Raw genomic sequence first — 72,089 nt, 5'->3', positions numbered from 1 at the left:
GATATGTGTATATATGCACAGGTATACACATATATGATGGTATGATGATAGGATATTTGTTTTTTGTTCTTGAAGAAGACTGTGATATTAGGAAGAAGATAAGACAAGCAAGCGAAATGCATGTGATTGAGGAATTGTGCATGCATGTATTCTAAAATTTCTCCTGAACTAAAAGTTCATACTCCTGTACATAATAGATTCTATTCTCTTCCACTGTTTTAGGAAATTCTCCCAATATATGCCTTTCTCCGATCCTCTGGTACTTATTCAATTCATCATAATACACCAAAGTCACTGTCATTCACTCAACAAACACATCTGCCAATTCTTTCGGTAGCCCAGCATATAAGTCATTAGATAGGCTAAAAAGAAGAGTGGAAATACAAGTCTCAAATACTGGCTCTGTGATTTTCTAGATACATGACATTGATAAAAATCACTTTAGACTCTCTGAACTTATGTTCTACACTATAAATTGGGAAAACTTGTACCTTACAGTGTTGTGATGAGTCACCAAATTAGTTTATGGAAAGTACTTTGTAATCCTCAATTCTTTAAGGATTTATGTTTAGCTGTGGTGGTTGTTTTTCATTGAATTATTCAGTCAAATTAGCCTCTTAGTGACTCTATGCACCATAACAAACCAGACACTTCTATTTTCTATTATGTCAAAGTTCAACAAGCTCATGTTGATTTTTTCCATGACATTTTCTATCCATCTGACTCTCTCTCCATTACCCCCTTTTCCTTTTGTCTTTCTCAACATTGGGGATTTTTTCATTGAGTCCCATGTTCTCAATTTAATATAGCCAACGTAGTTAAACTTCAGCTTCATTATTGGACATTCTAATGAGTAACTCAAATTTAATTTCTTTAAGTATCAATGGATTGAATCTGCTTGCTATTCTAAAGTATCTTAAAAGTCTCTAACTCTACAATACCAAAGTGTCGGCTAGGCAACATTCAGTTTTGTGTGTAGAGCAACTCTCCTAGCCATTCAGTGCAAGTGTAACAACTTTCGCTTTGATCATATAGAACTTTTTTCTGCTCTTGAAGGAAACAGCAAATCATTATTACCTTTACCAATAACAAAGGATATTAAAATGTTATCAATCTCAACTTATGATTATTTAAGTCAGCTTAACTGAATTCATTAACAGTTGCCTCTTACTATAGCATCTCCTCTATAACTTGAACAATAAAACTCTAGGATGCATTTTTTTAAATTCTTTCCAGCAGTAAAGTCATTATCCTTGGCAGGAACAAAAAAATTCAAATATAAACTGATCATATCTCATTTCTCTCCATTATTAGTGATGATAAGTTTGACCATATCTTTGCCTTTTGTTTCCTCTTGCTCTTTCACCCAATAGAAGATAAAGAAAACTATTAATTGCTTTTCTCACATATATCATCTTATTGTTGCATTTAAAAGCACAATAAATTCAATATTCTATCATAAAAATTCCAAAAAATTGCTTGCAAATGTCTTTCTATAAATACCACTGAGATTAAAAAAATAAGAAAATTGATTATAGATGCTTCTACTTCTTTGTTAATGTTGAGCAAAACTGAAAAGTCAACCAAATTTGCTTTCAGGGTAATTAACCTCCTATTCCAATGGTGGTTTTTTTCCCACACATGATGCTCCTGTGATACCATCTTCTCACACAAATGGATACTTAAGATACATTCCTCTGTTATACATTATAAAAAAGAGGGAAGCACCTCTAAGTCATTCATGAAAAAGAATTGAATTGGACAAAATTATGACTTGGTAATGTGATGTACTGGAGGAACCAACTTGCATGTTAGATTTTCTAGAACATACTGTTCTGAGAGATACAGAAAGGAAATTAATTTTTCCAAAATTGACAAACTCCTAGGAGAAGAATATGGAAAAATATGCAAGACAAGAAAGTTGATTTTTGAGGCAGGAAGAAGTGGATTTAAATCCTTTCTCAGTTCTATATTAGCTATGTGACTCTGGAGAATAAAAAAGCAAATAATGAGAAAAAAATCTTACACTGCTACAAATCAGTTGTAAATTTAACTTGGAAATTCAAATAAAATTAGTAAAATTGAGGCACTTGATTGACCAATATCTAATAATTTTATTGTGATTGAATATGAATTCCCTTTAGAGAATGCTAGGCTGATATGGGTGACCTTGCTCCCTAGTTAAAAATTAAGATTTTCCCCTTATATGCTAATGACAAACATAGGAGGACAATGAGAAGGACTTAGGAGACAGTCTTTCCGGGAAGATAGTCACTATTCAGATAATCATTGTTCATAGGTGATAATCTTTGTAGATCAGTTTTGGATGAGATGGTCTGCAATTTCTATGGTTAGTAAGGAGGTTAATTATTTTCTAGATTCTTTGCTTTTTTTTTTTTGCAAGGCAATAGGGTTAAGTGGCTTGCCCAAGGCCACACAGCTAGGTAATTATTGTCTGAGGCCAGATTTTTGAACCCAGGTACTCCTGACTCCAGGGTAGGTGCTCTATCTACTGCATCACGTGGCCGCCCTGATTCTTTGTTTTTCTTAAAAAACAAATTTCTTTCACATTTCTGTGTGACCATCTTGGATGATCTCTGCTTATAGGGTTATTGGTTAATCCCAGGGAATAAAACTTCATATTTATTCTATATTTTTGTTATGTTATTTTAAAACTATATTGATAAGATTCTTATATTTTTGGGTTCAGAGACATTAGAATCACTTGTATGTAAGTTTCTTCCAGATCTAATGCTATTATACTCTTTTGATAAAATTAATCACATAATACATCCCAATAAATACAAGTGTACATTTGAACTTAGCAAACAGTGCAGAAGAAGTGTTATCTTTGTACCTTTAACAGAAATTAGTCAGGCATCATCAATTGTCTCAGTAATGGCACATGGGCTAAAAGGAAGAATTTCCAGTGATGTTAAATCTTACTTATTTCCCAGATGAAATAAAATATATCATCTCCCCAATTGAGTCAATTATTTGAAAAGGAAAAAGAAAAAAACCCATCAAATTGCTACAGGGCATAAACTAATTTTTGACTAAAGGATTATGCATTTTGCTGTTTTGTGACCCAGACACTACTAGAAGGTATTATCTAAATGAAACCCCATTTCCCCATTCTTCTCTTATCTCTGACTCATCTGCCCTTCTGTGTACTTCTAATTTGATTAGAAGTGAGGATCTAACTGATGCAAACATATAAACCATGTAAAAACACTAATTTCCCAGGCTCTATGAAGTTCCTCCCAACTACTAAATTTCTGGGCATTAGAGAAATTCAAGGTAGAATTTGCTAGTATTTCATAACTATTTTAGGGAAAATATTTTAGTATAAAAAAAGGAAAAAATGTCAAAAAAGGAGTACTTCAGAATAATGGAAAGAGCTGACTTGAATTAATGAGTTTCCTCACAGGAGAGTCATTAAAAAAGAGACTAGATAACTACTTATCCTCCTCCCATATTAGATATAGTTGAACAAACTGAGCTTAAATGTCTCTCTCAGCTCTGGAATTGAGGATTCCAGAATAACTAAAGAGAACCATTCAAACATCAAGGAAACTGATTTGGTTGCTAGATTGACTTTCCAACTATGTTTTGTTTTTCATTCCAAACAGCTTTGCACACTAGCTTCATGTAGATGCTGCTCATGTAAACTGTCTTTTCATTAAAAGGTAACAGCACAATTAGAAGAATACTGGATTTAGAGTTTGAGATTATCACTTCTAATTCTCCTGCTCATTACTACTTCCATGACCATCAACAACTCTATTCACTTTGCAGTCTCTCGATTTTCTTATTCATAAATATAAAGAGTAAAAGGAGGGAGGAAATAGGTGATTTCTAAAATACACTCCAATTCTAAAGTTTTGATCCTAGGATTCTGTAGGAAGAAATATTGTCCATTTGAGCATCATGAATGAGCTTTTTGATTGACCTTGTACCTAGAATAATCTTATGATTTCAGACTATTCTCTTAACCTCTTTGAGTTCAGATGGATTCATTGACAAAATCAGTATAATAACAAGTACTATCCGTTTGTGGTGAAGATCATGAGAATTAAGGCTATAAAGAGTCAGGAAACAAACTAATGTTTAGAAGTCATTGCAATGTACAAGCTATGGCAAGTATTAAAAATTACAGAGGACTATTAAAACGTATTTTACTGTTGCTGCTATGGTTATTCTGGCCCTGCAGTCAGATTACTTTGAAGAAGCTGAACAGAGCCTGAAATCAACTGAACCAGTATCCTATCCACAGGTTTACCAGCAATCCTTACCTGTAATTCCATATTCAATCTAGAAATCTCAGTCACTTGATATTAGCTAAACTGAGAAAACACTGACACAATTTTACACATTCATGTTCCCAAACTTTTTTTAGTAACTTGCCTGATCATTTGGGCAAAATAGTTTGGCAGAAAAATAGTATGAGAAGGATGAACATGAATGCTGGTTCAGTCTTTTTCCGACTCTACAATAAAACTATAATGTCCAAGGACACATGAGAAGTCACTGCTGTTGGAATTGAAGCATATTTGTTGCTCTGAAGCAGAGCTAATGTCTCCTTTGAGATTTATTATAGTCTTCAGAGAATCCATTTACACAGTAAAACCTTCTGTCTTTACAGAGTAATTGATTGTTTTATGTAAACCTGCAAATATTTTAACAATTGGTTTCAGAAGTAAAGGAACTGGGGATGAAAGAAGACAGGACAGTTCATTCCCTTTAGTAATAACAATTACAAAAGACTCTACAATTTACAACTATGATCTCATTTCATTATTCCAATTACTGTGAATTGTTTTTTGTTGTTTAGTTGTTTAAGTTGAATTTGAGTTCTTTGTGACCCAATTTGGGGTTTTCTTGGCATGATCACTGGAAGGATTTGCCATTTCTTTCTCCAGCTCATTTTATTGCTGTGGAACTTAAGGCAAAAAGTTATAGATCATTAGCCAAAGGTCACATAGCTAGTCTCTGTCTTGAGGGCAGATTTTATTTCATGAAGATTTGTCTTCCTAATTTCTAGACAGTTCTCTCCACTATATCATTTAGATAAAAAATACGTATAGTGATCAATTTTCTGCAAATTACTGTTTCCAGTATAGATTTTGAGCTCCACACCAATCCTACCAGTAAACATTGCAAAAATCTCTTTATTATTGAGATAAATGAGGAATTCCAAATGCATTGCCAATCATGTGATTGACAGCTGGTGTTACTAAATGATTATATAAAGGAAGGATTATTATTTTGTTGTAAGTAAATTTATTTCCAATAAGGTCAAAGTTATAATTAAAGCAGACAATAAAGATCAAGGACAGGGATGAACCTCAAGGTTTATCATCATTCTGTTCAATTGTGACTTTTTTTATTTTTTTACAAAAATGTTTTTATTGACAAGAATCCTTAAGGACAGAAGTTGAAGGTTTTTCCCCATCCAGTTGGAGACACACTATGTCTAAAATTTTCCTGTTCCTTGCACTAAAATTTTGGGCAGTTTCTCCTTAGCATTCGGTTAATAATGACCTTTACAAGACAGAAGCATTTCTCAAGACCAATTGAAATTATAAACTTCAAATTCATATACATGTCGGAAATGCTTTTTATCTGCCAAGTAATGAGCTAGGCACTGAATGCACAAATAGAACAAGAAACAGTACCTTCCCTGAAGGAATTTTCATAATAGGGGAGGCAGGTAGAAGCCTGTGCATAGTAATAAAATTCAACGAATATGATGAATGATGCAAAGGGGGTTTCTGGAGGGGGAGCATGTGAGCAATTGATGGGCTCAGAGAATGCCTCATTTATGATGCAATCCCAGAGCTATGGTTTAAAGAAAGAGAGATTATCTCATGGCAGAATTGAAGAAAACATGAATCCCAAGTCAAACTTAAGATATAAAATTAACTTTCCACAATTATTATAATACCTCATACTAATATTTGCTTTGGTGTACAATGTACTATTTTGTCATTTTTCTCTTGTTTCTGATTTATTAAATTCCTTTTTGAGATTTTCCAGGAAAAGAAGATTGAATGCTTTGCCATTTTTATTCTACAAATTATTTTACTGATAAGGAAAAATCAAGCTTGCTTTGATGAAAATGATGGGGAGATATGGAAGCTCCTAAATGGAAAATGAGAACTCCACAGGCTTTTCAAGCAGGATAGTTTAACCATTTCTAAGAAGACCTTACATTTTTTAATTCCATCAAAGGAAAGTGCAAGTGAAGCTTAGAGAGAGGTAGAATTCTTGACTAAGTAAGATGAAATTAGTTTTTGGCTAATGGTAAAAATCCAAAATACTTTTATGAAGTCATGAAGACTGTTTATGAGCCAAAAAAGAAATAGTGCATCTCTATTATTCAGTTCTGATGGCATCACATTGATTAGAGATAGGGGTATGATCCTAGAGAGATATTTCCATAGGTGTTCTTAGCAGACCATCATCAATGCAGAAGTTACTGCCTCACTACCTGAAATTGAAGTCAATCCATCCCTAGCTGAAGTTCCAACTGAAGAAGAGGTTTTGAATGTCATTAGACCCTTTTGATATGTCAAAGGACCTGGTGCTGGTTCTAGCCCAGCTGGTATTTAGAAGATGAAAGGTACAATGCTGATCTAAAAGTTAACTGAAGTTTTTCAGGTAAAGTGCATGATGAGTTTATCTCCCAGGAAGTTACAGATGCTACCATTGTCCATCTCTATGTTTGTAGTAGGAATAGATATTCCTGTGATAAGCACAAGGGTGATTCCCTCCCAATCACTGTAGGCCAAATTCTTGCCAGAGGCTTCCTTAATAGGCTGATCCTTCACCTGGAAGATGGTCATCTACCTGAGGTCCAGTGTGGTTTCAGAAAGGATTGAGGAATTGTAAATATGTTGTTTTCTATCAGGCAACACTAGGAAAAATGTGAGGAGCAGAAAAGAAGGAATCTGCCTGAGACTTTAGATCCTGAAATTCATGGTATATTAATGGAAAATTACGTCAAAATTTGGTTGCTCAGAGAAATTCATTAAGTATTGTATGTCAGTTTTTTGACAGCAGACTTTCCCATGTTCTGGATAATGAATGATATTCTTGTGATTTACCAGTTACCCATGGAGTGAAATAAGATTCTTTCCTTACTTCCATATTTTTACTATGAAGCTTTCAGTGATGTTGTCAAGCAACTTCAATGAGAATCAATGTGACCACAAGGATTGTTTCTGTACTGATGTTCAATGCTTCACCTTGAAAAGACTACAACCCAAGGCCAGATTGGCGGAAGTATTAATATATTACTTTCTATTCTCAGATGAATTTGTATTCAATACAGCCTCTTAAGCAGATATACATTAAAGCATGAATCAATTCTGCTGTTTGTACTAAGTTTGACTTAGCAGTTAACCCCAAGAAAATACAAGTGCTATTTCTGCTAGTACCCTACCATCATTAGATGAAACCATAGGTTACAATAAATGTAGAGATTTTGAATACTGTAGATAAATTAAATTATCTTGGCAGTATACTTTCCAATGATTTACACATTAATAATGATGGTGACACACATATTTCTAGAGCTAGATTAGTATTTGGGAGACTGAGTGAATGTGTGTGAGAGAGAAGATGCATTACTTCCAAACTAAATGTCAACAGAGTCATTGTGCTGATCTTATTGTTGCATACCTGTGAAACCTGGAAAGTCTACCAATACCATGTCAGAAAACTGAATAAGTTTCATTTTTAATTGTCTTAGGAATTTTCTGAAGACCACTTGAAAGGAAAAGACACCAGATGCTGAGGTCCTTTCTCAAAATTAACTGCCAAACATTCAAACTTTGCTATAGAAACCACAACCATAATGGACTAGACGTAGTGTTTAAATGCCCAATGAACACTTGCCAAAAAGACTATTATGTGGGGAACTCAAATTTGGGGGGATAGTTAGAAAACAGTGATAAAAGGACAGTCTCTAGGTCTCTCCTAAAAACTTTTGAATTGGTTGTACAGCATGGGGATAGTGTCACATGACTGCCCAGCTTGCCCTCATCAGAGACAGTACTGTCTTATGTGAGCTAAGAAGAATTGAAGTAGTTCAAACGAAACAAAACCAAGAAGCACAAGTTTGGAGAATCTACCCAAGATATCCACATACTCTGATTATGTCAATCTGTGGTTGATCATTCCAAGTTCATATTGGTCCGATCTGTCACAGTCGCACCTGCTGTTAGATTCAAATATTATGATGAGGGCAACTAGGTTGTCAGTGCATGGAGCACTAGCCTTGGAGTCAGGAGGAGGGGAGTTCATATTCAACCTCAGGCACTTGATTGTTACTAGCACTGTGACTTTGGCAAGTCATTTAACCCTGATTGTCTTGTATTCAGGTCCATTTCATATCCAGCCACTGGACTCAGATGGCTTTGGAAGAGAATGGGAGTCCAGTGACTTTGCACAAGCCTCTCTCACTCAAATCCAATTCTCATCCTATTCATGGTATCACATCCCTAATGGCACAATCTTATTTGAAAATGAAGGACAAGTATTATTAATATTGTGATGTCATTTTGGTCTTCCTTGTTGATGGATAAGAACCAACCATGTCAGTAAAATATATCTATCAGTTTCCTTACTGAGAATCTCTAATAAGTCAGTATATTGTAACTAAATCTCAATCAAATGTATTCTATTGGTAAAAGAAACTATGATCGTGAATTGTGAATTCATTTAAAAAAGTATAACATTTTCCCTCTTTTCCTCATGAAGTGTCTAATAAAAAGGAATAAATTGGAATAATTAATTATTTTATATTATCTAGTTTTCATTTATGATTTTTTAAAATATTGTTCTAGAGAGCCAGATTTTGATAAAATTCACTGGGAATCGAATGGAGTTACTGACTATGCCTTTATAGAAAATCACTCTCCCATTCACTGATTGACAAATAATAGATTCTAGGCCAAGTTACAGATGAACTTTAGGTTTTTGACAGTTCAGAGGAAATGTAAATAGCAGTTTTTTTCTCTTATGTTTAGAAACTCTTAGGGTGTTCTGCTCCAAGTCTGATTCACCTGGAAAAGCAACCTAGAGCATCTTTTGTCTCTATCCTTGACTAGCTTTCAATCCCTATAGAGGAATTGTCAGACTAATTGGGACTTATAAAAGAACTTAGCTTAAAAAGGCCAAGATCTCCCATTGCATTAGGGCTATTATTAGTCATCCTGTTCTATAATATTGCATGATAAAACTCTGATGAATCTTTTTTTTTAATTTTTTAAAAAATTTTCATACATATGCACATCCATAATTTTATGTTACAAAATTTCCTTCTACCCTCCCTTTACAGTTCCCTCCCCTCAGGGACTACAGTCAGGTTAGCATTCTACATACATATTTTTGATAAACATATTTAAAAATTACTCATTTTCCATATGACGAATTAGAATTAAGGGAAAGAGATACATAAGAGATCACTTTTAGGAAGTGTTCATCAGATTCTGAAGGGTTGTTTTGTTTGGTTTTTCTTTCTCTGGATGGGGATAATATTTTCCATAGCTGGTATAATATGGCTGTTCTAGATTTCTGACCTGCTGAGAGGAGTTACTTCTATTAAAGTTGCTCTGTTATTGGTAATGTGTACATTGCATTCATGGTTCTGCTCTCTTCACTCAGCATCAGTCCCTCTAACTCATTCCATGCTTCTCTAGAGTTCAACCATTTATAGTTTCTTATCGAACAATAATATTGTATAGTACTCATGTGCCATAACTTATTTAGCCATTCCTCAATTGATATACATACCCTCAATTTCCATTTCTTTTCCACTACAAAAATACCTGTTCTGGATATTTTTTAACATGTGGCAATTTTCTCCTTTTTATGCTTTTTTCTGGGTTATGATATAGAATTGAAATTGTTGGATCAAAGGGTCTGAACAGGTTTATTTGCTCTTTGGGCATCGTTCTATATTGCTCTCCAGAAAGGTTGGATCAGCTCACACTTCCACCAAGATGCATCAATATCCCAGTCATCCCACAAACTCTCCAGTATTGAACACTTTCCTTCTGTCTTATCTTGACCAATTAGATAGTTGTGAGATGATACCTCAAAGTACTTTTAATTTGCATTTTTGATCAATAATGATTTGGAGCATTTTATTATGAGTATATGTATGTATATGTATATGTATATATATATATATATATATCTTCAATTTCTTCATTTGAACACTGTCTATTCATATCCTTTTACCATTTATCACTTTGGGAATGATTTGAAACATTATAAATTTGATGCAATTCTCTTTGTATTTCAGAAATGAGACCTTTACCAGAATTCCCAGTTGTGAAAATTGTTTCCCAGATTTCTGCTTTCCTTCAAAATTTTGTAGCATTGATTTTATTGGTTCAAAATCTTTTCAATTCAATATAGTCAAAATCATTCATTCTGCAGTTTGTAACATGTTTTAATTTTTTGGTCATAAATTTGTCAGCTTTCCAGAGATCTGATAGATAATCTTTCTTCTATGGTATTTGCATTTATGTCTCATTCTTGTACCAATTTTGACCTCATTTGATAGAGTGTTTGATGTGTGTCTATGCTTAGTTTTTGCCATATTATTTTCTAATTTTTCCAAATATTTTTGACAAATAGTGAGTTCTCCTTCCAGAATATTATGTCTTTGAGTTTATGAAACAGTAGATTGATGTAATCATTTAATGTGACTTCTTTTGAAGCTATCCTGATCTAATCACTTTTTTTTATTCTTTAAGGATTTTTTATCTTTTTAATTTTTAAAAATTTATTTATTTACTTTTGAATTTTACAATTGCTCTCCCTAATTTTGCTTCCCTCACTCCATCCTCCACAGAATGCAGTCTGTTAGTCTTTTTCCCCCCCGCTAGATTTCTCAAGGCAAGGGCATTAAGTGGCTTGCCCAAGGCCACATGGCTAGGTGATTATTAAGTGTCTGAGGCCGGATTTGAACTCAGGTACTCCTGACTCCAAGGCCAGTGCTCTATCTACTGCACCACCTAGCTGCCCCCAGTCTGTTAGTCTTCATCATTACTCTATTTCTTAACCAATACCAGGAACTTTCGACAACTGTTGTTTTATAGTATAGTTTTAGATCTGGTAGAACTAAACCACCTTCCTTTACATTTGTTTTCATCAGTTCTTTTGCTCTTCTTCACTATGAAGATTCTTAAGGATAGGATGAAGTTGGTAATTGGGTACAGCCTACCTCCCGAAATTCCATTCACTTGCAAGTCAAAATACCACTCTTTCGATATTTTTAGTCCTCTTTAGAAGAAAAGACAAAAAACCAACAAAACAAAAATTCCCTTCTGGTCTACCAATCAAAACTCAAAGTAACACTCTAGCATCCATGTCTATTTTCACAAAATAAACACATAAGCATTTTGATAATATTTTGTTTATTTCTGATTATATATTCACAGCAGACAACCTGAAACATCTCATCAGAAAAACGATTGTTCTGGAGAATCAATCAAGAAATAAGAATTATCAATTTATCTGAAAATTATGTTGAAAAAAGAATCTTGATATAATATGCAAGAAATTATTAAAGAAAAGTTGCTGTGAAGTTTTAAAACAAGGTAAAGAAGCAATAGAAAGTATCTACCAGAGACCAGCTGAATAGATCCTAGGATGAAAGCTTACAGGAATATGAAAGTGAAGTTTCAAAATTCTGAGGATAATGAAAAATAATTACAAACAAGAAGAAAAAATAATTTTAATACTGTTGAAGAACAATCAGGATTTCTCAAGACCTAAAAACTTCTGCACTAAAAGACTCTAGATATTGAAAGTATTTTGAAGAGCAAGGGAATTGGTGAAGCATCCAAGAAAAGCCCATCCAGCGAAGTTGATTATAATTCCAAATAAAAAATTAATGTGTCAGATTAACTGAAAGACATTGAAGTATTTGTAAAATAAATAATTAGTTTCATTGGAAAATTCAATATTTATGACACAGAAAAAATAGAAAAAATATAAAGAAATCAATAAAGACACATGAGACACTGATTAAAGTGAAACTACTTATGGCATGTGAAAATTTCATTAACATTCATAATTATTTAATATTATTATCATATAGAATTTTTATAAGAGTTTAAAGGAAATGGAAAAATAAACTGTTTAGGCCAAATACTTTCATTTTTAATGTTATTGAATTTAAGTTTTTTCTAACAATATGCAAAGATAATTTATAAAATTTTTCTTTTTGTAAGCTTTTGAGCTCAACATTTTTTAACTAAGCTCCTTTTCCTCCTCCTTCTTTATTGTAGTGAATAATCTGATATAGGCTTTACATGTGCAAATGTGTTTAGTATATTTCCAAAGTAGTCATCTTGTGAAAGAAAAATCAGAACTAAGGGAAAAAAATCAGAAAAATAAAAATTTAAAAAAAAATTTTAAAAAGTCATTATAGTATGCTTTAACCTACCTTAAGCCTTCATAATTTTTCCTCTGGATATAGAATATATTGTCCATCACAAGAGATTTGCCCAAGGTCACACTAGTAACTTATTAAGTGTCAATTATCTGAGAACAGATTTGGACTCAAGTCCTGACCCCAGCACTGATGCTCTATCCACTGCAGTACCTATCTGTTAGTCAGAAAGAATTGAGACAGAGGGTGTTGGTCAAAGTTGATTTTGATGTTATGATTAAAAAAAGTTAAAGCCCCAAAATATACATTAAATCTAAGATCAAATAACAAATAATGATGAAAATTAAGCGACCAGAGAAGAAAATGATCTATGTGGAAAGCATCATTTTTCTGTTAGTAGAAATTTGGAGAATTGTGATTTTTAAAAGCTTTCTAATCTGTCATGTCATTACTTTACTGGTAGGTTTCCTTAACTACTTTGTCTGTTGTAAAGCAAAACAAAAATGTGGTAAAGTATTCTTTGAAACGGAATGTTATTTAAAAAGAAAAATCTAATTTAAAACATTTTACACAAAATTTTTGGATCTATATGTCATTCAAATCCAAAATCACTGCTGCAATATATCTGTATGAAATGCACTAAGAAACCAAATCACTTCTCAGGATATTTGGATTTTTCCTCTTCTGTTCTTTGAGGATGGCATTAAAGAGGACTTATCTGAGTCTTTTGAGGCAACCTGAGAGATAATGAATTCTATAGCTATAATACATATTATGCACACACATATACACACAAACACACACACATTAATTAATATTTCTTAAGCTCCGATGCAGTACTCCTGAGAGGATTAATTGCATGTTGTTTTTTCCTACTCAGAAAATTACAATGGTACAAAGATCTCTGCCTCTCTGTATTTGGCTGAAGAATAGGGATGCTGTCCCCAAGGAAATGCAAGGAATATCTACCAAGGGTGAAATTAGTCTATAGAGCCATCCTATCAAATTTGCTGTCCAACTTCAGCTACAAATATAATTGGGAAAATGGAAGGGAAATATGCTTCTCAAACAAGTACAATAGAATTATGATGGTTAGAAATCAATGGGAATTTTATAATGTTCTGCCAATTTGGCATGAGTTCTGGAGGTCTTTTTCAATGAAAAAAATCAGTAATATCTTTGTATACTTCAGACTGGAGAAAGTAATAGCAAGACTTGCTGCCTTCTTCAGGTAAGATACAGTGAATTTGAAATGGAATGCTTATTTCCCCCCATTGTTTTCTTTTCTCTCCCTCCCTTCCCCCCTGCTCCATTATTCCCTTCCTCCTCTCTCTCTCCCCACCCTTTCTCCTTTCCTTCCTTAATTCATTCCTTCCTTCCTTTTTCCATTCTCTCTTTCTTTCTCTAGCTTAATCTTTCCTTTTTCTATTTATTCCTTCCTTCCTTCATTTCTTTCTTTCTTTCTTTCTTTCTTTCTTTCTTTCTTTCTTTCTTTCTTTCTTTCTTTATTTCTTTCTTTTTTCCTTCCTTCCTTCCTTCCTTCCTTCCTTCCTACCAACCTTTCTTTCTTCCTTCCTTCCTTCCTTCTTCCCTTCCTTCTTTCCTTTCGTCCTTCCTTCCTCCCTCTCTCCTTCCCTCCCTCTCTTCCTTCCTTCCTTCTTTTTCCCCCTTTCATCAATAATGTGGTCATTTGTTTAAGTGCCTACATAGATATATTTTTCTACTTTCTGAATGGCAAGGGTGGAGAAAAATGGAACACATTTCAAAAATGATAATAAAAATGACATATATGCATACATGAGTGTATGAGTTTCTCCCTCTCTCTCTAGATTGATAGATAGATACATCTATGTACATATTTAAATTTTCAACAAACTAAAATGTGACTCTTTGTCAATATCAGACATTTTCCTTTAAAAATGTTTTCATGTGCTGAATAAGCTGAGCAGAACCAGAAGAGCATTGCACACCCCAAAAACAACATGAGGTGATGATTAACCTTAAGGAACTTGCTCATTTTATCAGTGAGACAATCAGGGACAATTTTAGGGTATCTGTGACAGAGAATACTATCTGTTTCCAGACAAAGAACCATTGAGTTTAAACAATGTCCACAGATTATTACCTTCAATTACAAAAAAATATTAATCCTATGTACTATATAATTTTGCTATCTCTAATATTTTACTTCTTCCTTAAGGAAACTTTTTTTTCTCTCAATACATTCAAGTTTGTTCAATGTATAGCATGGAAACAATTCAAACCTTATCAGATTTCCTTCTGTGGGCGGTAAGTGTGGAGGAAAGGGAGAGTGGGTAAAAATTGGAAAATTCAAAAATTATAAAATTATAGGCAGAAAATACCATTTATATAATTGGAAACAATTAAAATATGTGCATAAAAATGCTTTCATGGAGAATTAATGACCTAGAGGTATTTGAATAACAATTGTGCCAGTCTTGGATCTTTAATCTTGACAAAATACTTTAGGGATGTAGTGGGTATATGAGAAGGGAATGGCTCAGGACAATTTGCTCCCTTGAATGCCATTCTATATGAGACAGTGTTAGAGAATGGCCTCTCATTTGCTTGCATCCTGTGTCTGAATGGAAGAAAAATGAGACAGTAAATGTTAGATAAATACTATTCAGAGGAGCAGAGAGAATAGCCAATGTAGCAGACTTCACCATCCTTCTTTCCCCATATTGGGAAAATATATTTTTGTATACATGTCCAACATTCAATTGCTTCTTTGAATCAGTAGAAAAGTGTGTTGAAGGCAGTGATAGGAGGGAAAAAAAACATATAGTACCTCTCTTCACTGCCAGCAAAAGCAAACAACCTGTTTTAAACTGTTTTTTTTTGCTTTATTCTTTCTATGCTGTTTATGGATATCCATAAAGATAAGATGTCCATGGGGGAAGGAACACAATGCTAAGTTAAGACCCCATCTCAGTGAACATTAAAACTTAAAAACCTCAGTTTCATTCTTGACTTCTGGCCTAGGTTAGATTGTCCATACATATATATGTGTATATATATATATATATATATATATATATATATATATATATATATATATATATATTCATTCACAGATAATCAATATGTTATAGAAAAAAAAGGAAGTCAATTTGGTATCATTGGTACCATTACTTTGTATACATTCTTTAAGTATCCATATTTTAATTGATGGAATTCCCAAGTACAGATATGTTCTGTATTAGTGCAGGACTATACCTCTCATATAAATCTTAGAGAGTTTTTCCTTGATAGGGAACGGCACTTGACCAGAGAGACACACAGTTAGAAAAAGGTAGGTCCCATACTTTATGCAACAATAATAAAAATGAAATAGACTTTTCATCTTTTTATATCCTTAATAATATCTGACTGATGGACTGTTTAATTTCTCTTTGACTACCTAGGTCACTCCCTGAATCTGAAAATGTCTAACTTTACCGTCACAGTCACTGAATTTCTCCTTCTGGGGTTTTCTGACACCAAAGAACTGCAGATCTTATATTCTTTGCTATTCTTTCTCCTTTACTCAGCAGGCTTAATGGGGAATCTCCTCATTGTCATCATCACCATCATTGACAGGAGACTCCACACACCCATGTACTTTTTCCTTAGGAATCTGTCCATTGTGGATGCTTGCTACATATCAGTCACAGTTCCCCCAGCATCCATTTACTCCCTAGTGAACAACAGGGTTATTTCAGTTTCTGGATGTGCAGCTCAGATATTTCTGCTCATTTTCATGGCATATTTTGAATTTACTTTGCTCACTGTTATGGCCCGTGATCGCTATGTTGCCATCTGCCACCCACTTAATTACACAATGATCATGAGTCCCAGTGTCTGCATGAAGATGACTTTAACATGCTTGGTCACTGGTCTTTTTTATTCAGGTTTCCATACTGGTTTCACATTTCGATTGTCTTTCTGCCAATCCAATGCCATCCATCAGCTCTTCTGTGATATCCCCTCTCTCCTCAAGATCTCTTGCTCTGAGACATTCACCAACATATTGTCCTTATTTGCCTCTGCTCTGGTGATTGGGGTTGGCTGCTTTGCCTTCATCACTGCTTCTTACATTAGAATATTTTCCACTGTGTTGAGATTGCCAGTGAAAGAAGACCAAAGAAAAGCGTTCTCTACTTGTGTTCCCCACATCATTGTGGTTTCTTTGTGCTTTTTTTCAGGTTGTTTTGTGTACCTGCAATCATCTTCAGAGTCTGGGTCAACTAGTGATATAATTCTTTCAATATTTTATTCCATAATACCTCCCTTTTTGAATCCCATTATATACAGTCTACGGAATAAGCAGATAAAAGAGGCTATAAGATTAGTAATGAGGAGAAAGCTTTTGTTAAGTTCTAAAGCATAAACTGTTATACTATTCCAATTGTGCTGAACCAAATTTAACCATAAATGAAAAATATCATCAAGCTATATTTATATTTGTAATGTTGTGGGATTATGAGTTGTTTTTTACATCTTGATGGTTATAGAAGAATCACTGATCTAAATGAAGAGAAAGTCCATAAGAGTTGTCTATGATATTATCAAGATCAGTTGCATTGTTATCATTTTCAGATATGTTCAAGAATTCAAAATGATGTCAACCCTTTATTTTAATGTCTTAGGGAGCATTGCTTGTGTGTTATAAATAAGGGTTATATGCCACATATGATTCATAGGGTCTTCTTTTAAATTCAAATTCTCACAAACCAGTCTGGTTCTTGGGAATAAGACTGAATTCATCTCCACTTTAGATTTATTGGAGTTATTCCTGAAGGTCAATGTTGTGCCTTTCTTGTTTTTTTAATATTAACTATCTGGGGTCAATTAGGTAGTGCAGTGGGAAGATCACCTGCCCTGGATTCAGGAGAACAGTTCAAGTCTATCCTCTGACAATAACTACCTTGGGCAAATCACTTAACCCCTCATTGCCTTGCAAAAAACAAAAAAATAACAATCTGAAATTTGCTTTTATATGGACTAGTGATCAATATTGTTTTAAATTTTAAATGCTAAACCACTCTTATATCTTTGCCAAGACAACCCCAAAATGAAAATGAGTCAGACATTATTAAAATGACTAAGCAAGAGAAGCTTCTACATTTTATTATGGAAATATTCTTTTTAATATTAAAATTAAAAATATTTTTGAATCAAAGAATGAATAAGAGACCGCAGGGAGTCATGGAAAGACTTATATATTATCCAATCTTTTTTCCCTCTATGCCAGATTATATCCCTAAAGATTGGAAAAGAAAAAAATGCAGGAAATATTTATGAGTTATCAAAGAACAATTAAGATAAGGAAAAGTAATATAGTGAAAGCACAGAAGATAAAATGAATGCATGATTTTACAATTGAATATAAGGAGAAAAAGTAGTGATCTTTCCACACAGGCATTGTGGGACAGAACTAGAGCAATGTTTTATACTTTTAAAAGTATGAAATATATAGAGTTATAGGGAACAAAAATTTAATACTTGGGATGCTACGGGCACAGTAGATAGAACATTGCCCCTGTATTCACAAGGACCCAAGTTCAAATCTGTATTTAGTCACTCCCTAGCTGTGTGTCCCTTGGTAATGCCTAAAAAAATATTCAATACAATCCTTATTAGAAAATAAGATCACATAACCACTTTACACTGAGAAAGGTGTCAGCATTATATCACAAAGAGAAGATTGTAGTATGTGCTGGTATCTTACCTTGCTAAAGAAAGTCATGAATTCAGGACCAAAATTTTAGAATAAAACTGATTGGAAAAATTAAAATTATATTATTATTGGTAACCTATATTTCAGAGAAAATGATGGCACCATCAAAAAACATGAAATAAAGAAAGAAATGTAGGATACATTTCAGTCTGTAAACTAATAGGAATGGCTATCTTGAGATTGAAAGTCCAATGCCTTTCTATCACACAGTGAGTTTCCCAAGGAATAGATATGATAATAATGAGCTGAAAGAATGAATTTCTTCAAGGTCGCTGTTTTTCACTAATTAGAAGAAGCTGTTAATAAAAATGTACTGCCTTTTCAAATTATCATAAAAATTTTTCATGTCATACAACTGGGTACTCTGCTAGTGTAGAATGAAATGAAGAAAACTTTTTTTTCAGTCATTCACTAAAATGTCCTTACCTTTAGATCTGTTGGATTTATTCTACAAGAATGATAGTTACATATGGCATAAAACTGAATAACGCATTTTCAGTTGAATCTTGGCCTTCATGTCAACAAATCAAGAATAATCTACAGCATCATCTTGATTTTTTTGGCTATGGGATTTGCACTGTTGACAATGAAATGATTAGTTGAATCGTTTCTATTTTGACTCTTTAGATAGTGAGAATTTGTTTTTTTAAATGTATTACTAATGTAAGTGAGTTGAGAGCTTTTTGAGAAATTCTTTTGGAGAGGCAAAGTCCCTGTCTTATTTATTTATTTAAGTTAGTATAAATGAAATCATTATCTTCACATTAAAAATGATCTATTGAGTCCAATGCAATTTGACTGTCATTTATTAATTACACAGGTGGTGTTTTGAATTTCAAAAAAATCAGTCTTCCATACTGAAATCTAACATTATTGTAGGAAAAAAAGGAACTTATATGAATATGGTCAATTTTTCCTCTAAAATGAACAAATAATATAGATATATTTAAAAAAATTAATATCTTGACTTTCATCTTTAACTTTCATATTCTATTCAAAGGTTTTCTCTTCCTATCATACTCCTACAATTAACTTCCAAAATGAAATCCGTGATATATGAAAAAATTATTATTATCCTAACATTTTCACATGGACATTAAATTGATTATACTTCTCCCCAATATTTTCTCTGATGTGAAGGAAAAGCATGAGCTGAATTTGAAGGTTTCCTCACATTCCTTAGATTTAATGATTCTCTTATACAAATTTAGGTGTAGCATGGTAGAATTTTTAAAAGATTCTAGGTTTGTCTGGAAAATTAAATTTCCAATTTTCTGATTTACCCTCTTGTTATTAAATGCAAGTCATTCATTTTGGTTCCCTGCACCTCTATTCCTGCCAAATAAAGTCAATGAACTAAATGATTTCTGTTTTTTTCTAACTTTTCATCTAGAGTACAATGCCTAAAAGTTCAGCAAGCAATCTGAAAATTTTTGTACCCCCTGTGTTTGATTGTTCCTCTGATCATATGTGTTTTTTCCCTAATAAGTTGTTTTCTATATTCTTCTACTTTTACACTTTTATTATTCTTGGTGTTGTATTTTGTTAATCAAGTCCTTATGCCCAGTTTTAGCTTTTGAAACTATTTTCTTTCTTCTGATTTTGAATCTCCTTTTCCACTTACCATTCTTTTCCTTTTTTCTGGATTTTTAAAAAAATTTTCCTTCCTCAATCTCTCTTATTTGATTTTTGAATTCCTTTTTAAGTTCTAACGTTACTTTTGGGACCTGTAATCATTCAATTCTCTTTAGGTTAAGTAGGTTTTTTTTGTTTTGCCTAATTTTGTTTTGTTTTTTATCTCACTGTCTTTATCTGAATATGAACCCAAATATATGCATGGCCAGATTAATTTTCCTTTGATTATTCATTTTTATTTATTTTTAGCATTTCATAACTATAAAAAAGTTTTTAATCCCAGGAAATGGATATTGTTATCCTAGGCCTTATATTCTTCTTACTGCTATTTTATGAATTCCATCCAGAGGTCAACATCAGAAGCTTTTGCACTGTCCTACAACACAATTAAAGACTCCAGGCACACTATTCCCAGAATGTTTTTGCTTCCTAAGGTAATGCACTTACCAGGCATATGCTCCCTCCTCCTCATCCATATCCACATTCTGGGATCACTTCTGGTCAATTGAAATAAAATTTCTTCAGTCCTGGTCTGCTTTCCATTTAAGATGCCATTAGGACCTATTGTTTGTCAATCTAGTGGAGCTGGTCTGGAGATACCTGCCCTTTCCATGGGCCAAATCTCAGCCTCTGGAAATCCTGACTTTTGTGAGGTACTTTCAGGTTGTTAGGAGAGCAATTGTTTTAACTCTTTATTTTATTTTTGCTGATCCAATCCATTTCTTAGTGATTTTCTGTGTATGTGGAGGAAATATGGTGAGCCTCTCAGCATCTTTCCAAACTGCTTCTTCCCTACTACCACCATCAGCATCATCATTACCAACACTATCATAATGGTGTAGGGGATAGAAAAACATCCCTGAGGTCAGGAGAAACTCAATTCAAATCTGGTTTCAAATGCCAGTTGTTTGACCTAGGGCAAATCATTTAACCCTGAATTCCTCACATCCAGGGTTATCTCCAGTGGTCCTGATCCCTATGTGACCACTGGACTCAGATGGTTCAAGTGAGGCAGGTAAATCAGCATAGCACTCACGTCAATCAAATCCAACTCATATGCATGTCATGGCTTCAGCTCTCTGATGTCATGGTCTTCTTTGCAAACTAAGAACAAACATGTTTCATCATCATTATTATATTATCAACACTGTCATTCATATCACAACTTACAGTCTTCAAAATATTTGATGAATCTGAAGCAGAACCTTGAAGACATACTGTGAGATAAGTAATTTGAATATAATTATTAACATCTTCATTTGAGAAACTGGGGAGAATTATGGTTATATATCTTCTTCCTGGTCATATGAATAATAAATGTCAAAGGAAGAATCTCAATGATGATTTTCCTGAAGGAAATTCTACATTTCATCATTTATATCAGTGATGTCAAATTCAAAAAGGAGTGAAAACTACAAAGTCATATGGAAGGATTCCTATGAATTTATTTTAAAATGCATTCTTGTCTTTTCTATTGCATTTTCTCTATTTCGCCAAAATGTTCCAATTACATTTTAATGGAGTTTGGACAGAAATTTTTATTGTTGAGTATGCTGTCACTCCAGGCCATGGCTTAACTCTTCTCTCCTATTAAAGGTTACATCTCACTTAATGATTAAAATAACAAGTAAGATGGACTTGGTATCTTGTGCTGGCCTTTTTCAAAGAAAAAATTAGATACATTATTGGAAGATGGAAGTTAGAATTCTATAGAATGTGCAGATTTACTCCATAAACAGATAGAAAATGACCATGAAATAAATGCAGAGCAGTAAAAATAAAGGGGTCAAAGCAGCTGTTCTCCTTAATTGTCTGGAAAAGACCTCAAGGATAATCCAAGGATTGATGTTTGGTCTGAATGAGGGTTTCATTGGTCTGATTCAGGCTTCACTGAATGAACAAACATGAACTAGGAGGGAAGCAGTTGAGACTTCAAGAAATTCTATTTCAACTTTCACATCATTCACAACTTCAAGAGGTTTCACCTCCCAAATTTTTACTTCACAAATTTTCATCAAAAGATCAACAGACTATTGAGTGAAGAAACATAGAAGGACCCTCAATGTTTCCAGAAACCAGAACTAGTGGTTCTGACCAGATGTGATCCCTGGTGGTCATGTCCTTGAACAAGAAACCAGGATGAGTTGGGTGAGAGTGATATCACAGGAAAGAAGAAACCTTGAACGCAAACAAGATTATTGCTTTTAATCGAGTCCAACAGACAACTGGGCCACAAAGTGGGGCAGGGGTCAAAACCTGGTGACACAGTAGATAGACCATCACACCTGGAGTCAAAAAGACCTGAGACTTAATCAGCTGTGTGACTCTGGCAATGTTTGCCTCAATTTCTTCATCTGCAAAATGAGCTGAGGAAGGAAATGGCAAACTGCTCCAGTATTTTTGCCAAGACAACCCCAAATTAGAGACAGACACAATTTTGAAATGACTGAACAATAGCAAACAAAAAATAGAATATAATCATAATTTCTCAATAAATATAATTATTTTCTTGTAAAATATTTTTTCACTTAAGCTAATTTTCAAAAACTTCAAAATTGAAAAACGGAAAGTTCAAAGACAACTTGGTTTTGTTAACACCTACTTTACTTCTGATTGACTTACTTGGGAAAGTTAGGTTGTTGGTAGTCACTGGGGAACACTACCACTCTGCATACACATTTATATGGAGGGATTTATGTGCCCTACATTTAGGCTGCTTCTTGTTATCTGAAATATTTATTTATAGTACTCTCTGTCTAGACTTACACAAAAACTATGTAGAGTGAGAAAAACATAATAGAGATACATACCTGCCCTTCTTTTCATAAAAATGCATGAAATTTTCTTCAAGATAGATTTAAAAATATAATAAAATTTGTTTTTTTAATATAAATTGACTGAACTTATTCATTTATTTATTTATTTTTAAATTCCCCCCACAGTTACATACAAAAGCAAGTTTCAACATTTCCTATAAAGATTTTGAGTTCCAAATTCTACCCCTTCTTCCCACCCCACTCCCTCTCACTGAGACAGCAAGTTACTAAATGAAGGTTAAAACTAAGTAGTCATTAAAAATGTTACTAAAATAGTGATCTTATAAAACATAAACATCAAGTCCTCTCCCAAATAAATATCAAACCTCAAGAAAAATAAAATGAAAAAAATATGCTTCATTCATTCTGTATTCAGACACCATCACCTCTGTCTTTGGGATGGGTATTACTTTTTACCATAAAACCATCCGAGAAATTGCTTCAATATATTTTCCTTCAGTTGCTATTGTTAGTATATTTTCCCTCTATCCTATTTCCCCCAATCCCATTTACTCTATTTTCTTTCTTCCTTCATCCTGTCCTTCCTCACAAGTGAATTGTATCTGACTGCCTCTCCCACAATCTGCCCTCTCTTCTATCACCTACATCCTCCCTCCCCTCCCCTGTCCCTTTTCTCCTATCCCTTTCTCTCCTCTTTCCCTCTAGAGTAAGCTTTCTATACCCATTTGGGTGTCTATGTTGTTTCCTCACTGAGTGTATGGCTCTCTCACTCCCCCCTCACTGCCCCCTCTTCCTCTTCACTGTAAAAGCTTTTTCTTGAATCTTTATGTGAAATACCTTCTATCTCTCCTTTCCCTTTCTGCCAGTATGTACATTTCTCTCCCCGCCCCTTAACTCCATTTTTGAATAGATTATAACTTCACATTCAGCTGCCTCCTGTGCATGTCCTTCTATTCCCCTGAAAGAGGATGTACAGCTTTTTAGGTAGTTGATCCAAGCTCTTTTGACTTCCAGAATATCCTATTCCAAGTCCTAATAGCTCTTAAAACAGAAGCAGGTAAATTTTGTGGCATCCTGACTGAAACTCCATGATATTTGAATTATTTCTTTCTGACTGCTTGTAATATTTTCTCCTTAACTTGGGCATTCTGAAATTTGACTATAATATTCCTGGCACTTTACATTTTGGGATAGCTTATGGATGGTGGTCAATGGATTCTTTCAATTCCTATTTTACTCTCTGCTTCTAGGCTATCAGATCATTTCTTCTTGAAAAAGTGATATGTAGGCTATTTTTTAGTCATGGCTTTCATGTACTCTAATAATCTTTTTTTGGGGGGGGGATTTGCAAGGCTTAAGGGTTAAGGGTAATTTGCAAGGGTTAAATGACTTGCCCAGGTCACATAGGTACATACTTTTTTAAGTGTCCAGGGTCAGATTTGAACTCAGATCCACCTGACTCCAGGTTCATTGCTCTATCCACTGCTCAACCTAGTTACTTGTGAAATAATATTTAAATTATCTCTACTGGGTTTGTTTTCCAGGTTAGTTGTTTTTCCAATGAAGAATTTCACATTTTCATATAGCTTGTTCATTCTTTTGATTCATTTTTTTTACCTTTTGGGAAGTCAGTAGAGTTAAGTGACTTGCCCAAGGTCACACAGCTAGGTAATTATTAAGTGTCTGAGGTCAGATTTGAGCCCAGGTACTCCTGACTCCAAGGCTAGTGCTTTATCCACTACACCACCTAGCTGCCCCAGGAATTATTTTCTTTAGAGAGTTTTTGTATCTTCTTCTGCTTCTTTTTTTTTTTTTCCTTTTAGATTTTTCAAGGCAATGGGGTTAAGTGGCTTGCCCAAGGCCACAAGGCTAGGTAATTATTAAGTGTCCGAGGTCAGATTTGAACCCAGGTGCTCCTGACTCCAAGGCCAGTGCTCTGTCCACTGTGCCACCTAGCTGCCCCCATGTCACCTAGCTGCCCCCCTTCTACTTCTTAATACATACTTCTCCACATTGACCTTGTGGGTTGCTTATTCAATTTGAACCCAAATTGATTTTTAAATTATTTTCATCAGTGATGTTTGGAACTCGTTAATCAGGTTTTCATGATTTTCCCACATTTCTATCATTCTCTTCTCCATTTTTCCTCTATTTTCCTTACTTGATTTTCAAAATCTTTTTTTGAGCTCTACCTTAAGCTAAGACCAATTCACATTTTTCTTGGAGGCTTTGGATAACAGAAACTTTGACATTTTTGTCTTCTGATTTTTTGTTTTGATACTCAATAGGACCAAAATAATTGTCTATGTTTTATTTTTTTTCTCCTGCTGTTTGCTCATTTCTCCAGCCTATGACTTCATTTTAAGTTCTTGTTAATGTGGTCTCTGCTTCCAGAGTGGAGGATACTCTCTACCAGGCTTTTGAGGAATTTTGCAATAGTTTCAAGGATACTGGTCAGGGACCTGCAGGTTTTCAATTCCTCCAACGTCTTATGAGAGATTCTGACTGCACTTCTGGGTTGTGCTCTGGACTGTAGATGACCACAAGCCCACCCCTCTGCCCAGGAACATTAGGAAGAGTCCCCACTCTGCTGAGACAGTAAGCTCTGATGTGTTTCTGCTCCTTTTCATGAGATTGGGGCCCCAGACTGTGACCTGGATCTGAGTATGGGAGAAGAAACAAAGTCCTGCCTAAGGCATAGCAGAGACCTCAGGGAATCTCACTTGACCCCCTACTGTGTGGAGGGGAGCACTCTGGAAGAAGCTGCCAGGTAGGTCCCCAGGCCTACTCCTGGTCCTCTTGGGCTGTGTCTTCAGTGAGACCTGTGCTGAACTGGGCTCCTATCTCATGCTGATGTGGCAGAGTTTTCCTACTGACCTTCCAAGTTGTCCTAAACAAGCCCTGGGCTGAGAGGTCTGGAAACTTCCCCACATGGATTCAGGCACCCTCAGGGACCTACATGCCTTGAGGTCCATTCCTGGATGATTGGAGCTGGTTTGCTCTAGTACAACCCAGGATCATCTATAGGTCCTTTCTCACCTTTCTGGAGGATCACCCAATCTTGTGGGTTCTGGCACAAATAGAATTTGATTAGAGCCATTATTTAAAGGTGATTGGAGCTGTTTGTGGGAGATTTCATGGCAATCCCTGTCTTTACTCAGCTATCTTGGTGCCACCCCAAAAATGATTGAATTCAGCATATAACATTTAACTTTGTCTATGTGGCTATAGTATCTTGATGGTGCCTTCCTAGTTTATTTTTTTCGAAATTTAGTATTTATACAGGTATTTAAAAATAACTTTTAGATTCTTGAGACTGCTAGGACTTTTTTGATAAAGTTTATGTTGTCAACCTATTTGGTAATAGTGGTTGGTTTTGGTCCTTTCATAATTGATGAGGATCAAAATGTTATCTCTACATTAGAGACAAGTTAGAGGCAGTATGTCTGACTGTGATTGTTTAGAGATGTATGAGTTAGGGATGTACAACTGTGGATGTGCCCCACCACAGAGCACCTGGGGTAGGTTCTCTAAATTTGTGGACCTCATGCTTGTTTTGAACTTTTTCACTTCTGCCTTACTCGTAGAATACAACATCCTCTTTGATAAAGTCACATCATGGTGGACAGTCCTAGCGAGTGTTTATCCATGCTGTACAATCAGTTCCAAAGTTCTTCATAGAGACACTGAGAATGTCCTTGTATCACTTTTTCTGTCCCACTATGTGAGTACTTGCCCTTTGTGAGTTCTCCATAATAATAATCTTTTTGACAAACAAATATTTGGAATTTTAATAACATGCCCAAACCATCAGAACTGTATTTTTCTGTAGTAGTATTTGAATGCCTAAAAGTTTTCCTCAAGGAAGGATCTTTGAGTCTTGTATCTTCTCCTGACACATCTTCAGAATATTCCTAAGGAAATTTAAATGGTAGTGATTCTGTTTCTGGCCTTGTGCCAGTAGACTGTTCAAACTTCATAGACATACAACATTGAGGTCAGCACAAGAGCTCTATAGACCTTCAGTGTAGTGGTCAGTCTAATACTTCTTCTCTCTCAAACTTCCTTTCAGAGCCTCCCAAATACTGAGCTAGCTCTGGCAATGCAGGTGTCAACCTCATTATGACTATATACCTCTGGAAAGAATAATGCCAAGGTAAGTGAATTTATTCTCAGGATTCAAAACTTCTCCACTTGCTGTAATTCTACAAATGGATGATGTGGTATTGACTGATGAAACCCCTGTGTTTTCCTGATGTTAATTATTAGGTCACAAGCAGAAGAGAATTGATGCATACTCTGTTGCATCTCAGGTTAAGAAACTGTATTGGGTACACAATCTGCAAATAGAAGACCATGCACCAATACTCCCTCCACTTTGGCATTGCCTGTAGCCTTTCCAAGCTGAAAAATTTGCTCTCAGTGTGATAGCTGACCTTGAGGTCATGTTCCTCCTCAGTGAAGATGTTTGATAATATGAGTGAAAATATACTAAATATACTACAAATCATGGGAGCAAGGACACACTTTTTTTCACTACACTGGTGACCAGGAAAACATTGATCCACTATCCATAACATGGCATCATGAAACTGAGCTGCAATATTGATGAAAGAACAAACAAATTTGGACACAATTTTTCATAAAAACTCTTGAAACTGTCAAGATCAAAGATCCTGAATTTTGTGTAGACCTATGTTCTATTCCTAATAGTAACATTTATACAGTACTTACAATGTTCCACGTCCTATGCTAACTGATTTACAGTTTTGATCACTTTTGAGCCTCACAATCAATAGGGGGAAATGTTATTATTATGTTCATTTTACATATGAGGAAACTTAGGAAAAAATACTTTAAATGATTAGTCCAGAAATACATGCCTGAAGAAAGCTTTTAACTCAAATTTTCCCGACTCTAAGTTTTAAGGTATCTTCTGTATCACTAAACTGTCCTAGGCAAGGAACCATCATTGTATCTAAAAGGAAAATATGATGGAGATTCCTTTAACAGCTTTAATTTAGTATTTTCAAAGTTCTTTTGAGTTTCATTTATAATGAATATTTCTTCACATTTGAATTCATTCTGCTGACAAATCATAGGATAGACTGTTGGTAGACCACCCACTTGGAAATAAATTGTGCATTTATAAGCCAGTCAGTTTACAACAATTAAATTGTAGTTACTTTCTTTTCATTCTGGTGATTTTATGTGAAATTCACTATAACTCACATCTATCAATTCTCTTCTTAATTTAAGAAGACCTTTTTAATTCTTTATTCATTAACCTCATTTTCCCAACACAAGCACATTAGCCTACTTTTGTACTGAATGGGCTGAGTATAAAATATATAATAATATATTTTAGACAGATAGATAGATATTCTAGGTCCAATAAGCTTCCTTAAAGAAACATCAAGGTTGCTGGTATGATTACAGATAAATAGTATAAAAACAATTAAGAATGGGGCAGCTAGGTGGCACAGTGGTAAGAGCACGGACCCTGGAGTCAGGAGTAACTGAGATCAAATCTGGCCTCAGATACTTAAGAATTACCTAGCTATGTGGCCTTGGGCAAGCCACTCAACCCCATTGCCTTGCAAAAAAAGAAAAGCAAAACTGTTAAGTAGATATGAATTTTATTTTCAACAAATAAGTGTTGAAATAGGTTGCATCTCAATTCTGAAAACATTATCTCCCTATGTCTTCTTAGAATAACTATAAGAGATCTAATGTTTGCAAACATACACAGACAAATAAATTCATATATAAAGAAAGAGTAGAAAGAGGACTGAGCTAGATAAAATAAGAAAAAGATTTCTCTTGTTTATTTTATAACTATTTTATAAACTGATTTGAGCTTATGCTAATTTATTATTGGGGAATATTTTAATCTAAGTGATTTTTAAGGAAATATAGATTCATCAGTTACCTTAGAATTTGGGAGGTTAGTGAATTATAAAATGAATATAAGGGAGGAGGGGTCCAGAGTGGATATTGACAAAATGCTCAATTGCACTGGCAAATTAGATTTATAATATTCATATGGTCAGCTTTGCAAACCTATCAACTAAGACAATAAAATCATTTCATCAGAGTGCTGGCCTAACTTATTCTTGATGGAGTCACTCTCATTCTTTGTGATCATTACTTCCTTTTCTAGATATTCATTTAGTATCCCATATGTATTAACATACATGCATGCATGCATACATGGATGTATGCATGTTTATATTCTAAAATTTCTCCTGGAATTAAAGGCATGATTATACTCCTGTAGGTTATAGATTCTATTCTCTTGCATATTTTTGAAATTTTTTCCAATATTTGCCTTCTCAAATCCTGTGGTACTTATCCAACTGAACACAATATTTCCAATGTCACTGCCATTTACTCCACAATCACATTTGCTAATTCTTTATGTAGCTAAGCATACAAGTCTTTAGATAGGAGCCAAAGCACAGTGGAAATAATGTCTCAAATACTGTCTCTTTGATTTTCTAGGTATATAACACTGATGCAATCTCTAAACATTTCTGAGGGTATTTTCTCTAGGATAAATTGGGGAAAATTTTATCTCACGGAGGTATGAGGAACAAGGAATGTAGCTTAAGGAAAGCATTTTGAAATCCTTAAATAATTATAACATTTTATTGTGCTGGTTGTTCAGTTATTCAGTCAAATTGGACTCTTGTGCTCTATGGACTGCAAGTCAGACCCTTTTATCATCTATTATTTCTTAAAGTTTGTCCTACTCATGTTTATAGCTTCCATGACACTTTATATCCTTCTGACACTCTATAATTCCCTTTTCCTTTTACCTTTAATCTTTTCCAACATCAGGGACATTTTTCTGTGAGTCCCATCGTCTTATTATATATTTCAGCTTCAACTTCAGTATTTGAACTTCTAGAGATTGTCTGTATTTAAGCATTCATTGATTTGATCTCCTTGCTATCCCACAGTCTCTTAGTAGTCTTCTCTAGAACCATAATTCCAAAGGACTCAATTAGCCTTATAGTCCAAATCTTATAGCCGTGTAGTGCTGCAGGGGAAAAAAAAACTATAGCTTTGATTATACAGACTTTTAGCTACTGTAGAAGAAAATAGCAAATCAATTAGTATCTTTGCCAAGAAAAAAAATCCATGAACAGTATTAAAATGATATCAATCTGAACATTTTTGTCAGCTTAATTGAATCCATGAAAGGTTATCTCTTACTATACTATCTGCTCATTAACTCTGTTTAATAACACTCTACAATTCATTTTTCTTATATTCCCTCCAGAAAATGACTACAGTCATTATCTTTGGCAGGAAAAAAAAAAGAAAGCCAAATCTTAACTAAATAGATCTCATTTTTTCTCCATTATTAATGATTATCATATTAGTCATGTTGAGCAATAGTCTTTCCCTTTCTTTGTCTCTGTTCTTCCCCCCAGTATAAACTAAAAGAAAACTATCATCCAGAGAAAGAGCTGTGGAGGCTAAGCAAAGACCAAAGACTATTACCTTCAATTAAAAAAAAAAGTTGTCTTATGTACTACATGATCTTGCTATCTCTAGGATTTTATTTTTTCCTCAAGGATGATTTTTCTCTCAGTTTTCAATTTTGATCAATGTTTAGCATGGAACTAATGTAAAAAGTATCAGACTGCCATCTAGTGGGGGGAAGGAGAGGGAATGGAGGGTGGGGGAAAATGGAAAACATTGGAAACCTTACCAAAAATGATAGGTTGAAACTACTATTGTATATAATTGAAATACAAATTAAATATTTAAATAAAAAAATCTTTTCTCAGTAGCCTCAGTTTATGGTTGCCTTTAGGAACACAATAAATTCTGTATTCTTTCTTACAAAACTTCTACAAAGTTTCTTAGAGAGTGTCTTTCAATAAATGTCTCTGGAATTAATACTGTTGCCTTTAGAAAAAAACAAAACATTCAGAATCCTATGTTACAAAAATTCCACAAAATTCCTTAGAGAGTGTCTTTCAATATATTATTGGTATTAAAAAAATAAGAAAACTCCAATTGTAGACATTTCTATTTCTTTGTCACTGTTTAGCAAAAATGGAAGTCAATCAAATTTATTTTGAAAGTATAACCTCCGAAAGCTATGTTGCTTGTTCCTTTATTTGATGCAACTTATGATACCATCTTCTCATGGAAATGGATTCTTAGGATACATTTTGTATTGAACCTTCTTAAAATCTGCTTTCAGGTGGGCCCCTCTAAGTCATTCAATAAAAAAAAAAAATACCTAACTCCAAGAAATTGAGAAGATAGAGAATGTATGCCACTGGAAGCATCAACTTGCATGTTGGATTTTCTAGAGTATATTGTCCTGAGAGATAGTGAAATGAATTGCATTTAAAAACTTGATAAAGTATCTGTGGAGAAGAACTGTGGAAGAGTTGAGAGGGCATTAGATTGGGAGTCAGGAAATAATTGAGTTGGAATCCATTATCAAATCCATATTAGCTATGTGACTCTGAAGGAAAAAAAATAAAAACATAGTCATTCCATTATAACTAAATGGTAATTTCAGTTTTCAATTTTCCTTGTAAATTTTAATAAGTAAAATTGAGGCATGTGAAATAATAATTTCATATAACAATATTTGATAGGTTAATTTCCTTTAGAGAATACTAGGCTTCATATGAGCCATCTGGCTCCCAGTTAAAAAATTAAGACTCCAAAATCACTTCCCCTATGTAAATCAAAATTTAGGAGGCCACCGAACAGAATGTAAGGATATCATCCTCCTCCCAGGAAGACACAGTCAGATTTCAGATAATAATTGTCAATAGATGATAATCTTTGTAGATCAGTTTCCAGTAAATTGCCATAAGTAGGTCACTAAGGATGTGACTTATTTTCTCTATTCATTGGTTTTGCTTAAAAGAATCATTTCTTTCCCATTTTTGTTGACCATCATTGGTAAATCCCAGAGAATAAAACTTCAATTCTAATCTATATTTCTCTGTTATATTATTTTAAATCTATATTCTTATGGTTCTAACAACTTTAAAGGACATTGGCATTAGACTCAGTTGCTTTTATGGTTCTTCTAGTTTTAAGTTTATGATCTGATCTTGACTTTTTTAATTGGAAAATACATTCCAATAAATGAAACTGTATATTTGAACTTAGCAAAAATAGCAGTTGATTGACTTAACTAGCTAGAACAAAATGCTGTTTAGGGACTATGTTTCAAGTGTACTGGGAAAAGACTCTTTGCATCAGCCAATGTGATTTGAATCAGACCATCATAGTACCAAGAATTGCCAAAAAAATATTCCTGGGTTCCAAATATTTCTTTGAAGATGAGCTAGAAATTCTGCCCTTAGTTTCAGCCAAACTGCATCTGATTAAGTATCTACTTGCTCTGTCCCCTTGCATAAAATTGACATAACAATGTCTTCACCTTATTCAACCTGTCAAGTTTATTTCTGATTTTTACCATAAGCTTATATTATATCTAGAAAATCTAAAATAATCAGTGAATCAGATCCATTAATTTAAATAAAAAATAACATCATTTAGAGTTATAGTTTCAGCAAACTCAAACTCTGTGATTACCAACTGCTGACAAGATAAAACAAAGACTCCTTAACAGGACCTTCAAAGTCCCTAACCCATGAGGTTCTAATAGTTCCATTTCATGCTAGTCTCCACAATGTCTTCTATACTGTTATGCAGTTCAAATCATTAAGTATTGCTAAAGGGCCTGGAATATGCAATGGACTGAACTTTGAAAGAGGGACACACAGACAAAGGAAGAATGGACCCTGACCCAGCCCACCTGGAGAGATCAAGGACTTCCTCCTTCCCCTTCCTGTGTCTAAGAATTCACAGACCTGGCCTTGCCAAGGATGGAGATTCTCTTCTCTTCAGGTGAAAATTCTTCTCATTTTGGTCTCAAATCAACTAATACCCCTGCCATGGGTTCTTTTCAATCTACAGGATGACTGAACTGCTCTTTTTTATATTTTCTTAGGGCTTTCTAAGAATACCTCACCTGTTTGACTCTTCTGCTATGATGACATTCTTCTTAAACTGACTGCTTGTTGCGTTGCCAAACTTAATTATTGGCTTCTTTAAATCTTACGACTTATCAAAAAGTTTCTAAGCTCAATGGCTGACCAATAAGTATCCCTACTATGTTTGCTAAGCATTGGAAATATTGAAGAAAAGTCCTCAACTGTGAGTGCCTCACCTCAGCCAGAACATGTACTTAATTAATGTGGGTGGAAATTTATTTTTCCAATGAAAATGCTCTTTGAGCCATTCTGTAAGTAGGCACAACACAATCTGGGTTGATCACTACCAGAGAAGAATAAATTTCCACTTGCTTAAAAAACTTATTTCACCTTTTCCCTAAACCAAATCATACTATGATAAGAAGATATTCATACACAGCCACGCAGTAATCTTCTTGTCTTTAACAGAACTTAGTCAGTCATCATCATTTGTCTTAGTTCCAGGGTTAAAATGAACAATATGAATTACTTCTAAATCTAACATTTTCCCAGACTAAAGTAGAACTACCTTCTTCCAAAGAGAAAGCAATCCTCCTCCCTCTCCTAAATTCAGTCAATTCATAGAAAGAAAAAAGAAAAAATGGAAATCTAACTGATGCAGAGGCACAATTACTGTCTCACTAAAGGACTGTGCATTTTGTGGTTCCTGCTCCAGATGCTATTAGAAGGTATTACTTAAATGATACTTCACCCATTCTTATCTCATCTCATCTACCTGTCTGCACATTTATTTGTGATCCTTCTAGAAACTAAAATCTGTAGAAACATATGAATCTTTTAAAACATTTCTTTAAGGGACTCTCTGAAGCTCCTTTGAACTCCTGCAGTTCTGGGGACTAGAGATATCTACAATAAAAAGTGCTAGAGTATCGCAAAACCAATTCAGGGAAATAAATTTATTTTGAAAGAAAGTAGGAGCGGCTAGGTGGCGTAATGGATAAAGCACTGGCCTTGGAGTCAGGAGTACCTGGGTTCAAATCTGGTCTCAGACACTTAATAACTACCTAGCTGCGTGGGCTTGGGCAAGCCACTTAACCCCATTTGCTTTGCAAAACAACAAAAATAAAAACCTAAAAAATAAAAATTAAAAAAAATTAAAAAAAGAAAGAAAGTAGAAATGCCAAAAAAAGGAGTACTACGTAATAATGTAAAAGATTGACTTGCACTAGTGAGGTTCCTGGTCTGAGAGACATTCAAGAAAAGTCTAAATAACCACTTGTCTTCCAGGATTGGAGAGAGTTGAACCAGCTCACCTCAAAGATCGCTCTCAATTCCTGAACTGAGGATTATGGGAGGCAGCAATGTATGTGGGAGTGAGAATTATGAAGACCTAGGTTCAAGTCAAGCTCCTGGCATTCATGCATAATGTGACTCCATCCTATTCACTTAACCTCTTTGAATCTCTGTTGATTTCATCAATAAAAGGGAATATTAACAACTACCCGACATTTGTTGTGAAGATCATGAGAGATAAAAACATGAACAGACAGCAAACAAACTTTCGTTTAAAAATCATTTTAAGGTACTTGGTGCTATAAGCGTTATAAAGTACAAATTAGTATTCAAACGTATTTTATTTATTTTTGCTAGTGTTATTCTTGCCCTGTGGTCAGATTTGTGTGACAATGCAGAACGGAACCAGAAATCAACCGAGAGCACACACTACAACACACCTTGGAGTTGTCTATTCAGTTCAGAAAACTCTCCTTTACTTGATAATAAATAAACTAAGAAAACACAGGAACAATTTAAGACATGTTCCCAACCTTCATTTTAAGTAACTTGAGTAACTTAAGTAACTTTAGAAACTTGATCACTGAATTCAAAATGGCCTGGTGGAAGAACAATGAGGATGAAGAAAGTCAATTGTGATGCTAGTTCTTTCACACTTTTCACTCAAACTATAAAATCCAAGGGTTCCTAAGACATACATCACTGCTGTTGGAGTAGAAGCATATTTGTTGATCTGAAGCTGATCTAACATCCCCTTTTGAGATTTATAATAGGCCCTCAGAGAATCCATTTACTCAGATATAACTTTCTGGTTTTACAGAGTAATTGAATGTTTTATTCAAACCTCTAAAAATTTCACCAAATAGTTTGGTAGAGAGTGATTACAAGAGGGCAAACAGGATGGACAAAAAAGCTTTTGTTTATGCCAAGTGATGACTGGTAAAGGAACTGGGGAGGTATGGAGACCTAAAAGTTCATTCCAATTAATAATAATTACAAAAGACTTTTAAGACTTGCAATTATGATTTCATTTGTTTTTTCCCAACCATTCTTGGTTGTTTTGGTTGTTCAGTTCTTGAAGCTGAATTTGACTCCTTTCTGACTGAAACTGAAAGTTTGCTGTTTGTTCCTCCAGTTTATTTTATATCTATGGAACTTAAGGCAAACAGTTACATCTTAGCTGTCCACAAAGTTGGTAAATTTTAGAGGTTAGATTTGAATTCATGAAGATGAATCTTCCTGATTTCAAGACCAGTGTTCTCTCTACTCTGCCAGTTAGATAATAAACACTTAAATCTCTCAGGGTACTTTAGAACGCATTGTACTTACAGGATTGATTTTGAGCTCCAGACCAACCCCTGGTAGTAAATATTGGAAAGATAATGTTCTTCATGAGACAAACGAGGAATCCCAAACCCAGTAGCAATTCTGTGATTGATAGCTGATGTGTCTAAAGGATTGTATAAATGAATGAATTTTTGTACTTGCAAATAAATTTATTTCCAACAAGGTTAGAGCTATAATAAGACAGGTAAAGGACTGGAACAGAGGAAAAAACTTAATGTTCATCACCACTCTGTTTAATGGTGACTTTTTAAAAATCTTTTGCAAAGGTGTTTTTACTGACAAGATTCAATAAGGATAGAAGTTCAAGGTTTCCCCCCAGCCACTTAGAAACACATTTTTCTACAAACTACTCTGTTGCTTGGACTAAAGCCTTAGGCAGTTTCTCCATAGCATTTGGTTAATAATGACCTTTAAAAGATAGAAGCATTATTCAGAACTAATTGAAATTATAGTCTTCAAATTGATATACATTTGGTAAGTCTTTACTATCTGCCAAATATTGAGTGAGGTTCTGAGTATACAAACAGCACCTGAAGGAATTTACATTATAGGGAAGGGAGTACACAGTCTGTGCCCATGTAACAAAATGCCAAGAATATGCCAAATGATACAAAGGGGTGTCTGGAAGTAGAGCAGGTGAAAAAATGATGGCCTTAGAAAAAGCCTCATGTGGGATGGAGCCCCAGAACTGTAACTTAAAGAAGAGGAGGTTATCTCCTTGGTAGAATAGAGGAGAACATGCATTCCAGAGCAAGCTTAAGATATGAAAAAGATCTTGCCACAATTATTATCATAATACCTCATACTAATATTTGCTTTGGAATAAGCTTTGTTTGGTCATTTTTTATTTGTGTTTGAATTATTGAAGTCCCATTTGGGGGTTTTCCTGGCAAAGATCTTGGTGAGATTTACCCTTTTCTTCTGCAACTTATTTTTCTGATGAAGGAATTAAGGCAAACAGGGTGCAGTGATTTGCCCAAAGTCACAAAGATAGTAAGTGAATATGGCCAGATGAGAATTCTTCAAAATGAATCTTCCTGATTTGTGAAACCTACAATTGATATAATGATTCTTAATCTCTTCAGATATAGGTAGGTCTTTTTTTCAATGAAAAGTCATGAAGAAAATCAATTAAGAAAACCCAATAAGATTAAGGTCAAGGTATTATTTTCATATATATGCGAACATAAACATTTACATATCTGAGTGTGCATTTCCATCTGTCATCTCACAAATACACAGGAGGCTCTTTTAGGTTATTTGATGAGTATGGCAAACCTGGTTCTGTTAGCTAGAACCAAATGACAGCACATGCTTTTCATTATAGCATCACCATTCTTGGGAAGAGTTACCAGAGTCAAGAGGAGAATTCCTTCACCAGATGGCCAGAAAATAGGGACCTCAAGAAAACTGAGACTGATGGGAATTCAGGGAAGCATGGAAGGATTTGCATGAACTGATGCTGAGCCAGATGAGCAGAAGCAGAAAAAACATTGTACACCCTAACAGCAACATGGGAGTGATGATCAACCTTGATGGACATGCTCAATCCATTAGTGCAACAATCAGGGATAATTTTGGGCTGTCTGTGATGGAGAATACCATCTGTATCTAGAGAAAGAATTGTGGAGTTTGAACAAAGACCAAAGACTATTAATTTCAATAAAGAAAAAAAATGGTATCTTATTATGTAATTTTGATATTTCATACAATATTTTTCTTCCTTAAGGACATGATTTCTCTCTGATCACATTCAACTTAGATCAGTGTATAACATGGAAACAATTTAAAGACAAACACACTGCCTTCTGTGGGGAGTGGGGGGAGGAGGGAAGCAAGAATAGAGGAAAAAAGTTGTAAAACTCAAAATAAATAAAATCTATCTTAAAAATAATTGAGACTGTGGTGGCTAGGTGGCATAGTGGATAAAGCACTGGCCTTGGAGTCAGGAGTACCTGGGTTCAAATCTGGTCTCAGATATTTAATAATTACCTAGGTGTGTGGCCTTAGGCAAGCCACTTAACCCCATTTGCCTTGCAAAAACCTAAAAAAATAGCAATACTAATTGAGACTGCAAAGCACAAGAAACCACTTCTTGCAACTGGAATTTCTGAATTCTCAAACCCTTAAGAGATTTTAACAAGAATTATTTTATGTCATTTCCTTATTCGTGTTTTATTAATATTTGTGGGGTCATCCATCGTCCTCCCAAAGCCTCTACTAATGTTAAAGTAAAAGGGGAGGATGGGCCATAAGAGGCACAGGCTTGTTTTATTTCTTTTAATAATTTATATGGGAACGGTTCCCATTGGGGGGCCTCATCATCCTCAAATTCTCCTTCATCAAAAATGACAGGATAACACCCCAAATTTTTTAGAGCTTCTTTAATAGCCCCATAAAATCCCACACCTGATAATGGAGGTGGGGTCACTATTTTCTTGCTTTTCTTTCCTTCTTTTTTCTTTTGTACAGTAAATGCACCCCAATCATTATTATATCTAGCTGCTTCTTCCAGATCCTCCTCTTCCTCGGGAGTTAATTGATCAGGAGGAGGATCTTCCTCAGGCTCATCTCTAAGAGATGCCCTTAAGTTATTTCTAGATTTTATTAATGAAGGAGTTTCCTCAGTTGCAGCACAAACTGCAGATGATAACTTCGTATTTACTTTTGTAATTTCATGGTCAGGATCGAGAGTGTCCTTGCCCAGGCTCCATAAACTGAACACATCTGTAGGAACTTTCTCTGGTCCTTGTTCTAGATAATAGTTTCTGATATCTTCTCCTACTTTTTGCCAAATATCAAGAACTATAGACCCGCTTTCAGGAAACCAAGGACAGCAATTATGAACAAATGAGATGAATAGAGTGACTTGGACCTTAGAAACCTTGATTCCTCTTTTATTTAATAAATGAGTCAGAATTTCAATAAAAAGCACTCTGCCTACTTTTATTATTACCCATGATGGACTTAAGATTCCTGCCCTTTCTTGCCTGATATAACTCTCATCCTGGGGCCTGCAGATTCCCCGAGCAGAAACCTATCTATCCCGCTAAGAAAATAAAAAAAGGGAGGCAGCATATTACCTGTCAAGTCACTGTTCGTGGCACCAGTCTGCGGGTATCCAGCTTCCGCCGGGTCCTTGGAACCTGACAGGAGGGATAGAGTCGGCAAAATGAGTTGAGTCAAAAAGTGGGTAAAGGCAGGAGCAGGTTGACTGACTGTCAGCTGCTTGGATTTATTTTTATATTCTTAGAATCACATGAAACAAGCAAACTAAAATCATTTCCTGGATTACAAGAGTGTACAATTTTCATCATTAATCACATAGTGCATATGGTTACAAGTTTGATCATGTAGTGGTTACAAGTGTGATTATCAATCATGTAGTTAATTTTCTTGTCCCTGCTCAGACCGTGATGACCTCAACCTGCCTGTTGCATAGTTTGTTGCTGCATAGGAAAGTTATTGATTAAACAGAACTTTCCTGATAATAATCTTTGATATAATTTGTTTAATGAAGTGCTTTTATGTTTTTGTACCGCACATGTAATGTTTTCGATATGCTCCCTTGACAACCTATAGTGAGGGTAGTTATGTTTGTCCACCTGTCCGTTGACTCCTTCAATAACTAATTTTTCCTTTCAGCCCTTGTTGGTAGATGCTATGGTTTCTATGACTTTTTATTCTTTGCCAATAAACTAAGGCTGTTAGAGTTCACATATTGTTTACCTATACTAACTATTCTCTCACCATCTTTATCATATATTCCTGTGTATGATAAGGGGGGGGACTGTTAATTTCCCTGGAATTCTATCTGACCTATCTTGTATTTGGTTTCCCTGTATATATTCTGCCATCTCCCTAGAACTCCCAGTGCTGTGTCTTCCAAAGATTTCATAATGCTGAAGTCCTTTGTATGTCTCAAGGAGAGGCAGTCCTGTTAAATTTGGACAGAGTTCACAGTCTGTTTTATTCAAGGAATTTCTCTGAAATCCTTCCTTTATAGTCATTCCACTATTAGGATGAGTAAGTTTTGCAATCAATAATAAACCTATAACCATTGGTAGGTATCAAATCCCTATATATATTGAAGAAGAAAATGTTGTTCCATCAGGCAGTGTGACTGCCCTGAGTCTTCTTGCCGCGACTGTGTCAAACAGCTTAGAGACCCTGGCTCCCAACAAATATTTGCTTGCAAGTCTTTCATGTGAAGTATATCTTCGGTCAATTATTATTTTAGTTAAGTATTTATTTTCTCTCCCCCCCAAGAAAAATTGAAACAAATTTCTTTTTGTAGTCTCTCCAGCATAGGTTTCACATTTCCTTATATAAAAGCAATAATAATTCCTCATAACTAAATTGCAATGGAATATTAATTCCTTTTAGAGAATACTATGTTTATGTTAGGTAACTGTCTCACTATTTAAGGAATTAAACTCCTTAAATTAATTAGAAATTCAAGAGAACAATGATTAAGATGGATGGAGACTGTCCTGGAAGAGACAAGAGAATTTAGGAAGATGCATCATCTTTGTACATCAGTTTCAGTTCGAAATATTGTACAAATTGCTATGTACAGGACACTAAGCAGGTTAATTATTTTTTCCATTTGCCAAATGTTATAAAGCATGAATTTTTGCTCAGTTTCTTTGTGATCATCATGGGATAGTTTCCATTTCCCATAGGTTTTGTTTGGTAAATCCCAGAGAATAAAACATCATATATAATCTTTGTATTTCTACTGTGTTGCATTTAAATGTATGTTTTTGAGGTTCTTATAGTTTTATGGTAACAGTTTTTTTTTGTGCTGTTGGTTGGATCTAGACACATGTTTTGAAAGGAAAACAGCATTTTCCTCCTACTAATACCACAAGAAAGGATTCCTAGAAAACTGAGACAGATTTTGAATCTGATACAGTGCTCTTGTCTGAAGGTGAGGTCTCTATATTTTTCAAACTTAACTCCTCTGTTCGTTTTTTTTTTATTGAGTTTTTTACTTTGAAATTGAAGTTTGTCTGAGAGATTACCTTTTGGTTTTGGGAGTTTTTACAGGTCAGTGAGAATTGTTTTGGTTTTAATTGACTGGGTGAAAGTTAAGGACTTATTCCTAGAGCTAACTGAGGCATTTCTTTGGTGAGGACTTCTAGTGATTCAGTCTCTGGCACTTTTTTAGTATGATAGAAGACATTTATTTGGTATCTCTGTCATATTTCAGGTGATTTTAGTAGATGTTTTGGGTTTAATATCTTTGTCTGTTGGTGTTTGCTTAGGTGTATAATTGCTGTTTAATTGCTTGTTGCATCTGATCATGGGACAATCTAAATCTAGTATTAGAGATCCAAAACAAAGGATACCTGATTTCTATATGACTAAGCATTATGAATCTCAAGACCATGAATTTGTTGGTGTTGCTGTAAGCTAACAAAGGATGATCCTAAATTGGAATCTTTTGAAATTATTCAATTGAATTACCTTAAAACAAAATTAATTTCAAAAACTAATAAGACTTCTATTAAGGAATGGGAATGTTTCTATCACAGGTTTAATGAGATGCTACAAGAAGAACACAAAACTGAAATTTTGTCACTTAAGACTCATAGCATTAGCTCCACTTTTTTCTTCTTCCTCAACAACCCTTTCCCTTAGTGAACTATGGAGCCTTCCATATTTATTTTTCTCCCTTCTCCAAACACTGCAACATGTCTTGCTTTTTTCAGTTTCTTTCCTTCCTCCTTATTTATTGCCCTCTTTACCTCCCAAAGACTCTAGTTTTGGGAAATCTAACTCATCTGCAAACCTAAGTCACAATCTAAATACAACTAAAACCCCATTGTTATCTACTCTGCTCTATCCTACCCTGCCTATCTTTAAGGAAAAATGTCTTTCTTTATCCTTCTTTCACTAAAAGTCACCTTCACCAATCATTCACTTCTCCTTTTTCTTCACCTTTTCTCTCTCATTCTTCATTTTTCTCTCTCCCTTCTTCTAATGTTCTTCATCCTCATTCTTTTCCCTCTCCTCCTTGTTTTAATCCTATTTTTTTCTTCCATTTCCCCTCATTCTTATCTCAGTAGCATTTCTTTTTCTCTTTGTTCTCCAATTTCTTTTCTTTCCCCTTCTGCTACATTTCCTTCTCATTCGCTCAGTATAAATCCCTCCACTACCTATTCTCTTTGTCTTGATATTTCTTCTTCTTGTATTCCTGTCTCATCACATTCTCATACTTCTACTTTTTCTTCTGTCAATCTATTTACTCATCTTACTCCTATTTCAGGTCCTCCTTATTCTACATTTCCTCCCTATTCTACCCTTCAATCTCATCTTCACCTTATTCCATCTCTTCCCCCTGTTCTTAGTTTATCCCAGTCTCCTTTCGTCTTCTTCAACTATTCCGTCTTCTTCCATATCTTTGCTATATCTTCTCCTTCACTTGCCCCAGGACATTCTTTTTCTAATTATATTCCCCCAGTTCCAGATAAGAGATCAAATCCTGACCCTCACAGAATTTATTGGTTTGATGTTAAACTAATCCTTTAATCATTTAGTAGCTAAACAATCCTTGAATGGCTAAAGAAATCATGGCTTCAGACCCTCCTACAATAGGAGGGGGATGGATTACATCAAATATTAAGCTTTACACTGTTCCATAGTATAAATTTAATCCATGGAACAGAGGTGAATTACAGGCTTTGAAATAAAGATTTTCTTGACACCCAAAAAAGATAAAATTGTTACTCTCCAATACTATCATCCCAGGATTCCAGACATTTGTCAGTTAGCCACATCTTTAGCTGGAAAGGAAGAGGCAAAGAACGGATTCAGAAAGGCCAAAGTGAAGGCTACATTTTTGGAATTTCAGAAGACAGATTGGGTAGCTTATATACAACTCAGCAAAATATTATAGGGATGCAAAAGTTTGGGGAGATACTTTAATGCTGTCTATCCCACTTGTTTTTTCCACAACCAGTGAATTTTTCAAAAGAACAAAACTTATTCAAAAATGAGATAAAGCAGTATTTCAATTTTTTGCTTGTTTGTCAGAGGCTTTTGATGTAAATCTTTTTTTTTCAAATATGATCAGGAAAGAGGAGGACAGATTCAATTTCTCTCCTATTTTGTTAAAAATTTTCAACTTCTTTGTCACAAAATATTAAAATTCCCTACCTCGAATGTCAAACTATGTTCAGTCTGGAGGAGGGAACTCAGGCCGACATCAATATGATGCATAAGCTGGTGCATTTATTGATCACAGGATACATACTCTTATACTCTACATTTATGTAATCAATTACATAAGCGTTTTAGCAAGCATTTTTTTTCACATGCATACCTTGTGTATATCTTAGGTGATTGTTTTGAGAACCAAACAGTGATTTGATAAACAAAGTACAGAAGGTAATTATCTCAGAATGCGGTATCTATCTGAGCCTGGGAATATACCTCCTTAGCTCAGACATGCAGCTACTCCCTTATCTAAGCTCTGAAGTACATCTTGCTGGTTAAAGCACATAACTATTTCTGTGTTAACCCTTCATAGCTCTTAGCCTGGAATACATATGACACAACAAAACTAAGCACCCCCAGTACATAAATGAACTAATTGCTCAGCAAGAATGGACCCTATTGAACAGTTAGAGGACGACCTCCAGGAGAAAAGGGAAGCAAAGACAAAGAAAGACAAGATGCATACTATGCAGTTTTAACATTTAACAGCTTCTGTGTAAAGTCCACCTGTCATGAGGTGGCAGTCTGAGAATCAAATAGCAGGGATTTATCTCCAAATGAAGCAACCAGGTCACAAGAAGAAACAGTGTAAAATTTTGAAGAGCAACAAGGAACTAAAAACTCTTTCCCTTCAGCCTTGATGAGTTTTTAAAACTTCTCTTTCTGTTCTTGGACAGAAGAACTTTTAGCTATTGTCCTTACTCAATCTCCTGTATTGCCCAATCTGCATAGTCTGTTATCTCTCATTATTCTGCCACATTTTTCACTGGGGTTGATCTATACAATACCAATTTTTCCATTGCTGTTCATCCCCATAAACAATATCATTTTTGCTTTTACATAGGAAAGTTAATAATTTATGTGGATAGTCTTGTTTTTAAAACTGGCCCTTTCAATTATAAAACTTTATTCTAATAATCTGGCTGTGCAGGTTTCCAGATCTCCAGCTCTCCCTCCTCTCTGTCTTTATCTCTTTTCACACTGGAGCCTTTCTCTCCTACATTCTTTTAATCTGCTTCACTTTAAATTTTAAAAAATAGTACAGTCTAACTTGTATTCCTTATTGATTTTTTTTAAATAGAGATATTGAGGAACAACTGGGTATTTTAAAGGTTATAACATAAGGATTATTTTATATAAAAAATTCTGTTGATCTGAAAGGTATATTGTGGACATAGAATTTGAATACAAATTATATGAAGCAAATATATTTCATTTTTTAATTTTAAAATAAAGATCTCATTCTACAGAAACTGATAGAATAACTTGAAAATATTTTATTGCTGGATTGAAAATAGTTTAAAGGGTTAAAAAGGGATATTTGAGTTATAACAAAGAAAAATTTCGTGTGCTAGATAAGTATAAATATTTAATTACTATTTCACCTGCTTTCTTCTCCAATGGAACAAAGAGTTCTCCACTAAACATTTCACTAGTGGAAGACATTACATGCTTTGGGTGGATATCCCCAACAGCTCAATAATGAGTCTGACACTGCCTTAATTTCACTTAACCTAGTTTAGCCCACCTGCCAAAAAGGATTTAGAAGGATGCAGCCGCTGTATAAACTACAGCTTCTTGGTTAGATGGCACACCTGGACCTCAAAGGTGTAAAGTAGTCCTGAAAAGTTCTTTGCAGTCCTTACAGCATAGGGATTGGTCTTCCTTGAACAAACTCAGTACTCGTAGTGCTTAGAACACTGGTCCTGGAACCAGGAAGACTCATGAACTGAGTTGAAATCTAATCTCAAACATCAGATTGTGACATTGGACAAGTCACTTCATCTTGTTTGCCACTGTTTCTTTATATGTGATCTTAACTGGAGTAGAAAATGTACCATTCAAGTATCTTTGCCAAGAAAACCACAGATAAGGTCCCAAAGTGTCAGAAGTGACTGAAATGATACAACAACAACTTATACCCTGCTTATTTAGGAAAAGGAAGCCTGACAAATTGATTGAAAATCCCCACTGAAGGAAGAGAAGAGCTTAATCAAGTCAATGTTCTTCATGAAGCCCACATTTGAATTGACCCATCAAATACTGTCTTTTGTGGTTTTTTTTTTATTTTTTACACAGAAGATGAGAAGATATATGAGCTCAGGATAAATGTTTAAGAATATTAGTCAAGGAGGCAGCTAGTTGGTGCAGTGGATTGAGCACTGGCCCTGGAGTCAGGAGTACCTGAGTTCAAATCTGGCATCATACATTTAATAATTGCCTAGCTGTGTGACCTTGGTCAAGTCACTTAACCCCATTGCCTTAAATAAAACAAAAAGGAATATTAGTCAATCCAGATGTTAGCTAACTTCCACAAGCCCCTCATGAAGTCTCCTATCAACATAATCCCTGTCCTTTCACCAAAAAAACATGCAGAAGGCACACTGCAATCTCCTTATCAGCTCCCAGGAAAATATCCCTTTCTGACATGTGTCTTACTCTTCATCTCATCTTGACCTTTGTCTCATGTAAATAAGAGTCTCTGTAAGGAACAAGCAATTTAAATCTCATGTTTTACTAACTTGTAGTAACCATAACTGGTCCCTGGACTCAAGACATTCAGAAGCTATTCTCCTGAATTCAAGGAGCAACTTTTTTGCTTTCATTCTAGGGTTGGAAAGGACTTCAAAGATAGTGTAATATTTTGATACATCAGATAAGGATTAGGTGGTCTGATGAGATGGAGGGAATTCCTAAGATCAGTACTTATGATAGGAAATCTCAGAAGATGATGAAGGCTCCCCTGGCTTCACTTCAGGTGCACTTTAAGATGCTATGCCTTGATATACAGTGACTGTTCCAACTTTTCTCCCTTCTATATCCACTTCTTCAACTACTATATTTCAATAAGGGAAAATAGGGACAAATTTGTCCAGTCATCCCCTTATTTAATATATTCTAATACTCCAAATATTCTTGGGAGAGCAGATTCAAGCAAAGAAATCTACACACATAAACTTATCTCCATCATTTAATTTGGAGCTTAATTTGCACCCCAAACTTGTTTGAGGGTTTGAATTTCTGGTGCTGCACATGGCACTGCCTACAACACCATGCACTTACGTTGTCCTTCACATAAAATTATACATGACCTCCAATTGTCCATTTCAAGTAATTCTAGTCTTTTGGGACAGTAAGGGGCACTCAGAGGAAGGGCTTTCTCCCTGTACTGAAAAACAGTCATGCATATCCTAACCCTGGGAAAGCATATAGTGCTTCAAGAGAGAGAACTTAAGACAAAGAGAGATAGAAAAACAGAGACAGAGAGACAATCACAAAGAAAGAGGTATACATTGACACACAATCAGAGCTAGATAAAAACAGGCAAAGAAAGCAAGTAAAGGTTGGAAAGACAAGCCATTATTTCTTGGTTAAGTTCTAGGTCCAAATACTTACACTCTGGGCAGGAAACATAACTTTCCTGAATGCCCAATATTCTCCCAGGCCATTGGCTTTCTTACTTACTCCACCCTTTGCCCAAAGAAGTCCAATTTAGAAAACAGTTACAGGATTCTTGTTTCTTTCTTAGCTAAGAGGATAAGAGGAAAGAGAAAGAGTGCACTCTTAGCTTCCACTCATTTATAAAGGTAAAGAAAGGAAGACTAAGTCAAAGGCATAATGGTCAGGCTTTTCAACATTTCTGAAGGACCCAACAAAAGTATAGAAGGAACAGGAGTATACCAGGCAAGAGGAGGGAAGGTAAAGGGCTCATATCCCTGGAATCTATCTACTTCTGACCAAGTTAGGTAGCATATTTATTTTTTGTTTGCTCCCTGAGCTCAACCTTCAAAGGGATTCAGGGAGCTCCATTATATAGATCAGTCTTGAAAGATCTCTTATCACAAGTAAATGAGTATGGATCCAAATCCTTCATCAAGATGCACATCATTGAATCATGGGAGTGCTGTCCTATGCATATGATAGGAAAGCCTCACCATTATCTATGATCCTGAGGGAAATAGCCCTGTATTGGCAGGAGTTAAATGAAAATTTGGGCTGGAAGACCAGATTCATTCTTATTCTAACTGCCAGTAGTACCAGTTTTCATATGACATTACAAAGGTAAGTAGAGCTAGGGACCAACAGATAGTGATGGTTAATGACTTTATTAATGAATAGAGGAGCTGGGAACATTTCATTCCACTATCATCAAAGTTTGTGGAAATAAAAACACACATAGAACACTTGATAGCAGCAGATGATAAAAGCACTAATTTAATCTATTTTCATAAATGTATGAATGATGTAAATCAGAGCCAGAGAATGTAATTGACAAGAGCAAGGGCAAACATTGACTTGTAATAGGTAGAGATTGGAACTACCTATTCTGATTTTCAATTCAAATTTCCTTTAACTAAAGAAATAAATTGTATTTATATCTAAAGAAAGACCAATATCCAGCTGATTTGACCATGATTTTGATTTTTTGACTGTGTATTAAATATTAAAGGATAGATTCCTGGAAATAAATGATAACCATTTACCCAGTCCTGGCAAAGATGTTCTTATTCCTCTGGACTCTTCCCAGGGGAATTAAAAGATTACTAAACTTCAAGAAAATGAAGGAAGTCTTTCTTTGTATATTGAAAATGTTGGGCACTCCAGGGAATCCATATAAAAGAAAAAGGTAGCTACAGTGATATCTCATAACTTACTGTGAAGCAATAGCTAATTGTGATTGGGGTACTGTATTCCTCCCTCCCCTCTGCAGATTAGGATGATTTCACCTTAAAAGATATCAAATATCCTGTTCTTAATTGATTCAGGAAGCTAAAATTTGGCTACTACTGTGTGTCAGTTTGTCTGAGTACAAAGCATGTCGGAGGTCTTCAGTTACTCTGATAATTATTTGGTGAATCATGAGGAGTCCTTCACTCCAGGGAATTTTCCTCAGTTAAATGACCTCAAAGTGACCTCATCCTCAGTGAATACCTGCCTCTTGTTGTGGCTAAATAATTTTTTTGTTTAAATGAATAATTTATGGGTTTTTCTAATTTCCAATGCTACTTTTTACCAAAAATTTTTGGAAGGTTTTGAGATTTACAAATTTTCTCCCTCCCTACCTTTCCTCCCCTCTCCCCTTGACAGAAAGCAATCTAATATGTGCTTTACATTTGCATATATGTGAAACAGAGTTAGATATTAAGCATGTTGTGAGAGAAGAATCAGATTCAAAAGGAAGAAAGATACCAGTAGAGAGAAAAAAATGACATGGTACATGAGACAAGTTTTAAAATTGAAGATAATAAGCATTGGTCTTCCTTTAGGCTCCACAGTTCCTTCACTAGATAGGGATGGCATTTTCCATTACAAGTTCCTTAAAATTGTCATTGACTATGGTGTTGATGAAATGATCAAATCCGGGGGTGGAGCCAGCATGGTGACATGAGAGGACCTTCTCTCATTTGCTCTGGAGCAAAACTTATAAACTAAGGACTCTAACTACATTTTTGAGAGACAGAACCCACAGAGGGATCCAGTTAGGCAATTGTCCAACCCAAGGTAACCTGGAAAAGAGCGGAAAGGCTCAGCTCCACAGGGTTGGAGGGTTGACTCACCAGAGGGGTGGCCCAATAGAGCAAAGGAACTTCAGCCTCCCAGAGGCAATCCCAGGGCTGCTGGGAGCCATGGCTCCCAGCAGCAGGGGCAGTTTCCTGACTTACACCCCAGGGAGTATCAGGCACAACTTAGGGGAACAGTGGATGGATGGATGGACCTCTGCCAGAGTGAACACATGAAGCCCAGCCCTCTGGTCACACAGTGAGCAGTGTGGCCAAGGCAGCCCAGATCCAGGAAACATAAGCAGGCAGAGCCAGTAAGCATAAGCCCATTGAGCCGAGGGAAGGGAGTGAAGAGAGAGACTGCAGAGCTCTGTCCTCTGTCCCAGAACAAGACTCTGGGGTTCTGACCACAATCAAATCCTGATCATAGTCTAGGCCACCGCATAGAACAGCAGCACCCCCCCACCTCAGCCCCATGGCATAGGTGGGGCGTTTATGGTCATTGACAGACCGACCAGGAGGGAGGATAAAGCCTCAAATGCTGAGATCCTTGTGGCTATATCCCAAAAGCTCAGGAAGCACCCCAAAACCAGGCTCAGGCTGGGAAAATGAGTAAGGAGAGAAAAAAGAGGAACACCATTGAGGAATACTTTGCCTGTGATCCCAAGAAGAACCACAATACTCAGTCTGAAGATGAGGAGGTACAAGTTCCTACATCTAAAGACTCCAAGAAAAACAGAAATTGGGCTCAGACCATGACAGAGCTCAAAAAAGACTTTGAAAATCAAGCGAGGGAGATGGAGGAAAAATTGGGAAAAGTAATGAGAGAGATGCAGGCAAAACATGAAAATGAAGTCAGCAGCTTAGTCAGATGGAAAAGGAGATAAAAAGCTCTCTGAGAAAAGCAATTCCTTCAGATAAAGAATAGAACTCAGGGAGATTGCTGATTTTACAAGAAATCAGGACTCAATACTTCAAAACCAAAAGAATGAAAAATTAGAAGAAAATGTGAAACATCTCATTGAAAAAACAACTGAGATGGAAAACAGATTTAGGAAAGATAATTTAAAAATTATTAGAATAGTTGAAAGTCATGACCAGGAAGAGAGCCTTGACATCATTTTAAAAGAATTATTACAAGAAAATTGCCCTTAATCCTAGAAGCAGAGGGCAAAATAGAAATGGAGAGAATCCACTGATCTCCCTGAGAAAGAGATCCAAAAAAGAAACAACCCCCAGGAATATTATAGCCAAGTTCCAGAATTCCCAAGTCAAAGAGAAAATATTACAAGCAGCCAGAAGGACACAACACAAATATCGTAGAGCTGCAGTCAGGATCACACAGGACTTAGCAGCAACTATATTAAAAGCTCATAGGGCTTGGAATATAATATTCCAGAATGCAAAAGACCTTAGAATGCAACTGAGAATCAACCACCCAGCAAAACTGAACATCCTCTTCCAGGGAAAATGATGGACTTTCAATGAACCAGGGGAATTTCAAATGTTCCTGTTGGAATGGCCAGATCCGAACAGAAGGTTTGATCTTCAAATACAGGACTCAGGCAAAGCATAGAGAGTTGAGGAGAAGAGGAAAATATGAAGGATGTAATGATGATGAACTAAATATATTCCTGTATAGAAAAATTACACTGATAATACTCATATGAACCTTCTCATTTAAGAGAGCAGTAGAAGGAACTTTTATAGATGAAGCAAAGGAAAAAACTGAATTTGAAGATATATTGTGGTATAAAAATGGAGTCAATAGATAAAAGGGAAATGTAATGGGAGAAAGAAAAAGGAGAGGAGGACTAAGCTAAGATAATGCATATGATAAGATTTTTCTTTATTACAATAAGCTATTGCAATGATATGGAAGGGGGGAAGGCGAGGGGAATGAGGGAATCTTTGCTCTCATCAGAGATGGCTAGGAGAGAAAACAGCATATATATTCAATGGGGTATAGACTTCTATAGTAAGGAGAGAATGGGGACAGGAGGAAGGGGGTGTATATGAGTGATGGAGGAGAGGAGGGACCATGGGGAGAGAGTGGTCAGATATGACATATTTTCTTTTTTAATTGCTAGGGGCTGGGATTGGATGGCCTGTCCAGCACCATAGGGCCAGTGGATGCTGGGTAAGAGGTGATATGTGGGTTCAGGGCCTCTTGGCCCCAGGGCTGGGGATCTTTCTGCTGTACCACTCAACTACTCTATAGGAGAGACAGAGTAAAAGGAGAGAGAAAATATAGTTCATGGTAGTAGAGAAGTATGAACTATATGTTATAATCAGCAATGGCAACAGTGAAGAAATATGGAAGTAACTTTTGTGATGGACTTATCCTAAAGAATATGATCCACCCGCGACAGAGCTGGTTGTGTTGTAATACAGACTGAATCACATTTTTATTATTATTGTTTTCTGTGGGGTGTTACAGGGGAAATGGGACTGGGTGGCCTGCCTGGGGCTGCACAGCTGGGTGATTGTTGGGTCTCTGAGGCCAGATTTGGACCTGGGTGCTCCTGGCTCAAGGGCCAGTGCTCTGTCTGCCACCGAGCTGCCCCTACTATTATTATTACTACTATTTTATTTTATTTTGGGCCTTATTTTTTTGGTTTTTGTACGGCAATGGGGTTGGGATGGCTTACATGGAGTCACCTAGCTGGGTGATTGTTGGGTGTCTGTGGCTGGATTTAGGCTCAGGTGCTCCTGGCTCCAGGGCCGGTGCTCTGTCCATTGCGCCCCTGGCAACGCATACTACTACTATTATTATTATTATTATTATTATTATTATTACTATTATTATTATTATTTTAATTTTTTCTCTCCCCTTTACTTTATCGCTCATGCGGGTCTGTATTTTCTTGGGGAGGGTTATTATGTTTACTCTTAAACAAGGATATTGTAGTAACATACATAAAAACATTATTTGTACAAAATAAGAATAAATAAATAAAAAAAATTAGAAAAAATAAGCTAGACCCAGAGAAATAGATCTCGCACAATACTTTGGCTAAAAAAGAAAAAAGACCAAATCCATCATAGTTCATCATCATCCCATGTTACTGTTGATGTCTATAATTTAATTCTGTTTTTGCTGACATCCTTCAGCATCAATTCAAGCAAACTTTTCCAAATTTTTCTGATATCCCAACCTTTATTTTTCCTTACAGAACAATAGTGTTCTATCACATACATAAGCCAATGTTTGTTCAGTCATCCCCATTTGATGGCCAGGAGACCAATTCATAATATCCTCTGAGGCTTTACATATAGTGACCCTTCTGAATTCCTTTTCTAAGCTAGTATCCTTATCCCCAAGATAACACTCAATTGAGTCTACTTTGAGCTGACTTTTTGTTTTGTTTTGTTATGTTAGCTTTCCCTAGGTTCTTATGTTGTGGGAGGTACTGGTTTGTATACCTTCATTCCTGAAAACCCTAGTGTCCTTTCTTACTGGAATTGGAAACTCTAGCGGGGTTCTCCATGGAACAACCAGTAAGAAAAGGCAGAATATTTCTTTGGATTGCCTGTGTAGGGGGTGTCAATAATCCACTCCCTAGACCTGGGGTTGGATCTGGGCTGTCCTCTGGCAATGAGAGCCTAGGCAGTCAGGGTTAGGCAGTCAGAGATAGAAATGCCAGAGGCTCTCCCCGGATAATCAGAGTTGGAGAAGTCTTGCTGCCCACACCCTGGCCGTAGGACAAGATACAAATACCTGAGTCTAGTCCTCTCACAAGAATGCAAGAGTTCCTTTGGGAACAAGGTTGGGGAGGATTCATAAATTCAGGCCATTAACTAGAGGTCATAACAGAAAGCATAATTGCTGAAATTAGTGCGGTGTGTGTGTGTGTGTGTGTGTGTGTGTGTGTGTGTGTGTGTGTGTAGTGCAATGGAATGAATGAGATTGTAGTCACTGGCTACCTTGGGTTCAGTTCTGCCTCCAAGGAATCATTTATTGAGACTCTGGAAAGCATGAATGGAAATATTTATTATAAATGTTAAAAGACATAGGACGGGCTATGGAGAGAGAGAGAGAAAGAGAGAGAGAGAGAGAGAGAGAGAGAGAGAGAGAGAGAGAGAGAGAGAGAGAGAGAGAGAGAGAGAGAGAGAGAGAGAGAGAGAAGGACAGCTAATTAGGCTTGACTGGGTCATATCAGACAAATTGTGGCCCTGAGTCAGGGTCAAAGCCAGATTTTTATGTCTTGCCTCTCTCTTCAGGGTAAAAGTTGAACTCCTTTTCTCTATGCTGGACCCAGAATTAGGTAGAGGGTAAAGCCTAAGGAGACCAAGATACAAATTTTACCTTCAAGATTGGGGAGGGTCTCTACCGAAGCAGCTTTTACAATTACAATTGTTTCTGTTGCAATCATAATTCTCTACTTCAAGTCAATTTACATCTCTACCCATCTGTTAAGTTCACAATTCTCTTCATCTTTCCCCTGAATCAAGATGAAATGGAATGGGAATGAGTATACCTTTTTCTAAGCAACAGTTGTCGAAGTACAGTCTGGAGATTACCATTATCATCAGACTCCTACTGCTAGTTCAGAAGGCTAAAACTATTTTTGCAATGATATCAAGATGTTTTAATTACTGATATTGCAAATATCAAGAGTTAAACCCCACAAATAGACAAATAAGCTTTGGGAAGGCAAGGCTCAAGTGCAAATGGATCATGCAATCAAATATTTGAGGTACTTTGCTTTAAAGGAACCCTATAAGTAAAAGATGGTGTGGTGTAGTGGATAGAGTACAGACTTTGGATTCAGGAGGATGGGAGTTCAAATTCATCCTCCAAAACTTGCAACTTAGTACCTGTGTGATCTTGGGGAAGTTATTTCACCTGGTTGTCTCACGTCCAGGGCCGTCTCCAGTCATCCTGATTCATATTTGGTCACTGGATCTAGATGGTTCTTGAGGAGAAAGTGAGGCTGAGGACTTAGCATAGTACACCCTCATTCAAACCCAATTAACATGCTTGTCATTATATCACCTCCCTTCTTTGAAAATGAAGGGCAAACATATTCACATGAGGAAATCTAATCTTGCAAATGGGAAAAAAAATTAGTTTGGGAGAGGAAAATAGGAGGGAGGAAAAATGTAAGAAGTTTTCTCATTAAAGCATGCCACAGTCTACTAAGGAAAAAAAATGACTTAGGGAAAGACTTTGACAGAGATTACAAACCATTCAAAGATGAGTCATAATATTGACAAAGAATTTAAGTTTTCAGATTTATGTTGGAGTTCTTTCAACAAAAAAGGGAACTCTAATAACTTTTGACTGATCTTTGTGTTAACTGAAAAAGTTGGAGGAACCAAAGAAGGAAGCTTATCTGGAAACTATAGTCATAAGAAGATATGACATGATTAGATAGAGTATTTGAGTGAAACCTAATAGAGGAAAAAACAGAAAAAATGAAGTTATTGGCATATAATCCTGATCATTTGGACAAGACTAAGATATTGACAAGGAGTTTCATAAACCAAATCATTTAAAAAAATTTTAATTGAGATCTTTTAAATTTTACTTTAAAATCAACTTCTTTCTTGCAACTCCCCAATTATAAGAATAGAAAATAAATGCAATCAATATACATGGTCAGACAAAATGCATGTTCATATGCTTAATGCCCCAAAAGTATGATATTTTGCATCTTGAACATATCACCTTTATGACAGGTGGTGGCAGCTTATGCCAATGTCAACTATCTGGAGTCACAAATGATCATGATTGATCAGAGTTTCAAGTGTTCCAATGCTGTTGGTCTTTGTAATGTTGCTACTGTAATAATAGTTTTCTTCTATCTGCTTTCTTTTCTGTAGCTGATGTTACGTTTTCTTGAGTTTTTTTGAAACCACTGCTTTGATTCATAATTTTTGTAACAGCAGAGTATTCCATTGCATACCTGAACCATGGTTAATTCAACCATTCTCTAATTGACATGCAACCCTTTACAGTTTACAATCCTTGTAAATAGTTTTTATATTTTTGTAAACATGGATTTTTAAAACATTTCTTGTTAACTTATTTTTTAATTCCTTATATTTCATATTGCCTGAATGTCCCTTAATGATATGCTCCTCCCAGAGAGCCACACTTTTTAACAATGATTTCTTCAAAATTTATTTATTTATTTTGAATTTTACAATTCCCCCCCTTATCTCACTTCCCTCTCCCCACCCCCCACAGAAGGTGGTGTGTTAGTCTTTAGATTGTTTCCATGGTATACATTGATCTAATTTGACTGTGCTGAGAAAAAAAAAAATCATAATCTTAAGGGAAAAACTAGAGCTTAAGATAGTAAAATTCCATAATAAAATAATGTTCTTTTTAATTACTGGTAATAGTCTTTAGTTTTTGTTTAAAAGCCACAGTTCTTTCTCTGGATGAAGATGGTATTCTACATCACAGATATCCCAAAATTGTGCCTAATTGTCGCACTAATGTAATGATCAAGTCCATGAAGTTTGATCATCACCCCCATGTTTAACAATGATTTTTAATTCATCATCTTTAATAATAAAATTACTATATATAAGCATTCACAAATCAAATTTTAAGAATCTAGATCACAAAAATAATGGGTATATGATGGGAATACTACATAAAATCAAAGTCTCTTAAAACTTTAGAATTAAATATCAGAAAAACAATGTTGTTGCTTATGATCTAGGAAATATGAATTAGATCACAACTTTTCATAAAAAATACTCATCATTGGAATGAAATTAGTTGAACCAGAAGAGCATTATAAACACTAGCAACAACATGGGGTGATGATCAACTCTGATGGACTTTCCTATTTCAGCAGTACAATAATCAAAGTTGATTTTAAGAGACTCATGTTGGAAAATACTATACATAGCCAAAGAAGAAACTGTGATGTTTAAATTAAGATTGAAATTAATATCTTCAATTTTTAAATTGTCTTATGTCTTGCATTATTTTTTCTCACTAATGTTTTCTTTTTTCTAATTGGATTTGTTTCTTCTATTACAACATGATTAATATGGATCTATTGTTTTGTATACTTATAAACATAGAGCCAATAGCAGATTTTTTTTTCTGCAAGGTGGAGGGATGGGGAAGGGAGGGAGGGAGGGAGAAAAATGTAAAGTTCAAAACCTTTCAAAAAGTATTGGTTAAAACTTTGTAATTGTAGAAAAAAATAAAATATTTATATATGAAAAAATACTCATCAAGAATTTTTTTAAAATAACTACATCAAGGCTGGTCCATCTTAAATCTTAACAATATTACTTATTTTGTTTCCTTCAGTAAATTGGGATAAAAACTAAGTTCTTTGGACAAATGTGGCACTGAGTCAAGGACTGCATCTAAATCAAAATAACATATGACAGGTTTCAAATAATTTTGTGATAAATATTCATTTTGCAATGAAAATATTCTGTAAGTTCTCTGAAACAAAGTCTTGTTATGAATTAAATAAAAATGAAGCACCCAACGTTTGGAAGGAATGTTTTAGAAAGTAGTCGTTACTTTTATTCTTAGCAATATGTATGTTTTTCCACCCCAGCATATTCTGCTATGACATTCTCATATTCAGCTATAAGACTCCTTCATTTCTTCAAAAATGATCTATATGGAATTTGCAATCCTCTTTTGCCATTTTGCTAATTTCACTTTTTAAGGAATTGAATTTTTCTCTTTTTGCTGAGCTGTTGTGCTTCCTTTTCCATTTGGCCAATTCTGCTTTTTTAAGGCATTCTTCTAATTATTAGATTTTTAGGCTTCCTTTACCATTCGGTTTAGTATCTTTTTCAAAGTGCTATTTATTTCACTATTTTATTATATTCCCTTACCAAGCAGTTGACTTGTTTTTTATGATTTTCTTGTATCACTCTCATTTTCTCATATCAATTTTTCCTTTGCCTCTTTTACTTTATTTTCATTATTCATTTTTGAGATCTTCAATAGCCTGAAACAATTTAATATTTTTCTTGAAGGCTTAAGGAACTTTGATTTTGTTATCTTCTTCTGGTTTTGATCTTCCCTGTCACCATAGTAATTTCATATGGTCAATTTTTTTTTCTGTTTATTATTCATTCTCATAGCCTATGACTTCATCTTAACCCTTTAATAAAATAAAACTCAGTTTCCAGTCTGGAGAGCATACTGTCCCAAGGTTTTAGAATTTTGACCATCTATGGTCAGAGATACTCCTGGGGACCTCTAAGTTTTCAGTACTTCCAAGGGGATATGATCTAAACAGTGGTTGTTCCTACTCTCCTGGTCTCTGATCTGCTCTGTGAATGACCACAAGAACTCTTTTCTACTCTGAAATAGTGAATAGACTCCTTACTACGCACATTTTTCTAGCTCTGGTGTGCTAGTATACATCCTTTCCCTGGCAGTATCACCCCAGAATTGGGATCAGTATCAGAGAATGGACAAAGCAACAGGGTCCTGCTTTAGTGCTAGCAAAAAGATCCCCTATGGTCTCCCATTGACTGGTTGTATGATCACCTTACCAACTGCTGACTGAGAACTGTGGAATCAGATGCTTCTAATGCTGATTTAGTGACTGCCAAAGACTGCTCCTATTTTGTTGGAATCTAGGTTGGGCTGACATTGGGTGTCTTGAATTGGGATCCTATCTCATCCTGGTGAGACAGATCTTTCCAGCCAACCTTCTAAATTATCTTTGGTGTCTCTGGATAAGAGATCTGGAAACCATCACTGTTGCTGTTGGTTCAGTTTCTCAGAGATCAGTTCCTGGATTCCTAGGGGTCATTCTATACTTGCCTGACAAGTACTGTATTGAGCTTTTCTCTCATCCTGGTGAAACAGACCTGTCTTGACAATCTACTAAGTTGTATTGAACAGAAAAATAATTTCAGAGTCTTTTCATGTGTTCTGTTGTTCTAGAGTTTGATCTCATTTATTATTTAAAATCTACTTGGAGGAAGGTGCAAGAAGAGTTCATGAACGTCCTCCATTCACTCTGGAATCTTGGATCGATCCTGACATTTCTAAAAAATATTTCTTAAGAAATGTAAAGTGAGGGTTGGCTAGGTAGCATGGGGATAAAGCACCAGCCCTGGAGTCAGGAATACCTGGGTTCAAATCTGTTCTCAGACACTTAATAATTACCTAGCCGTGTGGCCTTGGGCAAGCCACTTAACCCCATTTGCCTTGCAAAAACCTAAAAAAAAATGTACAGTGAGACCACTAAGTTGAATATATTAATAATTTACTAACATTAATGTCAGAAGTTGAATTTATAAATAGACACAATTCCTTTTTATAAATCCAAACTAAAAAATGTGAATTTTTGAAAAATGATATATCTAGATAGATTCAATATTTATGGGATATTCATAAAGACCTAGAACCTTTGCTCTGAGGTCTTGCTGAGCCCTTTTCAGGCTGTTCATCCTTCTTTGGTATCCACTTTTCACCTAACTGCCATCTGTGACTCCAAGAAGTTACAGAGTGTTTGTGACAATATTTTGGTAAAACCTTCTTATCAGATATTCTAAACTAAGTTGAAATTAACCAACAGATCTCAAACACATATATGAGTCAGAAGGATATCTATTCCAAGCATGTGACAATTAGGGTCCCCATTGCCCTGTAAGGGAGAATGGGTGGATGAGAATACTTTGTTCCAACAGTTATGAAGGTTACTGCAGCAAGTGGAGTTATTCAAACATTAAAGAAGATGCCTATATATATATATACATATATATATATATATATATATATATATATATATATATATATATACATATATATATATATTTGAATAATACATATATAGACAATATACAATATATATAGCATCAAATATATATATGCATATATATGTATACATATATATGTATGTATTGTTGGAGTCAAGATTTAATGAATTGGATTGTCACTAATCAGACAAGTACAGGCACAGAAACTTCTACCACAAGACTAGTATAAAATGTTCATACAAGTATGTGAGTTTTGCCATGTGTCACAATCAATTCCAAAAATTCTATGAGACCTTGAAAATGTATGTGAACATACATTGTATGGAGCAGTGATGATTGCAATCATCTTTGCAAAAACTTTTGCTTATATATTCTGAATTTTTCCTGCTGAGTTGGTTCTCTGTTGCTCCAGTAAACAGACCAGAATTGGTTCATGCAGTTTCAGGGCAATTTCTCTAGCTCCTTTCTCGCATCATGAGATGTGCAATGAGTTCTTTTAAAAGCCTGCTGAGATACCCAGGCATCCGCCTTCAGTCCAATCTCAATGTCCTGAGCCACCTATTGTCTCTGATATTTTTATCTGTGTAGAGAATAGAAGAGATGCAGAACAGATGATCATAAAATTTCACAATTCGGTTATAAGGATTTTTCTTTGCCAAATTGTGAGAATGACAATGGAAATGTATGGTGCAGAGTATTGAAATGATTCCAGATAAAAACTCAAATTATATCTTTATAGTCAAAGAAAATGGCAGTCTCAAGTCAAAATGACAAATAGAAGAATTAATTGCAGGTGTTTAGAGTACTTTTCTGAGCAGTTTGCTGTTAAATGGGAGGGAAAGTTGAGCTAATAAATAGCTGGCAACAGTGGTGCAGAAAAGCTTTCAGGGATTTGGTATACATTTCTGCATTATTCATCTGGATCCAACCACTTACAAATATCATGACTGCTTTTTTGAAAATGATGGGGAAGTACAGAAGCTCATAAAGGAAAAGTGAGAACCACACAGTTTACCAGCAGGATACTTCATCTATTTCTCAGAAAGTCACATTTAATTCCTACAAACAAAGAGTACAATTGAAAAGCGAAAGACATGCTTCTTGACTAGGTAAGATGAAATTCAGTTTTATGGCAATAGTAACAATCTAAAGTGGTTTTATGATGCCCTCTAAGTTATTTATGGGTCAAAGAGAAATGGTGCAAATCAACCATTCAGTACTGATAGAGCCACATTGATTAGTGATAGGGACATGATCCTGGGGAAATGAACACTTCCATAATATTCATAACAGACCATCATCAATCAATGCAGAGGCTCCTGATTCTTTCCCTCAAATTGAACTCAACCCATCATCCCTAAATGAAGTTCCATCTGAAAAAGAAATTTTGAAAGCCATTAGACTCCTTTGATGTGTCAAAGCATCTGGTGCTGATTCTATCACAGTTGAGATTTATAAGGTGGATGGTCCATTCTTCACCCAAAAGCTGACTGAAATTTCGCAAATTGTATAATATGAGATGTTTATGCCCCAGAAGTTGATAGGTGCCTCTCTTGCCCATTTCTATCAAGGTAAAGGGAACATATTGTCCTGTAATAGTAAAAGGAGTGTTTCTCTTTTAGTCATTGCCGATAATATTCTCCCCAGAGTCCTCCATAAGACTAATCCTTCATTTGGAAGATGGTCACTTAACTGAGAGCCAGTGTGGCTTCAAATCAGATCAAGAAACAGTCGATATGCTGTTTGCTGCCTGATAACTCCAGGAAAAATGTAAAGAACAGAAAAGAGGTAAATCTGATTTATGCCTTTCATACCATCATTTATAAGGAATTCATGGAAAATTATGTCAAAATTTGGTTGCTCAAAGGAGTTCATTAACATTGTATGTCAGTTCCACTATGACATTCTTTGTTGGTTTCTAGACAATGGACGATGCTCCTGTGATATACCAGTCGCCAATGGAGGGAACCAAGTCTGTGTACTTGCTTTTTAACCTGAAGTTTTCAGGCACATTGTCAAATAATTTCAATGAGTATAAATGTGGCAGCAAAGGTAGTTACTGAACTGATATTAAATTCTTCATCTTAATAAATTTACAAGATGAAGAGAACTAGTGCATTATTTTCTTTTTTCACATGATTGTGGAATCAGTGCAGCCTCTGAAGCACATATGCCATGTTTTATGAACTGATTCTTTGTTGCTAGTGCAACAGCACTAATTTTTTGACCTAACAGTTAACAACAAGAAAATAGAGTTCTCTAACAGTCAACACCACACTATCCATATGTGGAATCATTGGTTACAATAAATGAAGATATTTTGAACACTGTGGAGAAGTTCGTTTACCTTGACAATATACTTTCCAAATATTTACCCACTAATAATGAGACTGACACACACATTTCCAGAGACTGAGTGATTGTGTGGGAGCAAAGAGATATTAGACTGACTACCAAACTGAAAGACTACAGAGTCATTGTGCTGATCTCACTGTTGTATACCTGTGAAAGCTGAACATAGTACCAGTACCATGTCTGGAAACTGAATCATTTCTATTTTATTTGTCTTAGGAAGACAGGAGAAGTTTCCAGACACTGATGTCCCTTCTCAAACTAAACTGCCAAATATTCAAACAAACTTTGATACAGAGAAAACAACTACAATAAATATCAAATTCACACTTACAATGGGGAACTTACATGGGACATGAGGGTGGTTAGAAAAAAGTGATACAAGGGGACTCTCTAGGTATCTCTCAAAAAGTTTGGTATTGATTGAGCAACATGGGAGATAGTGCCTCAGGACTGCTCAGCTTGTTGCACCCTCATTAGAGAAGGTTTATCCTCTATGAGCTAAGAAGAGTTGAAGTTCTTCAAAGGAAACACAAGATGCACAAGTTTAGAGAATCTCCCCCAGGTATTCACGTGCATTAAATATATCCAGTCTATGGTTAAGCATTCCAAGTTCATATTGATTTGATCTGTCAATCAGACATGCAGTAGTAAGACCCTAATATTGTAATGTCATTTTGGTCTTCTTCATTGATGAAGGACAAGAACTGATATGTAACAAATTTATGTCCTTTTTTTGTTGAATGACTCTATTATGTCAATATAATATACTTATATCTCAATGAAATATATTCCATTGGACAAGGAAATTAAATGTTCATAAAATTCTGAATTCATTCAGCAAAATTATATTTCTCTACTCTTACTCATGAAGTATCTAATAAAAAGGAATCATTGGTCCACCTTTTCTCAATGTTTTGTAGAATGGCTTGTAAAATAATGATCACATCATTTGGAAATTAATTCAGTGGTCTTTTCTCAGTTATTCTCACTTTGATCTTCAAAGACTCTATTATGATCATTTTATTTTTTTTAGATTTTTTTCAAGGCAATGGGGTTAAGTGGCTTGCCCAAGGCAACAGGGCTAGGTAATTATTAAGTATCTGATGCAGGATTTGAACCCAGGTACTCCTGACTCCAAGGCCAGTGCTCTATCTACTATGCTACCTAGCCACCCCCTATTTTGATCACTTTAATTAGAGTTATGTATTATAACAACTTTACTTGAATCTAAAGGTCTTGGAATCTGAAAAGATCATGCAGGGCTTTTGTTTTTACTTTTACTTTTCAATTGGGGAGAGACATGGGCACGTTTATTAGCAGTAAGAAATGAATAAATAGAAAGGGAAATCTTTAAAATTAGGGATAGGTTAAGGATAGCAGAAGGGAAACAAGCTATAAGGGAATGTTTAAAAGAATGTGAGATGGAGTGAAAGAGGAGAGGTAATTGGCAAGGCATAGGAGTGATGTGAGATGTGGAAAAAGAAAGAAAAAGAGCTTCTGATCTATTTATTTCTGTAAACCATGAGATAAATATTTCAGTTGGGAGGGCTAGGAAGTGGGGGAAGTAAGCTACAGGATGAATGAAAAAGTTTAAAAGAGCTATTGTGGGGAATATGAAAGTGTGTTGATACATCAGATACAGCAGGATACCCCACTAGAGGATGGAGCCAGTTGAGATGGGGAATCATCATGTTTTAATCAACTTATTGTACACATTAGTGAAAGTATTAGGTGATAGCAACTATTTAAGATTGAATAGAAATAGTGAAAAGATAAGTGGCAGAAAGACTCCAGCAAATAGTACAGTGGCTACTGTGCACAAAGCACATTCTAATCACAAAGAATGAATATTGCAAAGGTAGAAACTCCAGGCTCCTTAGAACTTCAGGTTTTTTGAGATAAATAACAGAATAGAAGATAGTAGAAGAATATCACTGGTAATACACGAAAAATGAGAAGCAGAAGTTGGATAGGTTGAAAAATAAATTAATAACATCAAGATACACACATACACACAAATTTAAAAATCTTAGGATGAAAAGTTATATCAGAGTTAAATTGTTTATAAGTAGAAAAAAGAATTTGCATATCAATCAATAATCCAAAATCCTAGCTAATTGTATTCAGTATTTCAAAAGGAAATCCCAAGTTCATCTGCAACCAACCATCAAAAGTTATCTATCTATATATCATATATAACTTATACATAATAGGAGAAAGCTGTTTTCTTTTTTTCAGTGCAGAATAATAATGTGTCTGTGTGTGTGTGTGTGTGTGTGTGTGTGTGTGTGTGTGCATGTTTGTATGGGTGAACATGAGAATATGAGAATAAGCCCTGCTGAGCATGGAGTAGCTGGATTCTAGATAACTGGTCAGTGTGGATTTCATTGATAGTATTATACTGTTAAGTGATACTCCCAATGATGCAGTTTGATAGTATCATTGATGCAGTCATGATGAAAAGGTATTATGCCATGAATCAGAGATGTTTTAAAAATTATCTTAACATCAGGTTGTTAGCTTCTACAAATGAGATTGTTGTCTATTGGAGGAAATGAAACATGAATCATAACCTCATTCTTTATATAAATTATATCAGAATGAAGTAAATTCAACAAAAAATTAGATTTTCCTTGGAGATATCTATAGGCGAGTTAGTTTACTTGATTTTCTCATACATTTAAAGGTAATTTAATTCAACACCTAAAAAGTTTGAATGTTACTTTGAATATTTTCCACATTTCTAATAGGTCATCCATTGGCATTCAGTCTAATTTTTAAGGGTTTTCATTTCTGTGACTAAGAGCTTTACCCAAAACCTTCTTCAGGGCACATAAGACATCTTTATTTCTGAGACTGTAGATGATAGGGTTGAGCATGGGAGCAAGAATGGTGTATGACATGGCTAAGACCTTATCCTGGCCTGGAGTATGAGAGGACTTTGGTGTCAGGTATGTAAAAATACAGGAACCATAGTACATGGCAACCACAGCCAGGTGGGAGGAACAAGTGGAGAAGGCTTTTTTCTGAGCTTCCTTAGATTTCATATGAAACACAATACGGAGAATCTGACCATATGAGATAAGGATGGTGGAAAAGGGAATTAGGAAGAAGAATACAGCACTCACATACACTCTTTCTTCATATTGTGATGTATCAACACAAGAGAGTCTCCACAAGGCTGGGACTTCACAGAAAAAGTGGTCAATGGTCCTTGTGCCACAATATGGGAGAAGCAGCACATAAGTTGTATGAATTATAGAGTTGATAGTTCCCCCCAGCCAGCAGACACTAGCCAAAATGACACTGATTCGATGGTTCATGAGGATGGGGTAACGCAGAGGGTGGCAGATGGCTACATAGCGATCATAAGACATGGCTGTGAGAATAAGGCACTCAACACCCAAGAAGATGATATAGAGAAAGATCTGGAACCCACAAGCTGCAAATGTGATGGATTTTCTGCCAGAAAGGTAGTTAAAGGCCATCATGGGAACAACATTGGAGGTGTTCAAGATATCTGTGAAGGAGAGATGCTGGAGAAGGATGTACATTGGAGTGTGGAGCCGGGCATCAAGGTGGATAAGAAGAATCAAGACTGTGTTTCCCATTATTGCCACCATAAAAATGATGAGAATAAGTGATAAGAGTAGCAATCCGTACTGATCTGGATCCAATATTCCTAATAGGATGAAATCTCTCTCAAAAGTCTGATTCGTTTCCCCCCTCATCTCTATTATTCCCTTTTTCACCTGTAGTCCAAAAGATAAGTTTTCAAAAGGAAAGATTAGATAAAATCATAACCCAAGACTGAGTTGATGGCTATATAATAATGACTGTCTACAGAATTTATTTCATTGCTTTATGTTAATAAATTGCAATTCAATAAAATCAATTAAATTAGTTACCTGAATTGAGTTCATTGAAGGAATTGTGGGAAAAAAATCAAAGAGACTCATCTGGGTAGTTCCACATTCCTGTTCCTTTCCTATATTTTAGGTAGTTTTATAGACAATCAGGAAGCCAACTAAGCATCTCAGTGCCAAGTCTTTCTTACTTAATAGTACATAACATTTTTGAATGCAGTGAAGAGAACATTTTTAATGGAACTAAGGGGAGAACTATTTGTTTGTAAAATATGTAAGCATACCAGCAACAAAAATTCCCTGAACCAACCAAGGATGGTTTTGTTCATATCATCCTCACAAGTGTTATGAACACTATCATAATTACATTTTAAAATTAATTTTATTTTTAATTTGTAGATCTAAACAAACTTATCCATAAAAAGTATAATAAAAATGCTGAAAGTCATTCTTAAAAACACAATTTCTATGTCTATATATGATGGTTTTTTCCTTTTGTATCACTTCTCCATTCATCATTTTTTTTCAAGACTTCTGTACCTTTGTATGATCACGGATATCAGCATTTTTATAGGTCAGTAGGATTCCAGCACAACCAAACATGACAACTTGCTCTGTCATTCCCCAGGTGATGGGGATCCCTGCAATTGCCAGCTCTTTGCCAACACAAAGAGAGCTGCAAAAAATGCTATTCCTATTTAAACTTATAGTTATCATTGAATTTGCCTAGACCTTACTCACTATTTTCTTTCTCACCCTCTCCCTATTACCGTAAATTTCCTCCTCATTCTTGCATTTCCTTTCCCATCTGCTCCTCCAAGATTATCAATGCAACCCTGTCTCCCAGCATCCTATGTCAATCCACATATCACTCCCGTAGCTTTACGCTCCAAATCCTAATGTATATAGGTCACTAAAAGTCCTTCCCTACACCCTGTCTCTTAGTTTTCTTACTTCTCTACATGTTCAGAAGATTCTTACACATGTTCAGTTGTACACATTGTTTATTATTCAACATAGATGAGTGTTTCCATCATTCCAATCCTTCATCCCCACTGTCTTCTCCAGTAGTTCTTTTTATTTCTTGTTTAATAATTAATTGCTCCCTTTAAACTTTTCTTATTCAATTATTTTAGAATCACCCCATTAAAGTCTATCTTTAAAACTATCTTAAAGTTTTAATTTTTCAACATTTTCCAACAGGAATTTTGATTGATAGATAGATAGACAGACAGATAGATAGATATGTGTATATATGCACAGGTATACACATATATGATGGTATGATGATAGGATATTTGTTTTTTTGTTCTTGAAGAAGACTGTGATATTAGGGAGAAGATAAGACAAGCAAGCAAATTGCATTTGATTGAGGAATTGTGCATGCATGTATTCTAAAATTTCTCCTGAACTAAAAGTTCATACTCCTGTACATAATAGATTCTATTCGCTTCCACTGTTTTAGTAAATTCTCCCAATATATGCCTTTCTCCGATCCTCTGGTACTTATTCAATTCATCATAATACATCAAAGTCACTGTCATTCACTCAACAAACACATCTGCCAATTCTTTCGTTAGCTGAGCATATAAGTCATTAGATAGGCTAAAAAGCAGAGAGGAAATACAGTCTCAAATACTGGCTCTGTGAGTTTTCTAGATACATGACATTGATAAAAATCACTTTAGACTCTCTGAACTTATGTTCTACACTATAAATTGGGAAAACTTGTACCTTACAGTGTTGTAATGAGTCATCAAATTAGTTTAAGGAAAGTACTTTGTAATCTTGAATTCTTTAAGGATTTATGTTTAGCTGTGGTGGTTGTTTTTCATTGAGTTATTCAGTCAAATTAGCCTCTTAGTGACTCTATGCACCATAACAAACCAGACACTTCTATTTTCTATTATGTCAAAGTTCAACAAGGTCATGTTGATTTTTTCCATGACATTTTCTATCCATCTGACTCTCTCTCCATTATCCCCTTTTCCTTTTGTCTTTCTCAACATTGGGGATTTTTTCATTGAGTCCCAGCTTCTCAATTCAATATAGCCAAAGTAGTTAAACTTCAGCTTCATTATTGGGCATTCTAATAATGAGTAACTCAAATTTAATTTCTTTAAGTATCGATGGATTGAATCTGCTTGCTATTCTAAAGTATCTTAAAAGTCTCTAACTCTACAATACCAAAGTGTCGGCTAGGCAACATTCAGTTTTGTGTGTAGAGCAACTCTCCTAGCCATTCAGTGCTAGTGTAACAACTTTCGCTTTGATCATAGAGAACTTTTTTCTGCTCTTGAAGAAAACAGCAAATCATTATTACCTTTACCAATAACAAAGGATATTAAAATGTTATCAATCTCAACTTATGATTATTTAAGTCAGCTTAACTGAATTCATTAACAGTTGCCTCTTACTATAGCATCTCCTCTATAACTTGAACAATAAAACTCTAGGATGCATTTTTTTAAATTCTTTCCAGCAGTAAAGTCATTATCCTTGGCAGGAACAAAAAAAGTCAAATATAAACTGATCACATCTCATTTCTCTCCATTATTAGTGATGATCAGTTTGACCATATCTTTGCCTTTTGTTTCCCCTTGCTCTTTCACCCAGTAGAAGATAAAGAAAACTATTAATTGTTTTTCTCACATATATCATCTTATTGTTGCATTTAAAAGCACAATAAATTCAATATTCTATCATAAAAATTCCAAAAAATTCCTTGCAAATGTCTTTCTACAAATACCACTGGGATTAAAAAAATAAGGAAATTGATTATAGATGCTTCTACTTCTTTGTTAATGTTGAGCAAAACTGAAAAGTCAACCAAATTTGCTCCTATTCCAATTGTGGTTTTTCCCCACACATGATGCTCCTGTGATACCATCTTCTCACACAAATGGACACTTAAGATACATTCCTCTGTTATATATTATAAAAAAGAGGGAAGCACCTCTAAGTCATTCTTGAAAAAGAATTGAATTGGACAAAATTATGACTTGGTAATGTGATGTACTGGAGGAATCAACTTGCATGTTAGATTTTCTAGAACATACTGTTCTGAGAGATACAGAAAGGAATTTAATTTTTCTAAAATTGACAAACTCCTAGGAGAAGAATATGGAAAAATATGCAAGAGAAGAAAGTTGGTTTTTGAGGCAGGAAGAAGTGGATTTAAATCCTTTATCAGTTCTATATTAGCTATGTGACTCTGGAGAATAAAAAGCAAATAATGAGAAAAAAATCTTACACTGCTACAAATCAGTTGTAAATTTAACTTGGAAATTCAAATAAAATTAGTAAAATTGAGGCACTTGATTGACCAATGTCTAATAATTTTATTGTGATAGAATATGAATTCCCTTTAGAGAATGCTAGGCTGATATGGGTGACCTTGCTCCCTAGTTAAAAATTAAGATTTTCCCCTTATATGCTAATGACAAACATAGGAGGACAATGAGAAGGACTTAGGAGACAGTCTTTCCGGGAAGATAATCACTATTCAGATAATCATTTTTCATAGGTGATAATCTTTGTAGATCAGTTTTGGATGAGATGGTCTGCAATTTCTATGGTTAGTAAGGAGGTTAATTATTTTCTAGATTCTTTGCTTTTTTTTTCAAGGCAATAGGGTTAAGTAGCTTGCCCAAGGCCACACAGCTAGGTAATTATTGTCTGAGGCCAGATTTTTGAACCCAGGTACTCCTGACTCCAGTGTAGGTGCTCTATCTACTGCATCACCTGGCCGCCCCGATTCTTTGTTTTTCTTAAAAAAACAAATTTCTTTCACATTTCTGTGTGACCATCTTGGATGATCTCTGCTTATAGGGTTATTGGTTAATCCCAGGGAATAAAACTTCATATCTATTCTATATTTTTGTTATGTTATTTTAAAACTATATTGATAAGATTCTTATAATTTTAGGGTTCAAAGACATTAGAATCACTTGTATGTTTCTTCCAGATCTAATGCTATTATACTCTCTTGATAAAATTAATCACATAATACATCCCAATAAATACAAGTGTACATTTGAACTTAGCAAACAGTGCAGAAGAAGTGTTATCTTTGTGCCTTTAACAGAAATTAGTCAGGCATCATCAATTGTCTCAGTAATGGCACATGGGCTAAACGGAAGAATTTCAAGTGATGTTAAATCTTACTTATTTCCCAGATGAAATAAAATATATCATCTCCCCAATTGAGTCAATTATTTGAAAGGAAAAAGAAAAAAAAACCCATCAAATTGCTAAAGGGCATAACTAATTTCTGACTAAAGAATTATGCATTTTGCTGTTTCGTGACCCAGACACTACTAGAAGGTATTATCTAAATGAAACCCCATTTCCCCATTCTTCTCTTATCTCTGACTCATCTGCCCTTCTGTGTACTTCTAATTTGATTAGAAGTGAGGATCTAACTGATGCAAACATATAAAACATGTAAAAACACTAATTTCCCAGACTCTATGAAGTTCCTCCCAACTACTAAATTTCTGGGCATTAGAGAAATTCAAGGTAGAATTTGCTAGTATTTCATAACTATTTTAGGGAAAATATTTTAGTATAAAAAAAGGAAAAAATGTCAAAAAAGGAGTACTTCAGAATAATGGAAAGAGCTGACTTGAATTAATGAGTTTCCTCATAGGAGAGTCATTAAAAAAGAGACTAGATAACTACTTATCCTCCTCCCATATTAGATATAGTTGAACAAACTGAGCTTAAATGTCTCTCTCAGCTCTTGAATTGAGGATTCCAGAATAACTAAAGAAAGCCATTCAAACATCAAGGAAACTGTTTTGGTTGCTAGATTGAATTTCCAACCATGTTTTTTTTTTCATTCCAAACAGCTTTGCACACTAGATTCATGTAGATGCTGCTCATGTAAACTGTCTTCTCATTAAAAGTTAACAGCACGATTAGAAAAATTCTGGATTTAGAGTTTGAGATTATCACTTCTAATTCTCCTGTTCATTACTACTTCCATGACCATCAACAACTCTATTCACTTTGCAGTCTCTCGATTTTCTTATTTATAAATATACAGAGTAAAAGGAGGGAGGAAATAGGTGATTTCTAAAATACACTCCATTTCTAAAGTTTGATCCTAGGATTCTGTAGGAAGAAATATTGTCCATTTGAGCATCATGAATGAGCTTTTTGAATGACCTTGTACCTAGAATAATCTTATGATTTCAGACTATTCTCTTAACCTCTTTGAGTTCAGATGGATTCATTGACAAAATCAGTATAATAACAAGTACTATCCGTTTGTGGTGAAGATCATGAGAATTAAGGCTATAAAGAGTCAGGAAACAAACTAATGTTTAAAAGTCATTGCAATGTACAAGCTACGGCAAGTATTCAAAATTACAGAGGACTATTAAAACGTATCTTACTGTTGCTGCTATGGTTATTCTGGCCCTGCAGTCAGATTACTTTGAAGAAGCTGAACAGAGCCTGAAATCCACTGAACCAGTATCCTATGCACAGGTCTACCAGCAATCCTTACCTGTAATTCCATATTCAATCTAGAAATCTCAGTCACTTGATATTAGCTAAACTGAGAAAACACTGACACAATTTTACACATTCATGTTCCCAAACTTTTTTTAGTAACTTGCCTGATCATTGGGGCAAAATAGTTTGGCAGAAAAATAGTATGAGAATAATGAACATGAATGCTGGTCCAGTCTTTTTCCCACTCTCCAATAAAACTATAATGTCCAAGGACACATGAGAAGTCACTGCTGTTGGAATTGAAGCATATTTGTTGCTCTGAAGCAGAGCTAATGTCTCCTTTGAGATTTATTATAGTCTTCAGAGAATCCATTTACACAGTAAAACTTGTCTTTACAGAGTAATTGATTGTTTATGTAAACCTGCAAATATTTTAACAATTGGTTTCAGAAGTAAAGGAACTGGGGATGAAAGAAGACAGGACAGTTCATTCCCTTTAGCAATAACAATTACAAAAGACTCTACAATTTACAACTATGATCTCATTTCATTATTCCAATTACTGTGAATTGTTTTTTTGTTGCTTAGTTGTTTAAGTTGAATTTGAGTTCTTTGTGACCCAATTTGGGGTTTTCTTGGCATGATCACTGGAAGGATTTGCCATTTCTTCCTCCAGCTCATTTTATTGCTGTGGAACTTACGGCAAAAAGTTATAGATTATTACCAAAGGTCACATAGCTAGTCACTGTCTTGAGGGCAGATTTTATTTCATGAATATTTGTCTTCCTAATTTCTAGACAGTTCTCTCCACTATATCATTTAGATAAAAAATACTTATAGTGATCAATATTCTGCAAATTACTGTTTCCAGTATAGATTTTGAGCTCCACACCAATCCTACCAGTAAACATTGCAAAAATCTCTTTATTATTGGGATAAATGAGGAATTCCAAATGCATTGCCAATCATGTGATTGACAGCTGGTGTTACTAAAGGATTATATAAATGAAGGATTATTATTTTGTTGTAAGTAAATTTATTTCCAATAAGGTCAAAGTTATAATTAAAGCAGACAATAAAGATCAAGGACAGGGATGTACCTCAAGGTTTATCATCATTCTGTTCAATTGTGACTTTTTTATTCTTTTACAAAAATGTTTTTATTGACAAAAATCCTTAAGGACAGAAGTTGAAGGTTTTTCCCCATCCAGTTGGAGACACACTATGTCTAAAATTGTCCTGTTCCTTGCACTATAATTTTGGGCAGCTTCTCCTTAGCATTTGGTTAATAATGACCTTTACAAGACAGAAGCATTTCTCAAGACCAATTGAAATTATAAACTTCAAATTCATACACATGTAGGAAATGCTTTTTATCTGCCAAGTAATGAGCTAGGCACTGAATGCACAAATAGAACATGAAACAGGACCTTCCCTGAAGGAATTTTCATAATAGGGGAGGCAGGTAGAAGCCTGTGCATTGTAATAAAATTCAACGAATATGATGAATGATGCAAAGGGGGTTTCTGGAGGGGGAGCATGTGAGCAATTGATGGGCTCAGAGAATGCCTCATTTAGGATGCAATCCCAGAGCTATGGTTTAAAGAAAGAGAGATTATCTCATGGCAGAATTGAAGAAAACATGAATCCCAAGTCAAACTTAAGATATAAAATTAACTTTCCACAATTATTATAATACCTCATACTAATATTTGCTTTGGTGTACAATGTACTATTTTGTCATTTTTCTCTTGTTTCTGATTTATTAAATTCCTTTTTGAGATTTTCCAGGAAAAGAAGATTGAATGCTTTGCCATTTTTCTTCTACAAATTATATTACTGATAAGGAAAAATCAAGCTTGCTTTGATGAAAATGATGGGGAGATATGGAAGCTCCTAAATGGAAAATGAGAACTCCACAGGCTTTTCAAGCAGGATAGTTTAACCATTTCTAAGAAGACCTTACATTTTTTAATTCCATCAAAGGAAAGTGCAAGTGAAGCTTAGAGAGAGGTAGAATTCTTGACTAAGTAAGATGAAATTAGTTTTTGGCTAATGGTAAAAATCCAAAATACTTTTATGAAGTCATGAAGACTATTTATGAGCCAAAAAAGAAATAGTGCATCTCTATTATTCAGTTCTGATGGCATCACATTGATTAGAGATAGGGGTATGATCCTAGAGAGATATTTCCATAGGTGTTCTTAGCAGACCATCATCAATGCAGAAGTTACTGGCTCACTACCTGAAATTGAAGTCAATCCAACACTAGCTGAAGTTCCAACTGAAGAAGAGGTTTTGAATGTCATTAGACCCTTTTGATATATCAAAGGGCCTGGTGCTGGTTCTAGCCCAGCTGATATTTAGAAGATGAAAGGTACAATGCTGATCTAAAAGTTAACTGAAGTTTTTCAGGTAAAGTGCATGATGAGTTTATCTCCCAGGAAGTTACAGATGCTACCATTGTCCATCTCTATGTTTGTAGTAGGAATAGATATTCCTGTGATAAGCACAAGGATGATTCCCTCCCAATCATTGTAGGCCAAATTCTTGCCAGAGGCTTCCTTAATAGGCTGATCCTTCACCTGGAAGATGGTCATCTACCTGAGGTCCAGCGTGGTTTCAGAAAGGATTGAGGAATTGTAAATATGTTGTTTTCTATCAGGCAACACTAGGAAAAATGTGAGGAGCAGAAAAGAAGGAATCTGCCTGAGACTTTAGATCCTGAAATTCATGGTATATTAATGGAAAATTATGTCAAAATTTGGTT

At 35.1% G+C, this 72,089-nt stretch overlaps 2 protein-coding genes across 2 annotated transcripts; one reads left to right on the top strand and one right to left on the bottom strand.

Moving 5' to 3' along the window:
• Positions 1 to 15,863: 15,863 nt before the first annotated feature.
• LOC141504148 (olfactory receptor 14C36-like) lies at positions 15,864 to 16,808 on the top strand. Its single transcript, XM_074208972.1, has one exon. It carries the CDS (start codon positions 15,864 to 15,866, stop codon positions 16,806 to 16,808), a length of 945 nt encoding a protein of 314 aa, XP_074065073.1.
• A 20,552-nt stretch (positions 16,809 to 37,360) lies between these two features.
• LOC141504150 (olfactory receptor 2AJ1-like) lies at positions 37,361 to 63,721 on the bottom strand. The gene is made up of 3 exons (XM_074208973.1): positions 62,803 to 63,721; positions 38,280 to 38,342; positions 37,361 to 37,977 (listed from the first exon to the last, which is right to left on the bottom strand). The coding sequence occupies exons 1-3, from the start codon at positions 63,719 to 63,721 to the stop codon at positions 37,361 to 37,363; spliced, it is 1,599 nt and encodes a 532-aa protein (XP_074065074.1).
• Positions 63,722 to 72,089: the final 8,368 nt, after the last annotated feature.

The sequence above is a fragment of the Macrotis lagotis genome, unplaced genomic scaffold (assembly GCF_037893015.1).
Source record: "Macrotis lagotis isolate mMagLag1 unplaced genomic scaffold, bilby.v1.9.chrom.fasta BILBYCTG396, whole genome shotgun sequence".
In the NCBI taxonomy this organism is placed as follows: domain Eukaryota; kingdom Metazoa; phylum Chordata; class Mammalia; order Peramelemorphia; family Peramelidae; genus Macrotis; species Macrotis lagotis.
The sequence above is the reverse complement of the archived record's forward strand: the minus strand, read 5'-3'. Positions and strand labels throughout refer to the sequence as shown.

What these genes read in the sequence shown, in the direction of transcription:
- LOC141504148 (XM_074208972.1), top strand. Translation starts at nt 15,864, where the DNA reads ATGTCTAACTTTACCGTCACAGTCACTGAATTTCTCCTTCTGGGGTTT.
- LOC141504150 (XM_074208973.1), bottom strand. Translation starts at nt 63,721, where the DNA reads ATGAGGGGGGAAACGAATCAGACTTTTGAGAGAGATTTCATCCTATTA. An exon ending in TGCCCTGAAGAAGGTTTTGG is followed by an intron (nt 38,343 to 62,802) that starts GTAAAGCTCTTA and finishes CCCTCCTGTCAG; the next exon opens with GTTCCAAGGACCCGGCGGAA. An exon ending in CACGAACAGTGACTTGACAG is followed by an intron (nt 37,978 to 38,279) that starts GTAATATGCTGC and finishes GGCAAAAAGTAG; the next exon opens with GAGAAGATATCAGAAACTAT.